General features: G+C 42.7%; 3 protein-coding genes across 5 annotated transcripts; 1 reads left to right on the plus strand and 2 right to left on the minus strand.

The window, feature by feature from the left end:
* Positions 1 to 848: 848 nt before the first annotated feature.
* On the minus strand, positions 849 to 20,629 carry CDO1 (cysteine dioxygenase type 1). Its single transcript, XM_077344340.1, has 5 exons — positions 20,232 to 20,629; positions 15,089 to 15,166; positions 9,984 to 10,141; positions 3,428 to 3,597; positions 849 to 1,499 (listed from the first exon to the last, which is right to left on the minus strand). The coding sequence occupies exons 1-5, from the start codon at positions 20,408 to 20,410 to the stop codon at positions 1,470 to 1,472; spliced, it is 615 nt and encodes a 204-aa protein (XP_077200455.1). The 5' UTR covers positions 20,411 to 20,629; the 3' UTR covers positions 849 to 1,469.
* Positions 20,630 to 25,809: 5,180 nt separating this feature from the next.
* Positions 25,810 to 32,094, minus strand: ATG12 (autophagy related 12). Its single transcript, XM_077344344.1, has 4 exons — positions 31,751 to 32,094; positions 29,654 to 29,790; positions 28,915 to 28,977; positions 25,810 to 26,286 (listed from the first exon to the last, which is right to left on the minus strand). Exons 1-4 carry the CDS (start codon positions 31,905 to 31,907, stop codon positions 26,227 to 26,229), a joined length of 417 nt encoding a protein of 138 aa, XP_077200459.1. The 5' UTR covers positions 31,908 to 32,094; the 3' UTR covers positions 25,810 to 26,226.
* Positions 32,042 to 60,263, plus strand: AP3S1 (adaptor related protein complex 3 subunit sigma 1). Of its 3 annotated transcripts, XM_077344342.1 has the most exons (7): positions 32,042 to 32,240; positions 34,852 to 34,943; positions 36,249 to 36,360; positions 43,213 to 43,284; positions 45,304 to 45,411; positions 48,772 to 48,813; positions 59,748 to 59,884. In XM_077344342.1, the coding sequence occupies exons 1-6, from the start codon at positions 32,172 to 32,174 to the stop codon at positions 48,805 to 48,807; spliced, it is 489 nt and encodes a 162-aa protein (XP_077200457.1). In that variant the 5' UTR covers positions 32,042 to 32,171; the 3' UTR covers positions 48,808 to 48,813; positions 59,748 to 59,884. The 3 variants fall into 3 exon arrangements, with proteins under 3 accessions (XP_077200457.1, XP_077200456.1, XP_077200458.1); XM_077344341.1 differs by lacking the exon at positions 48,772 to 48,813 and having other exon boundaries at positions 59,748 to 60,263; XM_077344343.1 differs by lacking the exons at positions 45,304 to 45,411; positions 48,772 to 48,813 and having other exon boundaries at positions 59,748 to 60,263.
* Positions 60,264 to 63,927: the final 3,664 nt, after the last annotated feature.

Raw genomic sequence — 63,927 nt, forward strand, 5'->3', positions numbered from 1 at the left:
GAGTCTCAAAGCAGCTTAAAATCGCCTTCCCTTGCCTTTCCCCACAAAAGACACCCTGTGAGGTAGGTGAGGCTGAGACTGTTTACGCACTGGAGGTTTCATGTCAGGCTGCAGGCTGGAGCCTTAGTTGTGGTAGGTTGCCCCATCTTTTCCTGCACCCACATGGGGGAGCATTTGGCCCAGTGTGCCTCATCTGCCCCCGATTTGTGCTTCTGCACAAGAGCTGGGGCAGTGAAGTTCCCAGTGCATAAATGGTCTGAGAGAGCCCTAATATTACTACTGTCAGAACAGCTTTATCAGTGCTGTGGCGAGCCCAAGGTCACCCAGCTGGCTGCATGTGGGGGAGTGAGGAATCAAACCTGGCTCACCAGGTTAGAAGTCCATACTCCTAACCACTGCACCAAGCAGGGTATAAAAACAACTCTTCTTCTCCTTGATACTTATATATTTCCAGTGTACTGAAAGTCTACCTTCAGAACCTATTTGTTGCACCTGTCTTTGAGTGCAGCATGCCAGGCAAGGGAGCCCCCAATTTGTATATCAATAGTCAACATTCAGATTAGATCCTAAGAGCTTCAAGTAAAGTAGTTCTTGCAGAATGGAGCCTTTCACTTACTCCTACTGTCTGCAGCCCCCATCCATATCCCACCAAAAGCCACACCTCAGAGTGAGTGGTCCCTTCCAAATGGCATGGGGTGGAATACAGCAGACTACATACCAACCACTGTTCTTTCCTTTATATTGGTCAGGTCAGGTGGAAAGGTTGATTATGTATCTAGTCAACAGCATTTACTGGTTATGGTAAGCTGAACTGACTTTCAGGAAATGAAAAAGCAAATTTGCAACTGTATGTCTAAATCCAGCTTTATTTGAGTTTGATACTTGACAGGTCTTAACTATCCAAATGTCCTTAAAACACAATTAGCAACTTTTAAAAATCCATATGTTCTCCAGAATAAAACCAATATTGTACAGGGTGATTATTATTGCACCCTTCTTTTTAAAAATGGAAATTGTACAAGGAAATTTGAAAATGCATAAAACATTTGATGGTTCCAATGGGTAATTAAACCCAAGACCAAACAAGACTGCTAACAGTATGCATTATGCACTAAAGATGAAACCACATTAAGGTTGAGTGAAGGTTAAAAAGTTCCACGGCAAGTTAAACTGCCATATATTCATACATGTGAGGATGCTAAAAAGACTAAGGCCTAAGCTCTGAACTGCTGTGTTTACAGTCTCAGTGGAATTAATCAGTACAAATCCAAAAAGGGGCAGTGATTTTATGGCTGACTACAAGAGGCCTCTGAACGCTACAGTAACCCATGGAAATACTCCCTTTAGTATGCAAGAATGAGAAATCACGGCAACTGTGGGTACAGATTATTCAGCTCAGCATCAACCACAAAATTATTCTGCTCCATCTTAAAAAAGAAACTTCCCAAAGGCAGCAGGCTTTGTGCTCCTCAATTGTTCTCTTGTGAAACTGAAGCTGCCTATAAAACAAAAGGACAGTTTTTATAAAACAAGATTGTTCAAATACTAAAACTGAAGTATTACAGATTGGATGGATGAGAAACAGAAGCAAGCTCCACCAAACCTCCTTAACTATTTTCTTGGTTAAAGACCTTTTAATGCCCAGGTAAGGTTTCATGTGAATGGAGGAGGTGGCCAGAAGGCTCAGCCAGCTATCCCTTCCCTGCCTGAGTTCTGCCCTTAGGGAGGGGAGAGGAAGGTTGCCAGGCTTCAGCCACTGGGTTGTGGGCCTAAGGCCAGCAGTTGGAAACGTCTGCTTAATTGTCTTACTAGCATAATTTTACAGTTTCTTCCAAAAGGTATGCAAATGCCTTCTTGTGGTAAATTTTGCCCATGTAAAAGAGTTCAGAGGGAGGCTTGCTGAGGAACTGTCCCAGATTTCAAAGAGGAAGACACACAAAGCCATAGACAAATTTTGAGTGCTTCTGTTGAGCGTTTTGTTTCTGTTTGCTCACTATGGCTTCACTTTTAATCTTCCTTTTCATGTTGTTTGAGAATCCATGAAAAATATACCCAAGGAGATGCTAGTTTCCAGGGGGGACCCCCATACTATTATTTTAAAGTAAAGAGTTCAGCAGCAATAATTTTCTACAGCATATCTCTGGCTGAAGCCATCTTGCATTTGCAGCAGTAATTACTGAAATTCATTGCAGGAGAATGGATGGCCAGAAGAAAGAAAAATATGAAATGAAGCATGAAATGGCTGTTATAGAAATCCCTGCTATTATTAGGATGCTATTATCAAGAAGGACGTAGATAAAATTGAAAGGGCACAGAGGAGAACAACGAGGATGATCTGGGGCCAAGGGACCAAGCCCTATGAAGATAGGTTGAGGGACTTGGGAATGTTCAGCCTGGAGAAAAGGAGGTTGAGAGGGGACATGATAGCCCTCTTTAAGTATTTGAAAGGTTGTCACTTGGAGGAGGGCAGGATGCTGTTCCCGTTGGCTGCAGAGGAAAGGACGCGCAGTAATGGGTTTAAACTACAAGTACAACGATATAGGCTATATATCAGGAAAAACATTTTCACAGTCAGAGTAGTTCAGCAGTGGAATAGGCTGCCTAAGGAGGTGGTGAGCTCCCCCTCTGGCAGTCTTCAAGCAAAGGTTGGATACATACTTTTCTTGGATGCTTTAGGATGCTTAGGGCTGATCCTGCGTTGAGCAGGGTGTAGGACTAGATGGCCTGTATGGCCCCTTCCAACTCTATGATTCTATAATTCTATGATGCCTTCTTTATAGGGCGTTTGAAAAATCCACAAAATAGATCTTGTGTTCTAAATGTATTATACTGCTGAATCAATTAGATAAACCATGTGTTTAGCCCTCTGTAGAGAACTCCATATTTATTTTTACTTCATTGACAACCCCCTTTTCTCCCCAAAGGGGACCCAAAGTGGCTTACAATGTTCTCCCCTCCTCCATTTTGTCCTCATAATACTGTGAGATTGGTTTGAGAAAGAGGGAACACATGTAACTGTCCCAAGGTCACCCAGCAACACTTTCACAGTACACTAGTGATTCAAAATTGAGTCACCCACATCCTAGTCTGATACTACTACAACTATTCTCCCACGTTAAACATCTCTGCCCATGGAAAGCATATTAAGGAAGACAGTAGTATCATTTATCTTTCCCCCATCATATACTATTCCACAGTATCCTGTAGTCCTATGCTCTACAACCTTTCCTACCCAGATTGCCCAGGTAACTGGTCTACCAAACTCCAAGGAGCTGGCTTCACTGCCTTGTCCTCTTACGCAAAATCTGGAATACTGATGAGATTTCTGTCTAGGAGATCATCTTGGGTAGGAGCTCAGAGTCATTTCTCCTTTCTCAGAAAGGCTGCAAAGATAAGCTAAGGCAGGACATGGCTTTTTCATACTTACATAAGGGGTCCTCTCTCCAAACTGGCTATAGAATGTCATTTTCACTTTTTGTTTGTGTCCAGTTCTTTGATCAAAGGCATGACAAGTTTCAAAGGGTGGACTGTACAAATGAAGACTAACAGCAGTTTCTGTATGGCTTGGGTTCTCCACACGATGCAAGCCAATGGAGTCTATACAAGACAGGATAGAAATGCACAGATTAAGTGGCCATTTTACAGAAATGAGCTAAATATTTCATCTGTTGTAGCAGCAAAAGTATTATTCTTTGCAATACAGGGTACCAACTATAAGAAGCTGGCCTCAGTTATGTGTATCCAAGATGTGGCATACACTAAGGGGCTTTCCGCACCGGGATGCTTGTAGCAAATTGTTTGCTGAATGAAAAATCGCCATTTAAAATAGTGGAATTCGTCGTTATGCATACCTGCCTTTGTAGTGGAATCCAGTTGCGTTTCCAGCGTTTCCCACAGGCTTCCGGTCTCGGCAAAAATCGCTAGAAAGGAAGCGCTATTGCCGAGTTCGTCCCACCCCTGGCTGTTAGCATGCTCTCAAACAGCTCCTTTCCCTTTAAGAAAGGTTAAAAAAAAAAAAAAACACCCGTTGCAACGAATATGCGTTGCTTCGTTGCAACGGAGAGACCCATCCAGCTGGCAGGTGTGTTTGAGCTGCCGTTTCATCGTTGCCACGCTCCCCCCGAGTGAAACACCCCCCCCCCTCACGGGCGCGATTTTCGGCCGAAAACAGTGTGAAAAATAAAGGGAAAATACATCAGCAAACGGGCTTCTCTGTTGTTTGTGCTTAGTGACTAAACAGCTCTGGGGAGGGACTGAAGCCGGGGAAGCCTCTAAACAGAGGCTCGCTGGTGGGTTGAACTCTGCTCGCTCGGAGAAAAAAAAATGGCGATCGCTTCGCCAGAAGATCGGAGGAGAGAGCCAGGGGGAGGAACTTTGTAGAAACCACAACAATGGTAACGCACAGAACTTTCCCGCTAGTGTTGCAGATTGGTTGCAGGAGTGTAGCGCTTTCCGGAGGGTGAATCCACTTTTGGGGATTTCCCTGAAAGCGCTACAAGGAAGCTCTTTTTGCGGATCGGTTTCAGGTGTGTGGCAGATTGTCAACGATGTTGTACATAATGGCAAATCAGTAGCGTTTTCAATTGGCAACCATTGTGCGATTTTGAAGGCGTGCGAAAAGCCCCTCAATATCAATTAACTACTTGCAAGCCATCTAGGAAGCATACAGCTGAAGGTAAAAACAGATGCTACAATAACGATATAGACATTTATTCATTGTTCTGGAGTGTTACCGTGTCATCATAATCATCTAGCTGAGCAGGTCAGGTTTGACTAAGGCCACATATTAAAACTGTGGCTGAGGTAAGATTTGAACCAGAAACATCTTGATTGACAGCTCACTCTCTTAGCCACTATTACACCATCTTCCATCCATACTATTAAATAATATGATTTTTTTTTAATTCACTGTTACTTTATATTGCTGACTTGACTTAGTGAATGCAACTTTGATGATCTCACAGAAAACCAGCATACTTTCCTATTAATTACATCTGTGAAAGCAATGGCACTTCGTCACTAAGTACCATTGCTTTGTTGTGTAGTATAGTGAAAATATAGCAAGAAACTGGCCCGATTTTAATGTCTCTTCCAGGAAAGGGGGTGGTACCATCCTCATGATGCAACATTTATCTATCATTAAATGAATAGCTCTTTTGAACACATAATATGATGAAACAATCCTTTGCAGAGTTACATCCTTCTAAACCCATTAACTTTAATATATTTAGACGAGTATAAATGTGCTTAGGATAGCATGGAAAGATTACTACATCATGGATATCCATTAAAAATTAAATTCTCCAGGACATAATAAATCCTCAGGATTGCAAGCAGAAAAAAAATGTTTACCATACAATATTGTAGCAATTTTTCTGTATCAGATACAAACATGAAAACTGGTCTATATTCACTTGACTAATATAATGCTTATGATTGTTATTATATTATATTATATTATATTATATTATATTATATTATATTATATTATATTATATTATATTATATATTATATATTATATATTATATATTATATATTATACTAGCAAGAAAGCCCATTGCAACCAGGAATGCAATGGGCGCTAGGACCCAGGGGACACCAGGAGGTGCTTTTTTTTCTGCTGCGTGGAGCTGTGAAAGGCTCCTACAGGGTTTTTTTTTTTTTCTGCTGCTTGGAGCTGGGAAAGGCTCCTACAGGGTTTTGTTTTCTGCTGCTTGGATCTGCGAAAGGCTCCTACAGGGTTTTTTTTTCTGCTGCTTGGAGCTGTGAAAGGCTCCTGCAGGGTTTTTTTTTTCTGCTAGCTCTCGTGGGCGTGCCGGCTTGGAGCTCCTACAGGGGTTTTTTTTCCTGCTGCTTGGAGCTGGGAAAGGCTCCTTCAGGGTTTTGTTTTCTGCTGCTTGGATCTGCGAAAGGCTCCTACAGGGTTTTTTTTTTCTGCTGCTTGGAGCTGTGAAAGGCTCCTGCAGGGTTTTTTTTTTCTGCTAGCTCTCGTGGGCGTGCCGGCTTGGAGCTCCTACAGGGGTTTTTTTTCTCTGCTGCTTGGAGCTGGGAAAGGCTCCTTCAGGGTTTTGTTTTCTGCTGCTTGGATCTGCGAAAGGCTCCTACAGGGTTTTTTTTTTCTGCTGCTTGGAGCTGTGAAAGGCTCCTGCAGGGTTTTTTTTTTCTGCTAGCTCTCGTGGGCGTGCCGGCTTGGAGCTCCTACAGGGGTTTTTTTTCCTGCTGCTTGGAGCTGGGAAAGGCTCCTTCAGGGTTTTGTTTTCTGCTGCTTGGATCTGCGAAAGGCTCCTACAGGGTTTTTTTTTTCTGCTGCTTGGAGCTGTGAAAGGCTCCTGCAGGGTTTTTTTTTTCTGCTAGCTCTCGTGGGCGTGCCGGCTTGGAGCTCCTACAGGGGTTTTTTTTCCTGCTGCTTGGAGCTGGGAAAGGCTCCTTCAGGGTTTTGTTTTCTGCTGCTTGGATCTGCGAAAGGCTCCTACAGGGTTTTTTTTTTCTGCTGCTTGGAGCTGTGAAAGGCTCCTGCAGGGTTTTTTTTTTCTGCTAGCTCTCGTGGGCGTGCCGGCTTGGAGCTCCTACAGGGGTTTTTTTTCCTGCTGCTTGGAGCTGGGAAAGGCTCCTTCAGGGTTTTGTTTTCTGCTGCTTGGATCTGCGAAAGGCTCCTACAGGTTTTTTTTTTTCTGCTGCTTGGAGCTGTGAAAGGCTCCTACAGGGTTTTTTTTTCTGCTGCTTGGAGCTGTGAAAGGCTCCTACAGGGTTTTTTTTTCTGCTGCTTGGAGCTGTGAAAGGCTCCTACAGGGTTTTTTTTTCTGCTGCTTGGAGCTGTGAAAGGCTCCTACAGGGGTTTTTTTTCTGCTAGCTCTCGTGGGCGTGCCGGCTTGGAGCTCCTACAGGGGTTTTTTTTTCTGCTGCTTGGAGCTGGGAAAGGCTCCTACAGGGTTAATTTTTTTCTGCTGCCTCTCGTCGGCGCGGCGGCTTGGAGCTCCTACAGGGGTTTTTTTTTCTGCTGCCTCTCGTCGCGCTAGCGGCGAAAGGCTCCTCCGGGGGTGTTTCTTTTTTTTCTGCAGCTTCTCGGCGGCTGGAGTCTTGTGTTGTGTTTGCGGCGGGGGTTCCTTGGGGCCGGCCTGACGCGGTGAGAGACGCTTCGCGCCTCTCACCACGTCAGGCCGGGAGCAACTGCGAGCCGCGCTGAGCGCGGCTCGCAGTTGCTGGGGCTGGGAATCGGAGAGACCAATCGGCAGGCGCTTCGCGCCTGCCGTTTGGTCCCTCCGGTTGTCTGTCATGAGGAAGGGTCCAATCCGGACCCTTCCTCATCCCGGACACATCCCGCCCCAGAACCCCTTACTGTTTTATTTAGTCCGTGGCGCCCGCGGCGCCACGGGCGGTGTACAGATATTATATATTATATATTATATTATATATTATATTATATATTATATTATATATTATATTATATATTATATTATATACTATACTATACTATACTATACTATACTATACTATACTATACTATACTATACTATACCATATCATATCACTTGGATTTTTATACGGCCCATTCTTTACAGCTCTGGGCGGTTTACATGCAACATTATGCAATTTTACATAGAACATTTAATCTATAACATATAAGTTTCAATACAACATCATAACAACAACAACAACAGTCAGATCCTCATGCAAGTATTTTGTAAGGCACAGGGGAGCTCATTCATACCAACTTGTAGAGCCTCCTAAGCAAACACTCTGGCACACTATTTGGCAGTGGCATATCTAGCCTATTTGGTGCCCGGGCAGATAGCTTTTTTTAACAAATCCCCTCCTCTGTTGTTTTGTTTTGCTGTTAAGTTACAGCTGCTCTATGGTAGCCCTATCAGTTTTCAAGGCAAGAGACGTTCTGAAGAGGTTTGCCATTGCCTGCCTCTGCATCAGCCCTGCTTAGTTTCTGAGATTTGATGAGATCAAAGCCTCTCCACTGTACAAAAAAATTATTCCAGGAATAATCTTAACACCGCCCGTGGCACCGCGTGCGCCACGGACTAAATAAAAGGGTAAGGGGTTCTGGGGCGGGATGTGTCCGGGATGAGGAAGGGTCCGGATTGGACCCATCCTCCGGACAGACAATTGGAGGGACCAGCAACTCGCAGTTGCTCCCTTTGCTGCCGGCCTGATGCGTTGGAGGCGCTTTGTGCCTCCGACGCGTCAGGCCGCCGGGCAGGGAGCCCCCGGCAGTCCCGAGACGTCCCGTCCGCACCGGAGGGAAGGAGGGATGGCGACTGTGACCCGAAGGCTGGAGGCGGCCCGAGAGCATCCTGGCCGTCCCTTCTTCCCATTGCTTGGCTCTCTCCATTGAAAAAGGTGATCATGTAGCGTCGCTTTAAACCCCTCCGGCTACTGCAGGCCAAAGGAGACTTGCCCGGGAGTAAACCTCATTAAACCGCCCTGAGGAAGAGCCTGCGCAGCCCCGCTGTGGAGGGTCGTGTGCCTCCACTTCGGTTTGGGCTGCAGCGACTCGGGTGGCAGAGTCGGGGAAGAGCCAGCTGCTTCCCGAGGGAATCCCCCCGAGGTGCTTTCGGCAAAGCTCATGGTGAAAGGGAAAGCAAAGTGCTTCTGGAAGCCTCGGGAACTTTTGTGGGAGCTTGCCTCCTTCCCTCCGGTGCGGACGGGACGTCTTGGGACTGCCGGGGACTCCCTGCCCGGCGGCCTGACCCGCCCGGCCCCGCCGCTGATTGCTTCGCTGCCGACGCCCACAGCCAGTTCGGGGGTCGCCAGTGGCAAGGTAGGCCACGCCGCTGGACTCGCGGGCCCAGCCCGAGCCACCCCTGCCCGGCCACGCCCCGCCAGACTCCCCAGCCTCGCTAGCGCCCGCTGCATTAAGCCTGCAGCGGGCTTATTTACTAGTCATGAAATAAAACAAATAAAAACAGCCAGAAAATAGATTCAAGCAGGTAGCCATGTTGGTGTAAAGCAGCAGAACAAAGTCCGCATTTCCTAACCACAACAACCAAGAAGTTCAGATGCACACAGCATGACACTGGCCTCAAGAGCAACCTTCAAGGGATGGGGGAGGGGGGAGGGAGATAGACTGCAACCCCCACCCTTGGTACATCACTGCTATTTGGCATGCCTTTATATGCACCAACATATTTCAGATAAATAAATATCTTTGGTCAATGTTTAAACCCATTTGTGAACATAAACTTGATCCCTTTCCACAGAGAAATGTTTGAGCAAGAAAATATGGCAAAGGTAAAAAATGGTTCTTAGTAAGAAATGTGTGCCAGGGTTCAATTTCACTGCTCTTTCCACTGTGAAGTCATAAGAGAACATTTTTCTTGGGCACAAGATCTACCATGACTAAAAATAACCTACCAAGATGAAGGACAATATTTTTCCTGTGTAGTGTTCTCCATATTGAAGAAAGAATAAATGACCATGGGTGAAAGAGATCATATAGACCAGTGGTCCCCAACCTTTTTATCACTGGGCACTGGTTAACACTTGACAATTTTACTGAGGCCCGGGGGGGTAGTCTTTTGCCAAGGGACATTGCCGCAGCCTGAGCCCCTGCTCCACTTTTTTTCCCACCGGCGCCCCTGACTTCCCTCTGCCCGTTTGGGGGGGGCGCTGCCAGCAGCAGCTGCACAGTGCCACGCGGAGGGGGAGCCTCAGCCATGGTGGCCACTGGTGAGCACCAAAGGTGAGCCAGTGGCAGAGTGGCAGGGCAGCCCCCGAGGCAGCAGCTGGGGAGGAGGACAAGGAGGAGGACTGATCCACGAACCAGTACCGGTCTCCGAACCAGGGGTTGGGGACCACTGCTATAGACTTTCACTTGTGGACCCAAACATTTTCAAAATCAACCCCCCACCCCACCCCCAGAATCATAACACCATACTGGTATTTAGAATTCAGGAATACCAATAATTTTTTAGTCCAATATACCTATGCCCCCCCCAAACTAATTTTGGTACTACCAAAATAAATAGCTTACCAGCTATATAAGCACACTGATTTTCCCTCAAAACTCTTTCCGATTTCTTCACCATCTCTCCAACTCCCTTTTTGCCAGGCCAGTCAAATAGTGTCTCCTTCAGATTTCCTTGAAGGATCTTCATAAAGCAGTGTGAATCCATGTGATCATGGATACTACTACAAATACACATAAAAATAAATTGTTAGCAGAATAAGATGTGAAAATATGCAAGAATACGCCAGCTCTTATTGTTTCCTCAAATTATTACTTGCATTTCAAGATCATCTTTCTTTTGCCAAAGAACTCAAGGAGACATATTTGGGCACTCAGGAGATCTCCTATTCAAGCATCAAGATGCAGACATGTGCAAAGCTACAGTATCATATAGCTTCTAACTATACTCACAGTTCTTATAAGAAAGCAAAACCCCTTTCCTAGTCTCAAAGCGCACATGCAGCTTCAACAACAACAGAATTGCTAGTGATCTATGCAATAGGGATGAGACTTACTCCAAAGTGAAAAGTCTGCAAATTTACAGGAAAATCTTTCATTTAAAATAAACATGTCATAATCATAGTAATAATAATTAAAAAGTGGCATGTGTTTGTACATATTCTTCAATCCACACATATACAATAGTGTTCTTTATGCTAAGGTTAAGATTTGACTTATTTTTAACTAGGAAAGCAATGCCACGTTGTCACTCTCCATCCAAGTTCTGGCGTGTCTGGCAAATGAAAACAAGCTGTGCTCTTTTATATTTAAGCAACTGCAAGCATTAGTCACAAACCAGAAACCGAGTGAAGGCTGTTCAGGAAAGAAAGGAGCAGACCACAGCTTCCAGTTCAAAATACATTGTGATTTTCCAGGCCTGCATAGTTTGTGATTGACCATGTTTAATACATTCAACAGTTGTGCATGATAGGCCCAAATTGAACGGAGCTGCCGAAGAAAAAGTTGTAAAGCAATAACCTAATGTTGCAGCTCAGGTCATCCGTCACACATCATGAAGTTAGAACCTTCCACATTTTTCACTGCAACTGTATTCAAATTGTAATGGGTAATCAACCGAAAACCACTTCTTCCCTTAACTCCATTCATGTTGCATAGAAATGATTCAATTCATTGCTGAGTTCAGGCATCATAAACAATCACACTGATTTTAAAGCCAAGACAGGGCATGTAAGAGAACTATTATCAAAGGTTCAGTCTCCTTGCCTCCTAGCAGTTCATAATCTGTATCAAAGACTAGACTGGAAAAAAATGAGTCTAAGGATTAGATCACTGTTGTGAACACACTGCTAAAATCATTCCCATGGAGCTTTATGCCCCCAAAGCATTTTTATTTTTTTTTGCCCCACCAACAGGGTCAACTTATCTATCAGGTAGGGCAGGCACACAGCCTAGGGCCAATGACACTTTTAAGGGCTGACAAAAATGTTTTAATTTGTTTTAAAATCAGAAGGGAAAAAATAACTTAAATGTTTTAATTCTTTTCTCATACCAGAAAATGATGAAATTGTAGGTTCCACGAAAATTAATTAAAACAGAAAATAAATGCTGAAGTATTTAAAGTTATATATTTTTTTGATATTGATATTATGGTGGGAGGCATAAATGCCTTGGGCCCACAGAAGTCAATAATGCAGCGCTGCCTACAATACATCCTGCAGGATGGCTTACTGAGGAACAGCTCTCTCTGCCTGTCATTCCAAGAGCATGAGGTTGAAGGCAAGCTCTTTCTCCTCCTTTGCTATTTTCCATCCCTCCATCACTGTCTGTGTGGGTGCAATCCTCTATCTAGGCTTCTGCTTCAGTGCAAAGCAGTAACAGGTTTGCATAACCCAAAGCTACAAATGAATTTGATTAAATCTTCTCTGTTTGCTGCCTCCACCCTGCAAATTCCCTTGTTCATTCTCGTGATTGCCAAGATAAGTGGCGGGTAAGGAATGGTTACACATTCTACTCCTGCTTGTCCTCAGCTTTGCAGCAGAGAAACAATTTCCTAGGTCCCAGTTTGCTGCCAAGTATCTAGTACTATTTGGCTAGCCCCCCCATGAACCAGCCAGTTCCTCATCCACTGAGAGAATGGACAGAAAAAGAAGGCATTTCTCTTTCATACCATCATCCCAGCACTTACGCAGTAAACTACTGTGAGTTTGCACGGTTATTGTGTTAAGTGTAGGATTTGGGAGATATGAGATCAAATGCTTTCTCAGCCTAATGCACCTCCAAAAGTTGTTGTGAGGACTGAAAAAATAAATAAATACAAGGGAAAACTCTTCCGATGAGGGTGGGATAAAAGCACAACACTCTAAAAGATGGCAGGGACCATTTATGGCTGGACTTCAACTGTAACTAATTAATATATTTGTTTCCTAAAGGACAAGATCAGCGATTCAGTCCAACCCATGGAGCAGCCAAGAACCAACGGCAACCCACTAAAAACAAAAGAATGGGCATGTTCTCTGCAGAGTTGCCAAGGATATTCAGATTGGATACTGGTGCTCTCAGATGTCTAAAAATAGAAGAGACACTATCTCTGTACAGAGGCAGAGACAACACAACATCCCTTCATTCAACATCATACACAAAGCATTCAGAGCTATGGGAGGTGGGGAGAACTACTACCACTATAAGAAAGCACAGAGAAGCAGATCACCAGCACAGCCTTTTCTGATGAATAGGAATTGTGCTCCCTCACAATCCAAAATGTCTAATACTTTTCTATTTTACTGAGGGCAGAAATGGAATGATACAGACAGACCTGACTCCAAACAAGAACACAACCCACCTAATCGCTTTTTAGAAGGACCAACCAAATTAGACAAAACAGTGTGTGAACTCTTCAACAGACTGGATGTGCCTTTGAGACTCACAACTTCATTCTATAACAGGGACCACAGAGACTACCAGGGAAATCCATGTAGAGGCAGGCAATAACAAACCACCACTGTTCATCTCTTACCTTGAAACCCCACAAGGTCACCAAGTAAAGTGTGACTTGAATGTGATTTCTACCACCAAAAGAAATGTCCACAATATTTTGATTGATAGGCTGAAGGCTTAGGACATAAAGATCCAAAACTGCTGCCCTAACTATGCTCCTGAGGTACTGTACACACTTCCTTTCAGTAATTATTTGCACCTCACTCCTGCCCATCTGCTGTAAGAACAACACACACAGATTGTCATCTGCAATAACAGATGCTTTGTTGAAAGCTCCACCCCTATGGGATACTGAGAAACAAACAAGCATAACAAAATGTGGCCATCATTTCACTCTTTTATGCAGAAAATTAATGAAGCAAGGGATACGGAACAGTTGTGCAAAGAGAGGCCTGGCATCATAAATCAGCTGTGTGCGCTAGATACTTGAAAATGAATAGTGAGAAGCCTAGCCTCTCTCTCCAGCAGCAAACAAAAGTGTCATAAAGGTAAACAACAAACTAACTGAGGCATAAGCGTTCTGAAAGTAAAGAATTATGGTTTGATAAAACAGGTTAAGAACAGTCATGTTTTTTAAAAGCGAGTGTTGGGGGTTATGAGAAATTATAATGGCTGAGAAAACTCAAGTCTGGTTTAAGCCAGGATGACATGAACTGTTTAATTTCTTTCAAGTGAATAGCCATGTTGGTTTGAAGTAGTACTACAAAATTTGAGTCCAATGGCACCTTTAAGTCCAACATAGATTTATTCAAGGCATGCACATGAAAGCTCACGCCTTGAATAAATCTTTGTTGGTCTTGCCACTGGACTCAAATTTTGTTGCTTAATTTCTTGATGACTTATAATTCGGCATGGTTTCATTGTATAGTCCCTTTGATTTCCTTTCTTGCAGAAAACTGGCTTTCAGATCTGTAGCAATGTGTCTAGGAAGATTAAAACTTTCATATACTTTCTGAGTGTTGCAATGTCTTATGGCAGATGTGTGTTCACAGATTCTCTCAAGTAGGTTCTGACATATTTGTCCCATCTTAATAGCTGGCACATGATGGCATGTATTCAATTAGACAACATGCAAGAGGATAAGTTCAAGATGGTATAGCTGATGTCATTAGGGCCTATAATGTTATAATAGCATTAGCTGAGTGTATGTGGGAACAAAGTTGGCATCTTCCTGTGCTTGATTTGTCAGAAGCTTCCTGTGCTGTGATTTGTCAGAAGCTGTATTGACTAGGAGGTTGTCTAAGTGAGGAAGAGCTCACCACCCAAAACCTGTCAAAGAGAGATATTCTTTGCCAGGAGGTGCTGTAAGAGTGGTTTAAATTGTGAGCTTGGGTTTGCCTTGTAATAGACATGTTTTGGGTACAAACTCAAGTGCTAAACAGATTCCTTTAATTACCCAGGTGGCATTTTGTATTACTTTTACTGGCAAATATATATATGGAACATGAGCATGATGGAATAGGCAGCCACCCAGTACTAGGTCATAAAGCAGCAACAATAGCCGCAAAGTACCCATCTGGAGTCCTTTGGTACCTCCTTCCAAAACTTAAAAGGCTGAATTAATGTATGTCATTTGAATTACTTAACAGCTCTTCCCTGTTGGTGTGTACATGAGATAAGCAGAAATGCAACCCAGTCTTCCTAGATTTTACAATGCACTCAAAAGTAGAGTCTAGTGTATAGGCTATATTTCTTCTATCCAAACTGTTTATGTCTTTGCCTCCTCAATTCGCATAAAAACACATATCTAGAGTGTACAATTGTCTTGTTCACCATCCAATTAGGGCCATAAAAATCTCTTTTTAGCCACTGTCATTGATAAATGGCTACTTATCTGGTCATTGCTGAACGTTATCAAGCAATCAAAATATAAAAGATAATAACTATTTCACTATGCTTATAATAGGTTTTTTTAAAAATAAACAGTGGAGTAAAAATTTTCAAGCAGTGTGAGATAGCAAATGCATCTTGTTTTATTTAGTTTGTATTAATGGACAAGATATTCTGGATGTAAGGTTTGACGCTCAGAGCAATCTTATCTATACTAGGTTATAAACAAAGTATGCAAAGTATGTAAAACAGATACTTGGAGTCTTTATATCTGTGCAGCTTAAAACTGGCACAGATGCATCATACTTTGCCATATTATTTCTTGTATATATTTTGTTACAAACCTGCCATGTCCTTCTCCCCAGCATAAGATCATCAAATTGAACTTTCCATTTCCTTTATCCACAAGATTTCTTGTATATCTGAAATGATAAAGACATGGTTTCCTTTTTAGCACCATTAGTAAAAGACAGAACAAATCTAAAAGGCATGCATCCTCGACCTGCATCTTCAAGCATGAAAACAAGGCCAAAGAGACAATCGCTTTTTAAACTTCCAACTTCCCCACTCTTATCACGCATTGTATGACAATTCTGTTAATCAGATTTTGATGTTTTTTGAGCTATGGATACCCACTATGTACTTGCATCTTGGTTATTAATATAATCTGCTTTGCAGGATTATAAAAGGGAATTGTGATAATTCATAATCCATTTAGTACAAAGTTACTGCAGTTGAAGTCCAATTAAATAACAGAATAACTCTACATAGTACAATCCTTTAAGTAAGCATTGAGCATGCTAAATTCTCATTATTTAGATTTAAAACCAGTCAACATCCAGGTGATAGACCACAAAGCCACATCTCCACTGATTTATTTAAAGCACTTATCTCTCAGCATAGCAGTTATTTCATTGATTCATTCATTCTGCCTTTCTTCCCAATGGTGACTCAAATACCTTTTCCGCACGCAGGGTCAAATTGTGTGATGTCTCCTATTTTTCCCTCCACACTCTGCCTCCCTGTCTTGCATTTCCCCCTCCTCACTAGCAGCGAAAAAAGCACCAGAGAGAGCAATGTGCTCTTTTACTCACCATCCTGTCAATCAGTGGTGGCAAACAATCGGAGGTTTGTGGGTCTAGCTGACTTAAAAAAAAATTGAAACCTAAATGCGGTAATGCATACTCACTGCTATGCTGGCGAGCCACTGGATGCTGCTGTCACCCACCCACCCCCCATCCTTAAAAGATTCCGACCCTAGGACATCAGAAGTTGGAAACTCAGAAGTCAGAAATCTACTTGGAAAAGCTACTTTTAAGACAAAAGTAGTGTGTGTGTATGCGTGCACATGTGTGCGTGCATTCAAAGTTCCTGGAGAAATGCCAGGGCACAAGCATTCTGCCAACCAAAGTAAGAACCAACTAGCTGAACTGCACTCACTTTAAGGGTTGCACAATAACCCAAGTTTAAGAAGCTGTCTATAAAAAAAAAAAGCACAACCCTAACGGTACTAATATGGGGAAGGGGTGGGATCTGAAGAGAAATAACTAAATAAAATTAAAGCAGATTCAGGTGGGTAGCCCTGTTAGTCTAAAGCAGCAGAAGAAAGTTTAAGCTCAGTGGCACCTTTAAGCCCAACAAAGTTTAAGCTTTCCTGTGCATGCTCTTAAGAAAAGAGCATGTTGGGCTTAAAGGCGCCACTGGACTCAAACCTTGTTCTAAAATTAAGCCAGACTGTGTCTTTTCAACTGACAAGGGCACCTAACACAGAACTGTAATATTTTCATTACAGATGTTACCAGCAGCTTAGGTGGGTATCCACAATTCTGATGAAGTAGAAGAGTTGGTTTTTAGACCCAGCTTTTCACCATCAGAAGGAGTCTCGGTGACTTACAATCACCTTTCCTTCCTCTCCCTACAACAGACACCTTGTGAGGGAAGTGGGGCTGAGAAAGCTGTAGGAGAACTGTTCTGCAAGAACAGCCCCCCAGAGAACTGTGACTGGCCCAAGGTCACCCAGCTGGCTACATGTGGAGGAGGAGCAGCTCTCCAGATTCCCGGCTGCCCTTCTTAACTGCTGCACCTACGCTGCCTCTCGGTATGAAGGCAACTTTGCAGCCTGGTCAGGAGGAAAAGCTCCCGAAAGCAGCCGTCTCCGAAGTTTGAAGGCGGCAGCTCCTGATTGCCCGACGCGGTGTCTAACCCCCAGAGCCTCCGGGCGATTCAGCGCCGTCACGGGACACAATAAAAGCAGAATTTGAGACGTCGTTATTGTTGGTTATCTAATCGGATTTAAGGAGCGGAGATCACGCCGCACTTGGCCGCGGCACCTCCGCCAATGACACTTCTCGGCTGCGCTCCTCGAGGGCGGCTCCGCTCGCTCGCTCGCTCGCTTTGGAACTCCGGGGAGCCAATTCAGCAGCCCCGTCTCTCAGCCCCGCAGGCATTGGCCAAGCAGCTCGCGGGTGTAGCTGAAGGGCGGCCGCCATTGGCCAGCGGGGCCTCTCCCCCTGGCCCAGCCCCTCATCCGCGCGGCGAAGCGGTGGGAGGGAAAGGGAAAGGCTGCTCGGCTCGCCTGCGGTGGTGGCGGCTGCCGCCGGCCCAGTGCTCTCCGCACGGCTCCACCGGCGCTTGAATGCACACGGACCTCTCAACAGAGCATGTCAGCATCTCCCTCCGCCCCTCCCGCAACCGTGCGGAAAGCCTAAGGGAAGTTTACCGGAGGCTTAGTGCAGGTTTCTGGATTGACTGATGGCCTTGTAAAAAGTTTGACTTGCAATCACCTGGAAATCTGCATGCACTTTACACCGCACCTGCCATTCTCTCCCATCCCGGGGATTTCTCCACCCACCCTCACAGGTGAGCAGCCTAAGAGGGCTGAATGGTCATTTGAGCGGCCACCCTTCTCTTTTTACTGCATTCTGTGTTAATGTCAATGTCTCTCATACTTTGGCTTAACACCCTGTTGTTTAAAACCCAACTTCTGCCTTTTAGCACCATGGCTACTTCTGTACAGGAATTTTCTCCTGCATGGCAGACCCCAGGATCTCCTGTTCAGGCCTCTTCTTCCTGTGGTTGTCCCTGCAAACTGGATACAAAATAACTTCCTCTGAACAATGGGTTGGCTGTGTGAGGATTTCCTCCTTTGGGCCTGAGGGGAGGGGATGGAACTAAACTCTGTGCTTTGGTCCTTGGTCCTGCAGGTGCTCCCCATCCCAGCCGAGCTCTTCTGTAGCTTCACAGTGGTGTTCAGCTGGGAAAAGAAGGGGCTTCCAGGTCTCAGCGGGCCTCTGCCTCAGCCATGACTGTGCTGTAAAAATGGGGAGTACCAATGAGTGCACTTGCAGAATGCAGCTGGGATTTTTTCATTGTGCTTTTTGGGATATCAAATCAGGAAGACTCTGAAAACTAAGAAGTCAACAGGACCACCTCTCCTCTTTTCCATTGGTTCCTCAGAACAAAGACTGAGAGTATGTTGCTGGTCACCCTGTAAGGATCCATTTAGGATGGGAGTTTGCACCTGGGCCTCCCGGATCCTAACATGATGCTCTATCCACTACACAGCAGTGATGTTCTGTTGATGTTAGAATCATAGAGTTGGAAGGGGCCATACAGGCCATCTAGTCCAGCCCCCTGCTCAATGCAGGATCAGCCCAAAGCAGTGACCACCCTTAGAGAGACTGGGGCCCCTTTTCAAGGCTGACTATATCAATACTACCACCCCTCTGCCAAAGTACAATGCTGGCCCAGGCACTTCCCATTCAATCTGGGCATTCTACCTGGAAAGGGGATTCTTGCAGTAGCTGGATCCTCACCCACGCAACAGCAGCTGGTTTCAGGCAGCAAAGTCACTGAATATTTTAACCAGGCCTCACCCAGGATCATGGATAGGATGAAAGTAGCAGAAATAGTTGGGAAGAGGAATTAGGAGCAATAACAGTTATTTGGTGTTCAATGGGCAATACAAGGGTGGGATCATAGGAGTTTTGGAACTGCACTTATCCCCTTTTCTGTAGCAACAACCAGGATGTGTGTATATAGGAAAAGAAAGAATTAATACATTACACCAATTCCACACTGGGGTGGGAATGGGGGGGGGGGGCTGCTACCACCACACAGCCGTGGTAACCCATGAAAAAGAAGCCTAGACTTAGAGCTCCTAGGATTCATAGGGATAGGCCATGCTTTTCTAACTACTGGTTTAGGCTGGGGTTTGTTTAAAGATTTTTCCGGAATAACTTATTTTTTTGCACTCAGGTGCATAACTGTATTGGGTTGATGCAGCAGAACACAATTTGACTCCAGTGTATACAAAGTTGTATTCAACATATAAACTTTTGTATGCATGCATGCTTCATCAGATAAAATTAAATGGAAATGATCAGTCCATACCTATAGCTAGCGGGTGAGCTGAGCATTGAATTAGCGTATAGCATAATGAGGATGTTTACCCAATATTTCTTGTTTGATCCTTGATTCTGGTAAACATCCTCATTATGCTTCATAATAGTATACTACTCATCCTCATCCTAGGGGACAGGAACAACAAGCTTATTTTATAAGGTTACAATTTGCTTGGGTTTGATTCTGAGGGAGGGGGAACATAACAAAGGCAATAAATCTCTGCCTTGTTATTCCTGTTTGGTCCCTGAATCTGTTAAAACATTATTCTGTATGCTAATTTACTACTCACCCTCTAGCTATATGTATGGACTGGTAATTTCCACGTTATTGTATCCGAAGAAGCATGCTTGCACGTGAACGCTTGAACCTTGAATAAAATTTTGTTTTGAAGGTGCCACTGGACTCAGACTTGTACTTAATTTTTGCACTGTGTTTCTATTTCAAGTGCATTCTAAAAAAAAATTATAAATGGGGGCAAAGGAATGGTCTTTTTAATTGCAAGAAAAATCAGGAAACTGAAGTGGAACGGATTCAACTCTGACTCCAAGAAAATCATAGACAAACTGGGCAGGAAGATGGGAACCTGAGTAATGTAGCTTGCCAGTACGGCCACCCTGTCAGGCGTTTCCAGGCCAGAAGAGCTGGATTCCGGAATGCGGCCGCCAGACCTCCAAGGACCTGCCCGCGTGGATTCCTCCCACTGGACAGCCCCGCAGGCTTGCCAAAAACGCCTTCACTCGGGCACGGTGCTCTCCGAGCTGTTTTCCAAGGGGCTCAGTTCACCCTGAAGTTTCCAGTCCGCTTCAGGCCTCCCATCGCTCCAAACATCATTTAAAACTACTCAACCCAATTTTGATGCAGGTTCTAGGAATCACTTCTGGACAGCGCACTTCTTAGGGAGCAAGAGACAGATCTCACACGGTAGGTGCATTTGCATAAAAACGCCTACCGAAAGAGCTGGGAAGCACCAGGCGGCCGGGCTTTACGGAACGCAAGCCGTCTGCACGGAGGGGGGGGGGGGGGGGGAGAAAGCCAGTCTACCGATTGTCTACCGCGCAGAGGGGCTCGAGAAGCCGATTTTACCTGAACTGGTCAAACTGGGCGTACTTGGTCCACTCTCCGGGGTTACTGTCGTACGATTCCATGACGCTCTGCACTTCGGCCACGTTGACTTTCTCGCCGGAGAACAGGCGATGCAGGACCTCGACGAGCTCCTCCAAGGTCTGCGCTTTGTACACTTCTGTCTGCACGGGCTGCTCCATGGCCGCCCTCGCCAGCCTCGGAGGGAGGGCGCTTCAGGTCCGGGAGAAGACGAAGAGCTACGCCGCGCCAGCAGCCGCTCTCACCCACGGCCGCCGGCCTCGCTCCTCGCTATTTATCCCTGGGAGTTACACTGGGAATGTACCAAGTGCCCAAGGAGGGTTGAGGGAGGCTCCGCCAGGTCTCTGCAGCTAGCCACGGGCGCCCCCGCCCTGGCCGCCGAATGGCTGGCGTAGAGCTCTGACAAAGCTCCCCCCCCGCCCTTTTCCAAGGTGGGGCGGCTGCGCCGCTTTCTTCTCGCTTCCCGGCCCCCTTCCTTAAACGGGCCTGCGTTAAATCGCTGCTGTGCGGGACCCCCCCCCCCCCCCGAGAAAAGCAAGGCTTTCCGTCAAGTAAAAATCTGAATTTATCCTACTTGTTTGGAAATTGCACTTGGCCCTTACCGAGGATGGGCGGGCGCACGGGCCTCTTGAACAATTAATCTCCCCGTATGCAATTCGGGGCAAACGGCTCGCCAGTTCGGACTTCAATAGTGGAGGTGCCCCATTCCTGAAACCACTACTTTCAGCAGATGGAAGAGCAAACTGCTTGGGGTTGAAGCCTAAAACTTCTATCAAAGTCAGAATGCAACCCAGATGCTTGCACAAGGACCACCCATCCCTCAGCCTTTCTTAAGCACCCTGTTAACAGCCCAGAGGTGATTAAGGGATGATAAATAATCCCTCTGCCTTCATGAAGGCAGGCTTTTCAGAAATGAACTAGGAGTTTTGAAACAATAGCATCACCTGCCAACTTCTTATTCTCAAAACAACCTGAGGCAAGTTATTTATTGGATTTATGAGTCATCACTCACTGACTCTCGTGGCAACTTCCATGAATATGGCATGGTAAAAACAACATATAAACTAATAACAAAGACACAATATCTACATTAAAATCTGTGGCCATCACTGTATCACTATTGAAATAGCCTAAACATGTGGCTACTCTCCAAAGCCCAACCTAAACAATGCAGCTTTGTGTGCCTTGGGAAACTAAACAAGCCTGACAGGGCATAGGTGTTATCCCACAGTGCATTCCACAGGGTAGGGGTAGCAACTGAGAAGGCCCTTTCCCCTGGTGATAGCTAACCAAGCCATCTTGGGGTCAGGCACCAGCAAGAGGCCAGAAGAGGCAGCCTTGTAACTATGAGGGCCTCGGACCATTAAGTGTTTTAAAGATTAACACCAACACCTTGAATTGGATCTGGAGGCTACTTGGCAGCCAGTGAAGCTGCCACAGAATTGGAATACTGTGAGTTGACCATGATGTCAGCCTGAGAGTCACAGGCCCACAGTCACCCACTAAGCTTCCAGGCCAAAGCAGGGATTCAAAAGCATGTCCTCAAGATCCTTGTTCAACACTAACCAGCACATTGAGTACGGAAAAAGGGGCAGTCTCCCTGAGTTTAGCAAGGTTCAAATTAAAAGAGGAGGCAGGAAGCTTTTAATAGAGGCAGAATCTAAGAACCACATTCTATACAATCACCACACACACATCACTTTAATGTATGCCTGTGCCTATTGTATGTGTGTCTATGCAACTTCTCTCCTCAGGTGCAATTTTGCCTGTAACTCTCAGAACGTAAGCATCTAAAAGCACATCACTATGACACTCCTCCTCTCCACAAGCAAGGAACTCAGTGATGAGTTTTTGTTGATCTCTTTTAACAGGAACATGATACTTCAGAAAGACTGTCCTAAGCTGTAGCCCAGTAAGTTTCTCTCCATTCTGAAACAATTGTCGTTACACATTGTACAAATACAATAAACATTAAATGTTAAACAGTGTTACATATAACTTGCAAATAAAGTTTGAATACTCAATATGTGAGCAAAAGAGCAAAATGTGTTGAATATAAGCTTGAATGTACAACAGATTTGTTAAAATCAGAGTTTTAAAGGGGGAATATAAATATATATTGACATAATCCACACCTAAATTGAGGATTTTAATATCTCTGCTCACTTTACTTCCCAAGAGTTGGACACAGCTGTAAAAACACCATATATTCCACTCATACAATAAACTCTCATGGGGCAATGCTGGAAAAAATACTGAACTTTGTGTCAGCTGGTTCCAAATTATACTATTGAGCTTGCAAAACTACAAACATTTCAGCATTATTATTTAGCATTTGAAGCCAATACATTTCATACAGTACTCAAATACATGAAGCTGCCTTATATGGAATCACACCCGTGGTCCATTGAAGTCAATATAGCCTACTCAGACTAGCAATGTCTCTCTAGGGTCTCAGGCTAAGGTCTTTCACATGACTGATTGCCTAGTCATTTTAGGTGGACATGCCAGGGATCAAACCTGACTGGGACCTTCTGCATGCCAAGCAGAGGCTCTACCACTGAGACACAACCTGTCTCCCATGCTTCACAACATTTGTGTTTAATACATTCCAAAAATTATGAATTATTCTTGTTTTTAAAAGTTTATCTTGGTGTCTCACACATCTTCTCTAGCTCATGCCACAGTGCTTTGAAAGCTACTTCTTGACAACAGCCACATAAAGCTGTTTTGCGCCCCAAACACAATTAGCAATACCATGCTTTGTTTCTTCACATTAAAATGTCCTATTGGAATGTGATCTATGTATGGTACAGGGGTGCTAGATAAAAGAGATGTAGTTTATACAGTACTTACCCTGTATGTTCTGTAGCAGACTAAGTCCTAAGCCTAAGCACTGCCTCAAATCATAGATACAATTTTAAAGAAATACTGACATTCCATCTGGATTAATAGTAAACTCAGAGATCTTCATAAAAGTACAGGAAAATGTTTGCATTCCAAGCGTGAATCACGTGAAATTTGTCTAGTGCAATCAGTACATGAACAGTACTATTTGCATTATACCGTGACCTTGGCTGCATGGCTTGATCAATGTGGCTCAGTTTACAGTTGTATTGATGTGGGATTTCCCAGCGATATGTTGGACCATACTCATTTTATGATGTCCTTTTTCTATCCAGCAAACAGAGAAACATACAACAGTTGTTAAGTCTAGATCTGGTCAGCATCTGGTTGGGAGACCCCCCCTGAGTCCTGTGTAGGCTACCCTGAATTCCACAAAGGAAGAAAGGTCAGATAATAATAAAATTCTAGATTCCATAAGAGTTTTCATAAAGGTAGCTACATAAATATATTTTTTGCATTATACATTGGGCCTTAATTCAAACAATTGTTTTAAACACTACAACTGCAATGTTGTCCATGTTCCAAAAAAGTTATATCAACTGACATTAAGTATAAGAGTCTAGGAAGGAAATATTTTGGAAATCAGAAATATCAAAACATTAATGAGAGCAAATAAAAGGAGGTTCTACTTGAAAGCCAACATTCAATTGTTGATCAGAGGCAAAAGCTGAATTCCAACCAGCAAAGTCTGCTCTGAATTGTTATTTCAATTACCAAGGAAGATGAGCAAAGCTAAAGTGTGATCTCTCCCTTCCTCCAAGGTCATTGTGGGTGTTCATAGTTATTCATTTACCATAATGATCTGAAGAGGAAGGAGTAGATCCCTGTTGAAAAGGATACAAGATGAAAGCCTAAAGGTCAAGAAGACTATACAAAGGAATTAAGTTCTGTACATGATGTGGGATCAGTGTATGCTTCAATGTACCAAGCAATGGCAAAAGTAAATACCCCCAGGGACAGAAAATTGATGCCAGGTAATAGGATGAATGCAGAGTGTAAACTAAAAAAACACATTTCTACTATTACTTTATATAGTGGTTGAGGATGGTTTTTAATATTGGGAGACAGGAGAGGAAATAAACCAAAAGCTACAAGTCTGTACTTGAAAGGAGGTGCAAGGTAGTCGTTTTGATTATGCATCGCTCTAAAATGCATTTTCCATAGTAAGTCAAATGCCCTTAACTCTAACTGTACAACCTTAGTTATTCTTCCCTGGAAGCAAGTCCCACTGAATAGGCCTGAGTATGATTCGAAGTAGACTTTCTTAAGATCGCTTGCCGTCATGCTGTCTGTGACGAATTATACTCATTGGATAAAGCCAAAGTGTAACTCCATAAACCAAACAGTTACTGCAGAAATGCCTTAAACCACCCTGAGCCGCAAGGGAGGGCAGTATATATAAATATAAGATGTAAAAAACATAATTAAAGCAAACATGTGCTTACCCAGAACATTTTTACTTTATAAAAACAGCAAGTCTTTATACTATTTATTAGAACAGCAGATTCCTATAATTATGAAATGCCCATATCATTATAGCATATTTTTAATGGGAATGTTGAGTTCTGTTCCCTCTAATATACTTGCATAGCAAAAGTTGGTGCAGTAGGATAGTTTCCTTTCCCTTATCCCTTAGAGTAGCGATCCCCAACCTGTGGGCCGCAGACCACATGTGGTCCGTTGACTAACTGGAGGTGGGCCACGAAGGACGCCTTCTCCCCCCCCCTTTACTTCATCCACGATCCGGCAGGCGCACATGGGACTATCTCGTTGCAGAGAAACAAGCTCAGAGTTCCCATTGATTTGTCATTGTCATGAGTTAAAATTTCCATGAAAATAAAATGTTCCTTATGTTCATTGTTGTGGCGTGTCTGTATCTTATTTTGAAGGGATGTTTAAACATTACCATAGTGACCAGAGTCAGAGCGCATTAGGGCAGTGGTTGAGAGTAGAGGAGTAAACCCACTGGGCCTCAGTAAAATTGTCAAGCGTTGAGTTGTCCCCGGTGATAAAAAGGTTGGGGACCACTGCCTTAGATGTTGTGCAGCAAAATAGTTTAACCTGCTGTTTATGGGACATAAGGACTGAAATAAAACTGGCAACTGTCTGTGTAATTTTAGGATCCCCATCACTCATGGATAATCTAGGCCAATCAATTAAGAGACTAATAATGTAACGCAATCTAAAAACCTTATAAAAGGGACATTGCAACTGCATATGTGTTAAAGAATCAGTCAAGCCAGATGAGCCTTACTTTTCATAACCATAGAAGAGTTAGCATTTAATCTCCCCCATCCCTTATGAAAATGCATGGAGTTATCAAAAATAAGCATAGATTTCAGACTATCAAATGTTTCATTATGACACAAGCGAACATACAGCAATAATATTGAACGTACTATATTAGAAACAAGCACAGGTGGCCCAGAATGTAAAAATCTTTAAATGGCTGTCACAGGCCTTTTTTTCTTTGAGGAACAGAACACTCTCACCCCCAAAATACCATAACACAAACTGCATTCAGACAAAGTTTGCAATGTGAGGGAGAGGGAGGGTTGCTAACTGAAATACAATTCCAAAGCCCTATAAGTGCAAAAACCAGAAATTGGAACCTAGTTACTGTGCTTCAAACAAGGAATCAAGGACAAAAGCAAACAGAAAATTTAACTCTTTTATCTTAAGTACAGAAACTCCAGAAAGCATTCTTTTAGAAGAAGAGGGTAGAAACTACCCTACAACCTGGTGAATGATGATCAGTTAATTCTTAAATCAGAACAGCAGTATCCCTTTAAAAAAAGGAAACCTCAGAGTTTTGGAGCAAGAAAAGGTAACGCAAATGTTCAGGGGCACAGGCACAATTATTTCCACAAAACTACTAAAATGATCAGGCTGGGAAACCTATGTAGTTCTTCTAATTGCCTGATTTGACCTGTTGAGAAAGCTTGAGGGAGTATCAAGTGAATTCCATGGGCAACTGTGCTGACATGTCTTCAGTTCGTCCACAGGGAGTATCTCTGAAGATCAGAGCCCATTCACACTCAGACAGACCTAAAAAATGGCAGGTCTTAATTCATCCCCAGGCTTGAGATTTACAATAATGCAGTACCAGCTTGCCATCGCTTCCAAAGCACTGTTAAGGAAGCAGGAACAAAAATCAGATTTAAAAGTTAAGCAAACAGCAAAGTAAACAATTTAATGTTCATGTTAATTTAATTCTGAGAGCAGCAAGGTTTTATTGCTCTGTTGTGTGGTGATAACATCCCATTCTGGAAATGTATAACAGGGCCCAATATATGAAGACTTACTGTTCTGCTGAGGAATAACAAAGAGTCCAATGGCATCTTTAGACCAGTATAATCTTTGGTGAGTCAAGGCTCACTTCAAGAGATGCACTGGCACATACAACCATTAAGCTGGGACTTCATATGCCCCAGCAATTGGAGAGAAACAGAAAAAGGCCAGTTTTAAAGAGATCCAGTAAACAGAATAATCCATTAACTTAGAATGGGTGAAATTTATGCCAACTGCTGTTAGATAAGCAATGAAGATATGACATAAAACATAGAAAGAAATAAGAAGTTTCAGTAGGAAGTTAACAGGGAGTATGCAAGATACTAGGAGACTTTCTGCATGCAAGAAATGTAGCTGGAGAGCCCCCAGAGGTAGGTGGCATATTCTGGCCCCTCCACATGACATCACCTACCTCCAGAGGCTGGCCAGTAGCCAGCTCGCAATTTCCACCATTTTAAATCATTATTTCGGGAATCCCAAAAAGTGGATTCGCCACCCTAAAATGTATGATCTCCCAGTGTACAGCCAGCCTGCAACCAGCAAAAAAAGAGGTATAGAGGATGAAGCATGCTATAGGCTGCTCAGCTTTGTCCCACCCTCACTCCTGCCCTCCCCCTCCATTTCCTGTCCAGGAAGCAGGGTGAGAGGAGAGCTCCTTCTCCGTGGGTCGGTGTGATGGTGTGTGTGTGTGTGTGTGTGTGAGAACCACCCCCGATTAATCTGCCCGTAATGCTTGGGGTGGGGGCGGAAGGTGGCTGGGAGCTCACCGAGAGCCTTTTGGTTAGGAGGTCCTCTGCAGAATCTGGGAGAGCGAGCAAGCGAGAGGCCAGTATGCAGTATGTGTCAAAGTGACCATTGCTCAATGAAGTCACTTAGTTATTCAAAACATGTTCAACCATCACTCAACCGTTTGCACCAAGAGGGGGGGGGGTAGGGTAGGGATGGGGGTATCTGCTTCTTCTTCCTGGCCACAATCCTTTCGGGAGAGTTGCCTGCTTGCTTTCTGCCCCTGACTTTCTTTTTTGAGGAAGGGGAAAAACGGAGACCCCACAGGACAGCTTGGCAGTTTATCCCTCCCAGTCCTCCATGGACCCACTTAGGGAGGGCGAAGAGTCCTGGATACTGGGTGGTGTGCAGGCTATGCCGAGCGTGACAGGTGCTGGGGAGGGTGAGAAAGAGTCCTGGATGCTGGGCGCAATGCAGGCTGTGCCTGGCATGAGAGGTACTGGAGAGGAGGAGGGAGGGGGTCCGCGATGACTGTTGAATGGCATGCAACATCTGAGCAGCAGGGGGGGGGGGCAGAGAGGAGAAAAAGGGAAAGATGCACTTCGTTAAAAACAACTATTGAGAGACTTAATGCTGTTTTAAATGACGGGGGGTGGGGATCTGCCTCTCTTCCTGTGCCCTCTGCGTTTTCTGTCTTGGACTTTAAATAACGTAACAATGTGTTTTTATAGGACTGAATACGCATTGCTACATGTAAGTTTCAAGTTTTAAAAAAGGGCTAGACCAACAAACCATTGATTGATTGGTCCTATTGATTGACAGGCTGAGGAGTGGTGAGTGAAACAGCACGTTGCTCTCTCATTTGCTGTTTGCACAACATGCGGGAAGGGGAAGACGTGACAGGAAGGCTTTGAAGTGTGGAGGGGAGGAAGAGCGTGATTTAATATCACATAATTGCAGGTAGGAAGTGTCTCATCATTTTGGCCACTGTGCAGAAATCCCCTAGATTCCTATACTGTAGTAAACCAGGAACATATTTTACTGACCTTTTCTTATGAAACACTGCCACCTATGGAGAAGTTGTTATACTAGAATCATAGAATAATAGAGTTGGAAGGAACCTCATGGGTCATCTAGTCCAACCCCTGCATTACGCAGGACACTCACATCCCTATCGCTCATCTACTGTAACCTGCCACTCCTTTGCCTTCACAGAATCAGCCTCCCCGTCAGATGGCTATCTAGCCTCTGTTTAAAAATTTCCAAAGATGGAGAACCCACCACCTCCCGAGGAAGCCTGTTCCACTGAAAAAACGCTCTAACTGTCAGGAACTTCTTCCGGATGTTTAGATGGAATTTCTTTTGAATTAATTTCATCCCATTCGTTCTGGTCTGTCCCTCTGGGGCACGAGAGAACAATTCTACTCCATCCTCCACATGGCACCCTTTAAAATACTTGAAGATGGTTATCAGATCCCCTTCTCAGTCGTCTCCTCTAGGCTAAACAGACCAAGCTCCCCCAACCTTTCTTCATATGTCTTGGTCTCCAAACCCCTCACCATCTTTGTTGCCCTCCTCTGCACATGTTCCAGTTTCTTAACTTCCCTCTTCAACTGGGGTGCCAGTCAAAACTATTTTACTATTAAAATAGTTAAATCATTCTAGACCAGAAGGAAGCTACTGAACTAGTACAAGTTTTCTGTTACCAACAAAATAAAGCCATTTCAAAGTTGAGGGTCACCTCATAGAGTGTTCCAACTTCCTGGTCTGGTGAAGGTGCAAAGGACTGATTCACATAAATAAACTGCATGGCAAAAAAGAAAAGATACACTGTATCAAGGTAAGCATACCTAGGGGCTTAGCTGAAATCTACATCCAGTGACAAAAAGAGGCAACAGTTAAAACATTTAAAACAATTTTAAACTATAATTATTAATCTACTTCAGAAATAACCCAAAACACCCATAGTCACATGCACAGAAGTAATTCCAAGAAATAGTGGGAACTATAGCACCATATTTACACAAAAGGAACACTGTTTCCCACCCAGGCATGCTGTCAAGACAAAAGTAGGAATCATCTTATAGTCATATACAAGTTACAACGCTGAGAGGATCCGGGGGGAGGAAGGGAGAGGGAGAGGGAGAGGGAGAGAGGGAGAGAGAGAGAGAGAGAAAGAAAGAGAGAAAGAAAGAAAGAGAGAAAGAAAGAAAGAAAGAAAGAAAGAAAGAAAGAAAGAAAGAAAGAAAGAAAGAAAGAAAGAAAGAAAGAAAGAAAGAAAGAAAGAAAGAAAGAAAGAAAGAAAGAGAAAAATGTCTTCATGCCCGGTTTTTGGACGTCCCAGCAGTACCTAGCTCATGGCAACAGCTACAGAAAGAATGCTGGGCTAAATGGAACTCTGGTCCGAACAAATAGGACTGTTTTAAATTTGTTAAAGTTACCCTCAATTTCCCATTCAGGAATGAAAAACTATCACATACCAGCTGTTCTGAGGCCATTAGTTTGAGAAACTTTTTGATAAAGTCAATTAGCCCCTGGATTGTACGAGTTCTCTCTACGGTCCATTTCTTGGTCTTCATTATAGGAGTATCTCCAACAGCCTTAAGCAAAACATCAACTAGAACATAAAGAATATTTTAAGTGAAAAACCTGGAAATACACAACAAGGAAGCAAGAAACATGAGCTGAAGTATTCTGAAAATTGTTTATTTGTTGTGCTTCATTTTAGGAATGAACACATAACATGTTTTTGTGGTCTGGCTCATGGATGAACCACAAACCTATATAAACTGGGAGGCTGGTTCACAAACCAAACCAGTTTGTGTGGATTTATGACCCCTGCTTTCTGCTCCCTGAAGAAAGCAGGGATTTAAATGGTTCTCAACCAGCAATGCAACAAAGCCACTTAGCTTTTTGGTTTAAAAAGCTTGAAGTTGTGCAAAGCAAGCTGCAGCTTTTCCCTTCAAAGGACTAATCTTAAACACATAGGACAAGTAAAGTGCTTCTGGTCCAACACGGAGTTATGTCTAACATACAATTAAATTGCTGTTAGCAGAGATGTACTCCAAAAGAACAGCAGGGCACTTTCTATACAGGGAGAAGTTTGCATGGTTTCTCCCACTGTGGTGCAGTTGCTGATAAAGCACAGCAGCAACAGGGCTTACACATGGCTGGTTTCTTGCAGTTTTCCCTGCCCCAGTTCTCCAGCAGTAACCTCACTCCTTCCTCTGAACAATCAGGACTTCGGCAATTTTTAAAGGAAAAACTGGCATTAGGCAAGGGAAGGAAATGGCTGCTGCAGGGGTAAGGGTTGGAAAACAGTCAACATTGACCCACCAACATAGCAACATTTTCCCTGCCCCAGTTCTCCAGCAGTAACCTCACTCCTTCCTCTGAACAATCAGGACTTCGGCAATTTTTAAAGGAAAAACTGGCATTAGGCAAGGGAAGGAAATGGCTGCTGCAGGGGTAAGGGTTGGAAAACAGTCAACATTGACCCACCAACATAGCAGCCATCCAAGTTTTACTGTGATCTTTCCTAAAACATCAGAGCAAGCTGAATTTAGGAAAGATCAGAGAAAAAACAGGGAAACACCAAGAGGTGCATGAGTGCACCACTGCCACTGAGCCCAAAATAAAAAAAATACATTTCATCTATGGCTGCTGGGCCCCTGATCAGCTGGCCCGCAGGGGATGCCTTAGTTCTGGTATTTGGGCAGAAACTCTTTAAGAGGAGTCAATCATGCAGTTGCCCAAATACCAGTGTCCCATGTAACTGGCTACATGATGTTGTTACTTCTAGTGCACATTAGAAGTGGCATTGCTAGCCTCAGCCTCCCCCCACCCTAAATGCCCTCTACCCTACCTGTGATTGCTAGGAGGGCCCTGACAACCCTAATTTGATCTCACTTATTGAAGCCTGGATACCACATGAGGCTGCTTTGTAGGACTCAGACTTCTGGTCAATCCAATACTGTTAACATTTATACCAAAGTCTCAGGCAGCAGCCATAGCCTCAAGGGTAGAGCACCTGCTTTGCATGCAGACACCACAGCAGCATTTCTAGTTAAAGAGATACAAAAAGTGAAATGGTCTGAACTCAGGAACAGGCAGTTTCAGATGTTTCCATGCATACCCTGGCTGCATAGCGTCTGAACCTGGCACCTTCTTCATGCAAGGTGTATACCCAACCGCTGAGTGACGAAATGATGGCCGCTAAAGACTTCTATGGTTAATTCAACTGGCAAGCTGACAGCAATTGGTGAGATTGCCCAGGGACTTGAAAGGCTCACTGACTTTGGAATCCTGCCGGCTTTATGCCATTAAAGGTCAACTGTATTTGAATTATGTCAGCTCTTCCCCATCTAGGCGCCTGATGCAAGTAACTCGTCGCAGTTATTCTCTGGCCTGCGCTTACTGTGTGCAAATGGGCCATGGAAGCTTTTTATGGCAGGGAGGGAAACAGCCTCCCATTAAGCCTCCGTTAAGCGGGCAGGGCATTTTCCTGCGGGCCAGTGAGCCTTCCTATCGTCCACCCCCGCCAAATACGGCTCCCTTTTCGGCCACCGCCATTTTACTTTTCTTTTTCGCGTCTCCAGCGGGTTCCTCGGAGACCGGGGAAACAGCTAAGGCGGGAACCGGCTCCAGCACCGCGGCCGCAGCCGCTCCACCCTCCGGGATCTCGACCCCCACCGGCGGCGAGACGGGAGCCTGTTCCTCGGCTCCTTCCAACATGATGCGCGAAGAACGGAAGCGGCAGGCCCACCCCAGGGCCCGGCTTTATAGACTCGGGCCACGTGATCAGGGCGCGTAACGAGGGAGATGTCCCTCGCGCGCCGCCGTCTGACGAGTCCGCATAAGTCAGGTGACAGAAGGGTCGTCTCTGTGCGGTGTGGTGCTCCGTTGCCGGTTGTGCCTTCCGTCCCGGCTTAGAAGGGGGAGGCGTTTTCCGTGTCGCCGGCCTCAGCGGGGAGCTCCGCCCCCCACCCCTCTTCAGCCATGATCAAGGCCATCCTCATCTTCAACAACCACGGGAAGCCGCGCCTCTCCAAGTTCTACCAGCGCTACGTAAGGAGGGCCGGGGTGGGGTGGGGCATGCTCGGAGCGCGGCCGCCAATGGCAGCCCCTCGCCGGCCAGCCCCGCTTGTCCTCAGGCGCGAGGGGCAGAGCCTCCCTCCCTGCCGACCCTGCAGTGCCTCCTGGAGCGGTGCTCTTGGCGCTCCTCGTTGCGTGCCCGACCCCGCTGAGAGGCTTCTGCCCTCCCGTCTCTCCCTCCGGCCACTAGGAAGCTGGCAAGAAAGAGCTGTGCCACTGCAGAGGGTGCATGCCGCTTTTGAATGCTCTTCCTTCCTTCGTAACTAAAACTAATTCAGTTTGGTTGTGCTTCCTTTTAAAACGTGGGTGAGCTTTAAAAAATGCGTTTCTCCACTTACAGTCTAAAGTGATTAAGTCCATGTCCATTGTCGGATTTCCCTTGTCTCTTTTTGTGGCTAATTTAGACTGGGTGTTAGTATAATAGTGATGAAAGGGTATACTGTGCATGCCTGACTGAAAAGAGAGAGGTCGATTTCAGTGGCATCTTTAAGATCAACAAAGTTTAGTTCTGGGTATAAGCTTTCATGTGCATGCACACTACTTCAGATGCAGATTTGATTTCCCATCTTGGCAAATAAGATGAGAAACAGGAGAACTTGGCTGGATGCTGATAAGTTCTCATGTTTCTGTGTAGTAGAGGTTTTCTTCCTGTGGGTGACATGAATTATTTAACTAGCTGTTATTATAAGGGCTGGTGTTGATTTGTAATTTGTTCTGAAGTTTGTGTGTTGGTTGCTACTCCTATGGGATTACTTATTGCAGTTGGGAAGAGAAGTCCATAGTGCTATTTTCTCTAGCTGTTTTTATATTAGAAATATCCTGTCCATTTTGTATTTTCAAGTAGATAGCTGTGAGTAACCTTCATACAGCTAGATCTGATTAATGTCTGTATCTGTTTTACTATATATGCGTGTGTGACCATTCACTGTTCTGTCAAAACATGTCTTGGTAAAAACATATCTTGGTTTTTGGTTTGAATGAATGAATTACATTATCTTGGTCTGCAGAAATATAAAATCTTGGTTTCAGAATTTCTATGACAGTGTAGTGCTGTGCAGTAAAGATGTGCAGCTGTGTGCTGAAATTGATTTAACTGAGCTTCAGTGGGCTTACCCCTGCATAAGCTAGACTTGTAAAACAGCTAATTCAGTTTTCTCATTAATGTTTGGGTTTAGGTCAGTGGTTAGAATCATAGAGTTGGAAGGGGCCATACAGGCCATCTAGTCCAACCCCCTGCTCAACGCAGGATCAGCCCTAAGCATCCTAAAGCATCCAAGAAAAGTGTGTATCCAACCTTTGCTTGAAGACTGCCAGTGAGGGGGAGCTTACCACCTCCTTAGGCAGCCTATTCCACTGCTGAACTACTCTGACTGTGATAAATGTTTTCCTGATATCTAGCCTATATCGTTGTACTTGTAGTTTAAACCCATTACTGCACGTTCTTTCCTCTGCAGCCAACGGAAACAGCATCCTGCCCTCCTCCAAGTGACAACCTTTCAAATACTTAGAGGGCTATCATGTCCCCTCTCATACAACATTTATCTTAGTTAACGTATACAATTGTATTATTTGTTATATTTTTAGAGCTTAAAAGTATATCTTCATTCTCTGTAAAGAAAAGAAATGCCACTATAGCAGTATTTGCGAGAGTTGTAAACTGCTGCACACAAGGCACTATAGCACATGTGTTTTTAACATTTGTCATCTGAGAGGCAGGAAAAAAAAGTTGAAGGTAAAATGTTTAGCAAACAAAAGAAAGTGTGTTTAGATGGAAATTCTTATAGTTACAGTATGTCGGGCTACTAGCATGATTGGATATTAAGCTAAACTTTTAAATACTTAAAACACTGACCTTTTAAATGTGTTATCAATGTATTGTACCAGATGTTGTGAAATACTTACATTTAAGCAAAGAATAATCTTGAAAATGTTGTATATATCTGCAGTGTAAGCATTGTCACCCCCCACCCCCCAGTAAATTAGAAGAAAACAACTTGATTCCTGAATTTCTCTTCAATCCCCCCTCCTACTCTTCCCCCCCCCCCGAAATCTCTGTGGCTGCTCACATCTGAGGCTGCATTGGCAAGCTTATCATGCAGGAACCGGACTTCTTGTTGGGCTTGTGGGCCTTGCTTCTTTCTTCTTTCACACGTGGCTAAAAGCTAATTCCATTTACCTTTGACATACAGGTTAATCTGAATTAACATTAACTTATCAATTCATGCATCATAAATAATCTAATTTAGATGCTGCTTTTAACTCAGAATGGAACATACAGGTTTGAGGAATCTTTGTTAATAACTAATTTTCAGTATTTCATAATCACGATTTCAGCGGTGTTGCCAAGAGGATTGCTTTACTTCCTTTTCCCAGTATGTTGCAAACTTCCCTCTATGTGTTCATGTTTTATTTTAAACAATGGCATACTTTTTTTGGTGTATACTCTAGTTTCTTAAGCTGAAAATGTTCCCTTTTAACCTGTCCTACAACAGTATGGCTGACCCTGAAGAGACACTCCTGAACTTCAGGAAGAGAATGTGCTTTGCTGCCTTGCCATCTTTATTTTTTTCTCTCTTTTCTCTAGAGTGAAGATACACAGCAACAAATTATCAGAGAAACATTTCATTTAGTGTCAAAACGTGATGAAAATGTCTGTAATTTCCTAGAAGGAGGCTTGTAAGTATAGTATAAATCAATTCAAAACATTTTGCCAGTCTGAAGATAAGTGCTTCAGTGAATAATGGTGCACTTCAGAGGTTTGCCATGTCAACAAATACATCCTTAAAGTTTTGCACCAATAATGAATGAGAAAATGTGGCATTTTTTGCCAGGATATCATTTGCAGGTAGCTAGAATTGTTCCTGTCATCAATTCATTGTCATTCTTTGTTTGGGGAATATCTGACTGGTTAGCAGAGTCAAAATGGTCTATACAGTAAGGTCCTTATCATATTACAAAATGCAAGATGTAACAAACACAATGTACAATGTTTATTACACATAACACACAATATAACAAACAAGTGGGGAATTCACAAGGACTTGCAGGAGGAACCTCATGTTCCCCTTTCCCACCATTTTCTCGTTATCTTCCTTGAAAGGCTCCATAGCATCTGCCTTTTCCTGCTTCTTTGCCACCCCAAAGCCAACCTACTTCTGTCTGCCACCCCCTCAATAGTTTTCCCTCCTCCTTTCTCCCTGGCAGCCTCTACCAGGGAAAACTGTGGCAAGAAAACTAAGGGGGGCAGTTGCATATTGCTGGCTGCTGGGTTGAGTTGTACACTGGGGAATGTGCAAGGATTTGTAGAAAGCCCATATACCATTTCCTCTTTTCCTCCCTCATAGCATTCACCCTATCCTCATCTTTCCTTGTTTCCATCTCTCCTTCCCACATACCAACCATATTACCTTATATCTGCCCTTTAGCTATGTTTATTATTTATTTATACCCTGCTCTTCTCCACAATGGAGAGTTAAGACCCAAAACGATTTACAATATTTTCTTCTCCATTTCATCCTCACAACAGAGACTGAGAATGTGCAGCTAGCCCTAGGTCACCCAGTGGGTGAGTCTTGCTTCCCAGTCTGGAGGCTCAGGAGGGCTGCCAGAGCCCAAACAGTGATGATGTTCAGATTATCATTCACTTAGCAATCAAACAATACCTCTGCAGCTGCCTGAGCTAATTAGATACCATGCATTTTATGTAGTTCATTTGAATATCTAACCTCGGTGTAATTGAGAATCATTTAGTAGTGGGGACAGGCTTCTGTGCAACTTCTATAGTTGTGGTGCTCAGGGTGACTCAGCTGATATAATTGAAATTGTTTTAATTTTAATGTGCTGCTCTTGACTCTATTGTGCTTAACTACTTTGTTCCAGAATTATACTCTGTTTTGTTTCTTGTTGTTTAAGAATGTGCTGATGTGTGGCTTGAAATGTGGCTGTTGCATGTTATTTGACACTTAACTTGTTCTATTTTAGATTAATAGGTGGATCGGACAACAAACTGATTTATCGACATTATGCGACATTGTACTTTGTCTTCTGTGTTGATTCCTCAGAAAGTGAGCTGGGCATTTTAGATCTAATACAAGTAAGTCATTTAAGGAGTATTTGTTTGTTTTACTTTTTAAAGTACTTTTTAAACGTTCTTCATGAACATTATTTTACTTCATAAAAATGTATGCTTTCAAGACCCTGAATCAAGAGTTTCTTTTGCTAAGAACTGTTTTAAAGGTCTAATGTCTAGGCTTATCTTTCAAGGTCCTGTGTATTTTTTTGGTTTTACGGTTTGAAACTTCTCAGAACTTAACACAGTATTTTCCCAACACATATTAATAGTTATAATTTTAAATATTTAAATATTAAATAAATGTTTAAATATTGTTCTGGCTGACATGTTATGTTATGATTGTTATATTTGTTGCAGTGTCCTATATAATTACCTCATGATCTTATATGTAAATCGCCCAGAGCCTTATGGAGGGCAGTAAAATAATCTAAATTAAGAAAATAATATTGAAATATATGTATTTATAATATTATAATATTGACAAGAGGAACTTGTGGGAAGGGGGCATCCCATTGTGTTTTCTTCCTCTTTGTCTCTTTGTCATACTTCCGTCATTGGGCAGCTCCCGTGGATGCAGTCTTCTTCCCCTCACACTGCTCTCTAGCATTGCTGCCTTGGTGTCCAGGGAAGCAGTGACAATTCCCATGCCCTCTCCAGCATTAAGAATTAATTATATTGAGGATTATATGCTGAATGGTATGAGAAAGAAAATATAATATCTGCCACACAGAAGTCATCTGCTTCCAGTGTTGGTAACTCGGAAGCAGACTGAGAGCTGTGCTTGTGTGTGGTAGTCTCTCTTGTAGATCTTCTACATTAAACTAATTTTTCCACTGAGAGTTTTGGAGAGCCACTTATTGGACAGAATTCTGTTATTGCCTGGACAGTGTGTGTAATTAAAATACTTGCCCCAGCAGCTCTGCTATTCAGCTGGGCATCTGCTCTTCTGCTGCTAACCCTGCTGAGCTAGGGAGGGGGAAGCTGGGACTCTTTGAAAACTCTGCACTTGTAGCAGTGCCCTAGTGTGAAGTGTGTATGAAGAGAGCCTGGCCTCCTCACCGGCTCCTGTGGCTCTTCCAGCTCTGCTTTAGTGTGGGGGAGAGAGGGCCAGCCCTGTGCAGGTGAGTGAGGTCTTAGCTTTCCTGTGGCTCTTGCTGTCCTGCCCAAGTGCAGGGAGGGAGAAAGAGCTAGTCCCCTTTGCTGGCCCCGTGCATGTGAGCAAGGCCTTGGCCCTCCCACAGCCCTTGCCACCTTGCCCCTGATTGGTTCCACACAAGCAAGTGAGGCCTTGGCTCTCCCAAGGCCCTTGATACCCTGCCCATGTGCGGGGTGTGCGTTTTAAAGATGCTAAAATTATTTTGGTGCTGGGGTGAATCTCATTCTGTCCCAGTTGCAAGAAAAACAGCACCTTCCTGGCTAAAAGGGTTATGGTCTTGAACAACCTAATATAAAATATGAGTTGATTAGAATAGTCTTGATTATCTAGTATGCTCAATTTCATTTTGGTTGGCTATCCGAAATTTACCAGGACTGGAACTCTTGACAGCAGGACATCATTTGTGAGGCAGACCTGGTTGGAGCCATGCTCTAGGAAACCTCAAAGATGACCACAGCTTGCTGACGTACGTCTGAGCTCATACTGGAAATGCTTCTGTGCTGTTGGAGCAATGGCTGTTTCCTCTTCATTTCCCCTGTTTTCCTACTGAGTGACAGTGGAGGTTGGGGGCTGCTGGTGGGAAGCCTTTCTGATAACAGTAGAAAGGTTGATGATTGACCTGGCAGTGACAGGGAGAGGAAGGGCAGACTAAAAATAGATAACTCCTGTTTGTCAGGAAAATGACTGCTCTCTGTTTGGCACTAGCAAAATCAAAACTTTTCCACCTGTATTGTAGTCATGGAGGTTTTGCTGTGATCTTTCCCAAAACTTAAGAGCAAAGCAGATCCAGAAAAAGATAAAAGCTGAGAGAAGCCCTATAATATGTACAAATGCATCATGATGCTGTTTAGAATTAGGACAAAACCCCATTTTCCAACACCATCGAATCCTGGGCAAATAGAAGAATGAGCTGCCAAGTGCAACCCCATATATGGGGCAAGCCAGGCAAGAGCCCTTGATACCCTGAGGTGCTAAGCATTAGCCATGTCATCTATGCTCCCTCTTCCCACTCCTCTCCTCTATAAAGATTTTTTTTGGGGGGGGGATTTAGTGGGGTTGAAGACTGCCACGATTTTTTAGGAGTCTGTTTTTACTGTATGTATATGTGTGTCCGCATTTGTTTTACTGGGATTTTACTGGGTTTTTACATGGACAGATTGTGACCCGCCATGAGCCGGTTTGGGAGTGGCAGGTAATAAGTATAAATAAATAAATAAATAAAGTCTTCCTGTGCATAGCATTTCCAGCCTTCCTTGGTGTTTTTTCACCCAAGTGCTGATTGTGGTCAACCTACTTCACTTTCAAGCTCTGCTCAGCCCCAGGCTAAGCTGGGCTATTCACGTATAATACAATCCCCACTTACACTTTACATATATAATATTAGAATCATGGAGTTGGAAGGGGCCTCTAGCATCATCTAGTCCTGCACAGTGCAGGAAACTCCACAACTACCTGCCCATCCACAGTGACCCCAATATCTTGTCCAGATGATTCCCCCCCCCCCCCAAATAACCTGAATCTGTGGCCTGTCTGGCCGAAGGAAATTTGCCCCCCAAATTTATGTAATTATGAAAATATACCACTAGGGGGAGCAAGAAATCAACTAATATTTAAGTCATACCTGTTTAGGAATGATAAGTGAACTCACCATAGAATCAGAGTTGGAAGGGGCTGTACTGGCCATCTGGTCCCCGCTTCTACTCAAGGCAGGATCAGGCTAAAGCATACATCTCCTTTAACAACCTTAGAACATCCCACATCAGTTCAAGGAACATAGATTAGTCTACCTTCAAAGAACTCGGTGGGCTACTTAAATACTTATCAGTTTGCCATGACTTGCCATTGTTTGAGTAAGTCTTAAGGCTTGTGCCCTACCTGTTCCCTTGTGATCTGTGGCATATTTTTCTCATTTTGCAGCAAACCATAGTTAATGATATACCCAAATTTCCAATCTAGAATTGGGAGGCCCAGTTTGATCACCCTTTCCAATTTTTGTTTGGAGGGCCAGAGCAAACCATAGACTTGCAAATTCATATATAACAGATGACTGTGTGCTGTCATTCTTTGATATTTCTTGTGAACTAGCCCTCTTTTTAGTCACTTTTTAGCTATTTTAACATGGCATTCTGGTATTGATGTAGATGATAAAATCTTTTGTAGTTGCTTAAATATAAGTGCTCTAAAAATATCTTGTCAGGTAGGTAAAGGTTCTTTATTGTCCATACAGAATTGTAGAATATTTATACGTGAACAGTTTATATGCTTTTGTCCATCCAGAATGTTTTTTTACAGTTTCCATGAAACTAAATAAAGCAGCAACAAAATACTCCTCAGAGTTCTTTATATCCTTTGTAATCAAGTTGGACCAACAATCAGGAGCTGTTGTTGCAGGGGGAAGGGCAGCCAAAAATACAATTTTACATATTTTCATAATACCTGTTCCCCTGAGACTCTAGACAGATAACTAAATATGAAAAGTAATTCAGAAAGCTAAGACCACCAGTAAACTATACTGTAGGATTAGGATAACAGAATCAGAAAACAATATTAACAAAAAGGCAAAACAAAACTTGTCAAAAACCTCATCTGGATTAAAAAAAATAGATGATTTTGTAGAGAAAAAGTAATGCAATACAATAAACAATAGGTGATTCTGCAGCTAATCATGTCCTTTGGAGGTGATAAACATAATGTTGAATGGAGCTCAGTTACTGATCAGTAGTCTTGACCTGGATTACACAGGCTAGCTGGATCTCTTCAAATCTCAGAAGCTAAGCAGGGTCTGCCCTATTTGGATGCGAGATCACCAATAATGTTTAGATTGTAGAGGCAGGCAGTGGGAAACCACCTCTGATGTCTTTTGCTTTGAAAATCCCCTGAGTGCTGCCACAACTTGGCTGCTTGTGTTTTATGTGCGCACATGGATATAATACTCCTCAGTAACTCAGTTGGTGTTCACACTAATAGTAAGTAGGCTGCGGCTTTCTGTACCACTGGGAGTGTCTATGTTTTTGTTGAGAGCAGACATATGGACAGCAGATTACAGCAGTCTAGTCTTCAGGTATTATAACATGGATCCAGTTGCCAGATCAGCTGAGTCAAGGCCATCTTCTATGGTAAACAAACCGTAATGAATTTCTAAAAGTACCATTAACTTGCTTCTCAAGTAATAATGCTGGTTCTTAAGTGTGTCAGCCAGTGTCATCTGATCCCATCAAAAGTGAGAAGCACAATGTCATAAGGGTCTTGCTGGGTCAGACTAGTAGTCAATCTAGTCCAGCATCTTTTCTCACACAATTACTTGAAGGGTCAGCTACAGGGCACAGAGATCTTCCATAATATTGTACTGGTGTTCAGCAGTTTTACTCATGATAGCTAGTAGCCACTGATAGACCAGTTCTCCATGAATCTTTCTGATTTAGCATCTAATGTAGCATCAAGTTCCTCATTTTAACCACTCGTTGAGCAGTATTTCCTTTTATCCATTCTGAATCTACTCTCCAAGAACTTTATCAGATGCTTCCAAGTTCTAGTATTTTCAGAGAGGGAGAAGGTTCTCTCTGCCCACTCTCTCCCTACCAGTACATATTTTATAAACTTCTGTTAAAGTGAAAAAATGTCACTCTTCAGTCTTTTCTCATAGGAAAGGTGCTCTAATCCTGTAATCATCTTGGCTGCCCTCTTCTGTACTTGTCCAGATTTGTAATTTCCTTTTTGGGATTGTGATCAGAACTGCACAGTATTCCAAACAAGGCTACACCACAATCTGCATAGGGCATTACAACATTGGCTGTTTTATTTTCAGCCACCTTCCTAATAATCCCTGGCAGAGAGTTTGTCATTTTCACTGCTGTGGCATATTGAAATGAGCTATCCATTGAGCTATCTAGTGTGACCCCAAGAATTTTTTTCCCACTCAGTGTCAGCAAGTTCAGATCCCAGTAGCCTATATTTAAAGTTGGGATTTTTTTTTGTCCCAGTGTGCATTACTTTACACTTGGCAACACTGAACTTAATTTGCCACATTGTTTCCTACTCACCCAATTTGTCAAGATCCTGCTTGAGCCCTTCACAGTTGGCTTTAGCATTACCATCCTGAATAATATACACCTGAACCTGCACCTGTCTTCTCCCTAAAAAGCACTTTCCTGGAAGCAACTTTTTCAAACATCTGTAATGTGGACCCCCAAGTCCAAACGCATGTAACTTGTCTGGCATGTAGGGAGGCATCCCAGGGAGTCCTCCTGTGAGATGGATGCCTCCAGCTTGCACAAGGGTCTGTTCTGTACACTCCAGAACTCATGCCTGGCATTTCCCTGAAAAGCACTTTTTTGTGTGTTTGTAACTCGGACCCACCAAATTTGGTGGGCAGATAGATGAGAATCAATTGGAGATGTCCCCACATCCTGTACTTTCCACATTGATTTGGTCTGGCACAGCAACTTGGTTCAGGTTCAAGACCTGAACTGGGTTTTCCCAGTTTATGCTCATCTCTATCCATGACTGCTAAGTATACTCAGGAGTCTTTGGTAAGTACCTTGTCAAAACTTTTTAAAAGTTCAGGTATGTAAAGTCTGTCAGGTAATTGTCTACATGCTTGTTCACTTTCTCAAAGAGCTCCAAAGGTTGGTGGGGGAGGACTTCCCCTTATAGGAGCCCTGCTGATTATTCCTCTACAGGCTCTGTTCCTCTATATGTGTGTAATCTGTCTGTAATTTCAGTTCCTACTAATTTGCCTGGGACAGAATTAGGCTAACTGGCCTGTAGTATCCTCGTTACTCCTTGGAACCCCATTATAGAAATCAGTGCAGCATTTTCTACTCTGTAATCTTCTGATTTTTGTGATGTCTTCCCACACAATATTTCCTCTGCCTTGTTTACGATTCAATTTCAGCATATTCATCTTTAACCACTTTTTGGGTTCACTTCTGGGAGCCTTTTGCAACCCTGGGAGAGGATTATTTGATTCACACAATGGGTGCAAGGTTTGGAATTGGATATAAAATTGCTTTTCTGTTTGAAATGTGAACTTCAACTAACATTTCTTCAAGTTAAATAGACATTTTCTTAAATCTTTGGGAAGTATAAACTATGGCAAATTTCTAGTTTCACTTAATTCACATGATCCTTTCTAGAATATTATATATGTTTTATGCTTAAAAAACTGCTTATAGTATTTTTGTTACGAGTTAAAGAGTAGCACAGGGCTTCTTCTCCCTTTGCAAAGGAATTTTATGTATCTGCAGTAGTGCATGCTTGCGGCAATAGGTTACTGCCCCTATTAGGAATATGAGAGGGCTGTTTTTGCCCTGTTTCCACAAGATGATATTATCAGTTGACAAAATAGTACATCAGTCTTCATTGACACTGTTTGTTGGGTTAAGCATTTCTGTATGTTTTTGTATATAAACAAAGCATCAAAAATACATGGATATATCTTCAGAATAAAAATATTTCAGCAGTTTAAATACTTTAAAAGTGTGAGTCTTATTCAAAGTGTACTAATATGCTGCCAAGGAGGCAGAATTCAAAGCCATTATATAGGTAAAGTCTGACGTTCAGTAATACACCTGGGATCTGTCAAGAAATTAATCACACATGTTGTGCAGACATAGTGCCAGAATTCTTGTACAGTCTTTGCCACCTTTACTTTGCCCTTAATGGAATGGTTGAGTTGCTATTAAACTATGACCTGTTGCCTTTTATTTCTACCACAGGTATTTGTAGAGACCCTAGACAAGTGTTTTGAGAACGTCTGTGAACTGGATTTAATTTTCCACGTAGATAAGGTACTGTGGTGAGCTGAGCTGCAATAACATCCTAACAACAACTATACTGCTGACAAAAAACATTTGTCCTTATATCTGTTCAAGTAGCATACAGTTCTACCCTCATTCAGTTGTCACTACTTCTTATCTACATCCCCCCCCCCACCCAGCAGAGTAAAACTCACTGCTTCAAAGTATTTAATTCCACACCTATACTTACTGATTAAAGGATCTGGTGGGTTCTAAAAGAGCTTTCTGGTTACTGTATTATGTCACCTGTTCCAAATTTGTAGGTTAATTTTATTTATTTTATTTATTTATTTATCATACTTATATACCGCCCTCTCCGGAGGCTCAGGGCGGTTTACATAACAAGGAACAATACATAAAACGGTCTATAAAAACACGTGAATAACCTTATAATAATAACTAATAGTTGTAACCAGATAACAGTGTAACAGTACAATATAACAATACAACAATGTAATAGTACAAACAGGTCCAGGGCTTATTGGTGGAATGGGCAATTTGGAATTTTCATGTCTGGTAGATGCATAAAAGTGTTACTTAAACTGTTGTTCTTGGGCTAGGGAGGTCTTTATTTGAAAGTTTAAGTTTGTGGTTTTAAAAAATGAAAATGCAGAAAGGTATCCTTTCTGAAAATTCAGTTTTTGAAATAGTGATAGGGTTCCCCCCTCTTTCCTCCATGTTTGGGCTAGGTCAGTTAAGGCTAAAAAATCAATTCTAATTATGCAGTAGAGACCATAAGAAATTTATAGACAAGTAATGTGGAAAAATTACTGAAAACCAGGCAGTGACTCACTCTCACAGACTTTGAAAAACAACAGCTTAAACTTTAAAAAAATCAATATAAGGAGTTGTGTAAAGAACAAAAAAAAGTCATCTATTGTCTTTGCTTCTTCCACATTAAGTTTCCAAGTTTATGGGAGATAGGCAGTTGGTTAAAATATACTAGGAAATAATTTAATTTTTCGTAGTGTTCTAACTGAACATCTTCCTTTACATAGACACTATTTTTTCTCATGTTTTAACACCTGTGATAGTTCCTGGGGGAAAACAGTACATTTTTCCAAGAATGTTTTGCACTGGAACGGTGAATTGGTCTGTTTTTGAAAACCATCAAGTATTTCCCCAGATTGTCCTAAGGGAAGTCTTCTTCCTTATTAACAGTTACTAATACATTTGCACATCTGGTTTGGAGGAGGAGGAGGATAAAGAAGCAGGAAAGACCTTTGCCCTTTTGTAAGTTTTAAGATAATGGTTTGGAATGTGAATGCCTGCTGTGAAACTAAAGGGGATCTGAGAAATCTGGTAACAAATGTGTGAGGTTTCTGTGTACATAAGCTCTTTTGTGCCTTCTAGATCCTGTCCACTTCCCCCTACAATCCCCCACAGTTGTGCCTGTGTACCTTCCTTGATTTCTATTGACCAATTTCTTGCCAATGAGTGAAATATATAAAACTATTGCTTGTGATATCAAGTCCATTTACCCTAATTTGTCAAACTTCTGAATATTAAAACCTACTCTGAAATCATTGCTTAGCTATTGCATTTGAAATGTCATGGAAGTTGCTTACATTGCACAATAACCCTCAGAACTGATATACTACTTGGCACTATATTCAGTATGCAGTATTTAAACTCTTCCGAATGCCTGTCAAGGCTTATTGAATAGAATGATTTCAAATATTTTACTATGCAGCTGGAAATACACCGCTTTACTGTAATATTTATGAAACTTTTTCAGACAATGTTGATTTTTTAAAACTCATTCTTAATAGGCATGCAAGATTCAGATGCCTGTAAGTCTGTTGTATCAACTATATTTCAGGCTAAAATTATTATGAATAATCAATATGAAACCTATAAAATGTAAATACCTGATTTTACTAATTACATTGGAAAATTAAATAATTTTAGGTGACTTAGCACCTAAAGGTGACTTAGCACATTGTGTAAAATTAGCAGCCAGTATCAAAATACTTGTGATCTATGTCCATTTGGCTTTGATCCTTTTAGGTCCATAATATCCTGGCTGAAATGGTGATGGGTGGGATGGTTTTAGAGACCAACATGAATGAAATTGTCACACAGATTGATGCCCAAAATAAATTGGAAAAATCGGAGGTAAGAAATAAAAGTACTGAAATTGATTTGAGCATGATCATACTATTTGCATGATGTGAAACCGTCACTTATCTTTTAGCATCCCCTATATTTAGCTACTTGTATTGTTACAAATGAACATTCAGTATGTGGCATGTTAAAGCCTTTGTTGATTGCATAAATAGCTAAATAATTCCCTTTTCCTTCTATCAAAGCCACATCTGCCATCGGCATCTGTATACAAAATCATTTCTGAGCTTCTTTCAGTCAAGGCTTCTGACTCTTATAGCCTTTCTTCTCTTTTAGCTCATTTATAACTTTCTATAGCATCCCATTGAAGGGTGTGTGCTGTCAAAAGAAATTATATGTGATAATAGTATTATTAACAAGTCAGAAAATTTGAGCATGAAATGTAATGAAATACCTCAGCCTACATTCTGAAAAGTTAATTGGGTGAATTAAGAATCTATTCAAATTGTGTCCTAGATCTCTGCGACTTTCTCTTCTTGACCATATAGGTCAGAATATCAGGAGTTAGATTAAATGTCTTTTAAAATATTGAGCATGTGGAAATTTATATTTCCCTTTTTCTCACAAATTAGAATGTGAAATGAATATCAGAGGTCCTGCAAATTCACAAAATCTAGGGCTGCAAGGCTGCAGTAAGAGGTTTCTTTAGCAGGGAGATGCATGAAATTAGCTTATTGTTCTCCTTGTCTGTCCTGCTTTTCCTCCTTCCCCTTCATTCATGCACAGAGAATCCTGACTGAGAAACTAGAGTTACTCATGAGGTGCAGTTGTCCTGACCTGATCTCTTCAGATCTCAGAAGCTAAACGTAGTCAGCCCAGGATTGCTATGCAGAGGCAGGCGGTGGCAAACCACCTTTGAAGATCTGTTGTCTTGAAAAACCTACTGGGTTGCCATAAGCCTGTGTAAGAAAATAAACTCCAGCTAATCCATTCAGCTGCTTTTGTATGTCCTGGGTCATGGGCATTAAGTTTCAAACTAGGATGCTCAACATAAGACAGAAGGGGAAGGATCAAAGCCTGAGCACAACAGGTTGGTTTTGTGCCTGTCCCGGCTTAACAGTGTCTTAAAACTCACCTCTGAATGCAGCTAAATCTTTGAGTACATGCAAACAACAACACTGAGTGATAACTTTCTAAGCAAATTGTCTGGGCCCTTCACAGTATTGAGGCCATTTTTCAATTAAATGGGATGTTCTTCCCTTTAGTAATACTAACGGTGCATTCTAATGAAAGAGCAGTATAGCATTGAATGATGAGAAGCCCAGAAAATATTCAGTGCATGGCAGTATAGTGAAGGAACATTTAGTGAAGATATGCAGAAGAGATTTTATGAGTCAGCTAAGCTTGGAATCAGATTCAAAGTGTGTGTGTTTTAAGTAGTTGAGCAGTTTTAGGAGACCTTGCTTTTAAAAGTTATGCTTTAAAAACACCTCTACGGTTTGTCTTTAAACTGTTAAGTTAGGCTGTCAAATAATCCACTAGATAAAGATCACTTTAGTGAAGCTGGTAAAGCTGGCTTCTTGCCTTCATTACTTCTCCTCAGATTTAAATAATTTCGGAGTGCACAACAGAAAAATTGTCAGATGAATGTTGAAGGAGGAAATGAGTTTTAGCTGCATTTAGTTGCATTGTTTTAGAAAGCTAAAGAAAACAAAGAAGGCAAAGTGACCTTTGAATAGGGTAATTGGTCCTTTTTAATAAGCTTGTGCACTAAGGGCCTGATCTGACCGATTTGGCTTTGGCGCCCATTAAAGTCAATGGCGACATTGACAATAATTTTGGCTTTTCTGCCTTGCCTGAGGAGTGGGGGGTTTAGGTTACAGCCCCCAAACCTTCTGAGTAACTCTGGGAGGCTCTTCTCTGACTCCCCTCCAAATTCCAAAATGATTGGCCGAAGGGGTCCAATTCTAGGGGCTCCCGAAGAAGGTACCCAATGGAGAGTCCGTCAGATAGGTTATACTGGAGCGGATGAGGGCACCCTCTTTGGGGGGCCCTAGAAGTGGACCTCTTGGACAAATCATTTTGGAATTTCAAAAGGAGTCAGAGAAGAGCCTCCTGGAGCTTCCCTGAATGTTTGGAGGCTGTAACATAAACCCCTGCCCCCCAGGTCCCGGGAAAGGTGGAAAAGCCGAAATTCCCGTTATAGTTAATGGCACCATTGACTTTAATGGGTGCCAAAGCCAAATCGGCCAGATAGGGCCCTTAGTGCACAAGCTTACTTTCTAAGTCTCTGATCTGTATTTGACTTGGATCCAAAGTGTCCCTTGTGCTACTAGACAGCACTTCTGTCTCTGCACGTGTGCAGTTAGGATGGTCTCCATTTTCCTCTGCCATGCACACCATTCTAAAGTGCTGCCTAAACCTCAACTCTTTGAGGGCATGGTAGATTCCAGCAGGAAGAAGTGGGGAAACTCTGAGATACATGCACAAACATATTGTCCAGTTCCTTGGTTCTTAATTTAAGATAAAAAAAACAAATCGATAAACGAATGACTTTATCCATTTCTCTTGTATCTTAAATTATATTTGTTTGCAGTTACAGCTTTCCAAAACATGGGAAGGTTTCTATGGACCCAGTGGAAGGTTTCTATGGACAGAAACCTGCCTCCCCCTCTTTTTATAATTTGAACTGTTCCCCAATGCTGCTCATGGGGGTATAAAGGATCCCCACAAACAGCATTCCTTGGGGGGGGGTGTTGCTAGTGGGAGAGAGAAACCACCAAAATCACCCCTCCCTTGCATGTACAGAAATTTTCTGGTGGATCCAAGCCATGAATTGCAGCGTATTAACTAGAATTGGTTTCTTTGAGCTGATTTCTTTCCCCACACAATAATTAAAGAAAGCACTGGATAGTTACTTGTTCCTTTTCACCGAGTCACTGTGTTCCCCAAGTTTCCCTGAGTGACTTGCTCTGGAGTAAAGAAGTTGTAGAATGTTTTCTTTTTTAAAAGGCAAGTTTTTTCACACTGTAGATAGTATTTGGCAACAACTTACAGGTCTGAAATATCAGCCAATAGCTTTTTCTGTTTCTCTCCTTATAAGCCATAAGCAATGCTTGTTGTGCATTTCTATTACCCATTCCTCAGAAACAGCTCAAATTATAATTTGAGTAAGCTTAGCAGTCACTCTGAAATCAACCCAATGTAGCTTCAGGCCTTGTAAAGGGAAGAATTTGGGCTGAGTGTTTGTCAGGTACTATTAGAGACATGGAAGGTGTCCTCTGGATAAGCTTGGGTCCCTTGTGTTGTATTTTTAGTGTTCAGCGGGGTTTGAATTTGGTCATTTAAGTCAGTCCTCATTTTTCCAAACCATCTGATCTTTTCTAGTTCTTTCCATTCTTCTCTTTACAGACCTTTATCTTTCAGTCTCCCAGACAGGACAGGTAGACACAGGTATTGCCAATTTTCAGAAAAAAATGTGCTTCTATTAATGAAGGGAAAGCAAAATGATGTCAAAGGCAATAATAAATAAATTAGGCCAGACTCAAAAATTATGTGTTGATAAACCCACATTAGTCTTTGTAGCCTACTTTTTGTGCTAGTTTCCCTCATTTTTTTATTGCCTGTAGTGTATTTACTAGATTGTCATTGACTTCATATATTTTTTATTTTTACTTTTCCCTTTCATTAGTGTTCAACTTCAAAATGTATATATCTCTCAAATCCAATGCTGTGATAATAATGCTTGCAGTATAAACAAATCTGGGGTATCTTGCTCCCAGTTGCTATATGGTAAAGCAGTTCTGAAACTAATGGCAAGATCATATTCTTCTTATCTACCGAGTTTCCTTCTGGAGTATGAATTCTCATGACCGTCATTCTGCCTTATGTCAGTAAACATTGGTAACTGCTGACCAGAGTTCCCACTTAAGGATCCAAAGGATCCAGGCCGGTTTCAGATCTTTGGCTAAGTTTAACTGTGGGTTACTCTGCTGCTGTCATAACACTTACCATGGAAAAAGCTGAAGGAATTCATGCTTCAGAAGGGAGTCTGAAGGGAGCATGTGATCCCATGACTTGCTTTTAATTAATATCTGCACAATGCCATGCCACCAACAGTTGCAACCCCAACTAATACATATTGTGCATGCTTTTAAGTTTCATAGATTGTTCCACAATCATAAGTAAATCTGAGGACTTAAATTTTAGGTGGATATCATATGGCTGGAATTTGTTAACCTTTTAACAGCTGAAGCAATGTGGACATGGAGTCCTTAACTAATGAGGGCCAAGAAGTTAACTACATAGTTTCAGACTGTAGTAGTATCTATTGTAAATGTTATGTTAAACTGATTTTTTAAAATGTCCTATAGAGACAGATTCTGAGAATTTTCAAAAAAATTGCAGAGGAAATGTTATAGGTTTTTTTTTAATGTAGTAATATCCAAATAAGATAAACATTTTAAGGCTCAATGAATTGGAATAGCATGAATCAGAAAGAAAATTGGCACATATTACTTCAAACTGGTATTTTTGTAGCATACCACCAGGAAAGCTTCATGGTAACCATCAGTGATCCAAGACAGTCATGGATGAAACAACTAGCAAATTTGAAGTAGTTGCATTCATAGTTTATATACCAAATGTCAGACAAAACCTTGACTGTTGTTAACAAGTACATTCTTGTTCCATTAGAGTCTTTGAAAGGCAAGTTTAATAGATGAAAGTTCTTTACAGAACTGGTCTTAAGTAATTTTAAATTGCATAAGCAGCTATCAGTATCCTCATTCAACAAAACCAGGAAGTGTCTTAAAGTATGTATATTTGACAGAGTAAAATTTTAGACCTTAATGTCAAGTGTAACTTTGAAAATGAGCAATCCAGCCAGCTTAACATTTCTTTGCTTACTTCCCCCAATGCAAAAGTGTTCTGTGATGTAAGAAAAAGGAATTTTTCTTTTTATGTAATATTAATCTATTTTACTTTCTGCTTGTACATGTTCTGTTTTTATTTTTGGGTCTGGCAACTTAAAGTAGATAAACAAAAAAATTTAAAATCATGCCCATCCATTCCTATCGCTGTGATCCAAGTGCTTGAAATTTCTAAGAGTATGTCTAAGTCTTCTATCTGTTTGGCATTTTGATATACTTGCAGACTTCATTTTGTTTTTTCTCTAATTCTGTTCATTTATTTAACCTCATGAGAAGAGAACATGGCCATTCTTTTATATTCTGTACTGCATCCTTCCATCCTATTCATAACCCTGCTGCTTTGAATCATACTTGTTCTGGGGGAAAGGGTTGGTATGAAGCACCAGCAGCAGTGACAGCTAAATGTTAAATATCCTGAAGAAGTGTGTATGGAGAGCTCTTTCAGTCTAAATTAATTTACAAGAAATGTCCTGGAACTTAAAATGCACAAGCTCTCATGAAGCTCTCCTGGCTATTTGCCTTGTATGAAAGCTTTTGAAAAAGTGCTAATAAGAATTTAGTCATTTTGGGGAATCATTAACATGTGCTGTATGTAGAAGGAAGCTATGTATAGCTTCCATATTGCTAAATGGTGTCCTAAAATCATACCTAACATTCAGCTGCTATTGATAAATCCCATTTTTGTTGTTGAATGGGAAATAGTTTTCCCACAATTTAACTGAGTGCATTAATTTGGGTCTGAACACTTTTTTGCAATTTAGGATGTTCAGGTTGGGGACTGCAAGTAGTGAGTCTCTGAATACGTGACCAATATTTCTTTTGGTGACTAGCTAAAACATCAAATCTCACTTAAATTGAGATTACAAAGCAGCTGGGGAAGTACATTGTCTGGTTGTAACTCTAGCAAATATGAAAATTCATATTGTGCTTGGAAAACCCCGTGGATGTGCACAGAGAGTTTAATTCACTGAATAAATTAAAATGTGATTTAGGATTAATGCTGCAAAAAGACCCTTTCTTCTAACTGTGACAGAGAACTCCAGTAATATGCCCTTAATAACCCCACTGCTTCTGTTTATACATTTTTTTGGTGGGAGGAGCTGATATAAAACACTAGGAACAATGATAAAAGCAGATATCTTGATCTGAGAAACATAGTGTAGGTTAAATATCTGCTCTTATATGATAGCAAGTAATTCTGTGTTTTATATATGTGCAAGATTGACCCTGCTTTAGAGTGCTATTCAAGAATGTCTTGATATAGATGGCTAGCTGTTTAACTAGTATGTCCAGGCATCTCTGTTTTCTCCCCAAAACTGTTTATGTGTCTTAGAAGTAGTATGTGATTTTTATTCCATGCTTAAAGTTTTGTTTGATAAAGTCAGACATAGAATCCTGTTTTGAAGTGGCAAATGGGAATACCATTTAAAATGAGAGTACGCTTCTCTTAGAATATGTACCGTATTTGCCGGCATATAAGACGACTGGGCGTATAAGACGACCCCCCAACATTTCCACTCAAATATAGAGTTTGTTACATTACAGTACAGTACTATGGGCCACTATGGGCAGCTATGTCTATCCCAACTGAAGTGCACCCGGTGTATAGGACGACCCCCCCCCCCACTTGGAGGCATGTTCTTCAGGGGGGGGAAGTAGTCTTATACGCCAGCAAATACCGTAGATAGTATCTGCAGTTCTGGAGACTGTCTTATTGACAGGGTTAATCCAAAAGTTCAGTCTTTGTATGAAGGTCTTATCATGGTCTGAAGTCATATAAAACAAAGAATCTGACTGACTTTTGTAACTGGCAGCCAAGCCTGGTACACATGGAGTATCAAGCATTTTAATTTCATTTTCTTAACGCTTTCTAGGAACAAAACATAGGTGGTACAAATGGATTTCATCACTTTTGTATTACAAATAAAGTCCATGTTTTAACATTGTGCTTGATTTAGTAAAGTGTTCTTGAGAGTAGTAAAAAGCAAATGTTAAGATCAGATACCCCACCCTAAGGTAATCACATCTCAGTATAACTAACTGATATACAAAATGGGACAAAGGAAGAGAACACAACATGGAAAGCCCTTTTAACTTTGACATTGCCAATTTAAAATCCTGTTTTTACTGTAAAGCATAAAATGTAATTAAACTGAGAACAGCTACTTTGGCTTGCTAATGTTTCCTAATGAACCGCATATAAAGATTCTAGATGTCTAGATATTATGGAACCTAGGTCCTTTTCATCTTCCCTGCAAAATGGACTCTAACAAAAAAATAAAATGCTAGGTGTTGATACCTTCATCTGGATTTTGTTGAGAGTGCCAGTTCAGATTAAATGGTGATAAATATTTTCTCCTGATTTGCCATCATTTAAACCTGCAATGCAGCATGATTTCCATGCATTTGTGCAAGTTTGTACTTGTAATGACTAAATATTCTTTCAAAAATGAATATTTAATAATACAGCGAGATCTGCAACATATTTGAGACTGTGGGCATCTTTGGAATTCTCACCTGGGGTGGTGCGTTCAACCACAAAATGGCTGTCACAATCACGTAACTCTAATAGTAACCTTTCAAGATTTCAGATAAAAATCGTTAAGGCTACCTTTTAAAAATGAACGGATGGTTTAAAAATATTTCTTGCAAACACCTTCAGTCATTCAATGAAGAACCTTGTGCTACTAACACAACTTAAAATAAATCTGCATAGCCAATAAGAAGCTGTGCAGAGCCCTGGAAAGGTGCCAGGAAAGATGTCAGCAGGTACCATATGGGTGACCCCTGGACTAGAGGGGTATACATATTAAAGTTACATTTGGAACAATTATATAATAGTAGAAGGTGAAAGAAGAGCCTCTTGTGGCGCAGAGTGGTAAGGCAGCCGTCTGAAAGCTTTGCCCATGAGGCTGGGAGTTCAATCCCGGCAGCCGGCTCAAGGTTGACTCAGCCTTCCATCCTTCCGAGGTCGGTAAAATGAGTATCCAGCTTGCTGCTGGGGGGTAAACGGTAATGACTGGGGAAGGCACTGGCAAACCACCCCGTATTGAGTCTGCCATGAAAACGCTAGAGGGCGTCACCCCAAGGGTCAGACATGACCCGGTGCTTGCACAGGGGATACCTTTACCTTTACCTTTTAGAAGGTGAAAATCGGTAAAACATTTTTATGTTTCTTGATATCTCTTGATTAACAGCTTGATCCTAAGAAGTTTATTATGCAAGTGAGCAATTATTTTAAAGAATAAATCTTGAAGGTATAGAAGTTATACTAATGGTCTTTATTGTAGGCAGTCATGATTAATGCTACTACTTTTCTCAGAAGAATGCTAATTATGTACAGTGGATTGTTTTACAAAGTAAAGTATTAAGTCAGGTTTAAGAATTGTATTGGCCTGTTTGTATACTAATATGTGACAATATTTTCAGTGGTGAATCTGGTTAGTAATGATGGGCAAGAACCCGTTCATGGGTCAAAATTCAACTTAAACTTGGCCTTGTTTGTAGCCCCCAAACTGATGTTTGCGGAAGGCCTCTTCCCTAAACATTTCCTGTACGTTTCATAGAATCATAGACTCATATAGTTAAAGGGGTCATATAGGCCATCTAGTCCATATGTTATCTGTATCTTTTTCCTGTTTCCTGTAAACCGTCCTGAACCTTCGGGGAGAGTAATATATAAATATAAATAAATAAATAATCCAACTCCCTGCTCAAAGCAGGATCAGCCTGAAGCATCTAGGATAAGTATCTGTCCAGCCACTACTTGAAGACTGCCAGTTTATGGGGCTCACCACCATCTTAGGCAGTTGATTTCACTGTTGAACTACTCTGTGAATCCCCCCCCAATAACTAGCAGATACTGTTCATAGTTCAAACCCATTACTGTGGGTCCTATCTTCTGCTGCCAACAGGAACCTTTCTCTGCCCTCCTTTAAGTGACAACCTTTTAAATAATTAGACAGCAGTCATGTCTGCCCTCAATCTCCCTATCACCAGGCTGAATATTCCCAAACCCCTCTGCCTTTCCTCATAGGGCTTGGTCCCCATGAATCATTCTCGTCACTCTCCTCTGAACTTTCTCAATTTTGTCAACACACATGTTGAAGTGAGGCTTCCAGAACTGCACACAGTACTCCAGGTGGGGTCCGATCAATACGGTTTACAGTGGGACTATGACATCTTGTGATTTCAATATGATGCCTCTGTTGATACAGCCCTAGTCTGTATTTGCCTTCTTTATCACTGCATCACACTGTCTGCTCATTCATTTTGCCTTGTTCAGTTCATCTGTTTGGGCCATCCGCCCTGCCTTCAGGCTGTAATGGCTACAAAGTATTTCACCAATTGGTTTCACTTCCCAAGCTTGGAAGCTGGGGGAGTGGGAATGAAATTGATCAGTGAAATGGTTGCTGGAATTTTAGCCTGTAAGGCAGTGGTCCCCAACCTTTTTTAGGCTGGGGACCGGCAGGGCATCGGGCCGCGCCCGCAGGGACCGCGCCCGCGCGGGCCACGCCCACGCTTTGGGCCGCGCCCGCCGGCCGCGCCTGCGGATCGGGCCGCGCCCGGCCGCACCCGCCGGCCGCGCCCGGCCGCGCCCGCCAGCCGCGCCCGCGAGCCGCGCCCGGCCGCACCCGCCGGCCGCACCCGCGAGCCGCGCCCGGCCGCGCCCGCGAGCCGCGCCCGGCCACACCCGCCGGGCGCACCCGCGAGCCGCGCCCGGCCGCGCCCGCAGATCGGGCCGCACGCGCGGGCCGCACGCGCGACCTGCACGGGCGCAGCCCGGCCCTCATTCCTTCTCCCCGCCCTCCCGCAGTAAGTAGCTTCCCGGGCCGCAACCTTGCGGCCGGGGAAGTTTTTTACTGCGGGGGGGGGGCGGGGAGAGGGAGCCGCGGCCCGGCGCCATGGCCTTTACGGCCCGGCGCCGGGCCGCGGCCCGCAGGTTGGGGACCACTGCTGTAAGGAACCGTCGATTCCACACAAGAAATTGAACATGAACCAAAAGAAAATCCAAAGGCTGTTAATAAATCAGTTAAAAAGGTAAAGATATCCCCTGTGCAAGCACCGAGTCATGTCTGACCCTTGGTGTGACACCCTCTAGCATTTTCATGGCAGACTCAATACGGGGTGGTTTGCCAGTGCCTTCCCCAGTCATTACCGTTTACCCCCCAGCAAGCTGGGTACTCATTTTACCAACCTCGGAAGGATGGAAGGCTGAGTCAACCTTGAGCCGGCTGCTGGGATTGAACTCCCAGCCTCATGGGCAAAGCTTTCAGACGGCTGCCTTACCACTCTGCACCATAAGAGGCTCATAATAAATCAGTTACTACAATGTTAACAAATATAATTATGTAATGATGATTTTATTAAGAAATTCATTTATATTGCAGAAATTGCTGTGCAGTCACTGAGAAAGTATAAGGAAAGCAGGTTACCTAAATAATATGAATGAATGCAAATTTTTGGAACTGATTTATTAACAGCCTTTGGATTTCCTTTTGGCTATTTTAGCCTAATAGCTTGGCCTGTCTATTTGTCAGTTGTTAGGCTTAAATGGCTCCAATCCAAAATAGATCGCTGAAATGGCTCATATTCATTTCAGCCTAATAGGAGACAGATGCACCCACTCTGCTGTTAGGCTGAAATAGCTACCCTACCAGCCATTTAAAAACATCCATTTCACTCCCTGCCTACTTTGAAGTGCGGGGAGGTGAAATGGATGGCTTTAAATGGCTTCCCCAGGCAATTCCTCCCAACTGTACCTTGCTACAACCAAGAGGAAGGGGGTCTGAACTGGCTGGTTCAGGGAATTTTTGTTTGTTTCAGAGTTTGGTTTTGAACCACCTTCAGTTGAATTAAAAAATTTTGGTTCATGCCCATCCCTACTGGCTTGTATATTACCAAAATAAACTGTTACTTGTCCTAGGCCAATAGTTAACTTCAAAGTAGAATGGCGCTTAAATTAGAAAATTTAATTTTCTTATTGTTGTGATGTTGAACACTTGAAGTGTCAATTGGTGATTGTACTTAATCAGTAGGTTTCTTTGAAGCAGCTAGCAGTCCTGTGTAAACCTTGGTTTGTTCTCCTCTTCCTGGATTACAGATTTTAACTATCACAGTGCAATCAGATGCAGCATGGTCAGTTAGCTAGGTCATATATCTTGTTTCAGGGGTCTCAACCAAACTGAGGTGGATAGGGTGCTGGCTTCAGTAAGACTTGTCCCTTAGACCCCTGTAACTCAAGATGGGTAATGAGAGGACTAGGAAGCCCTCTGGGAAATTATTAACCTGCCCCTGTACTGAGGGAACTAAAAGAGGCAGTGGTATGGCTACTGCTGAAGATGCCTCACTTGATCCATAAGGCCCCACCAACTTCCACCCAGTTTCACATTGCTGTTTCTAAGTAAGGCAATTGAGCAGGTGGCAGCAAACCAGTTGCAGGCATTCCTTGAGGAAGCATCAGTTCTGGACCCATTCCAGTTTCTGGTCTGGCCATGGGGTAGAAATGGCACTGGTCACCCTTGTAGGTGAGCTTTGGATGCAGCTGGACTGAGGTAGGTCAGGACTTAGATCTCACTTCTGATCATTTTACACCGTAGAGCTGCTAGCTCACTGCCTTGCTGACGCAGGGATACAAGAGTCAGCTCTACAATGGCTGATCTCCTTTCTCCATTGTGGAGGAACAGCTTAATTGCTGCTGACTTCCATGTGGGGTGTCCCAGGGTGGGATTCTTTCCCAGTGTTATTCAACATCTACTACATGCATCTTCTTGAACAGCTGGTCCAAGGGTTTGGACTAGGGTTGGGTGCTTTTTTGCCCAAAGCGGCCATTCGCTCCCGACATAGCCAGCGCTGCGGTGAGGGGGGGGCAGAGGCGCGGGCGTCAGCAAGCCAGTGGTTGCACACACACAGGCAAGTAGGCTCCACACCTGCATGTATACGCCCACCAGTGTGCTGATGCCCATGCCTCCGTTCCCCCCCCCCCCCACAGCACGGCGCTGGCTGTGTCGGGAGCGAATGGCCACTTTGGGTGCTGAAGCGCCCAACCCTAGTTTGGACTGGGATGCCATCAGTATGCCGATGATACCCAGCTCTGTCTGCTGGCCAGGTACACCCCCAGTTGCATTGACCAGGTGTCTGAAGGCCATGACTAGATGGTTCCAACAGAGCAGCCTGATGCTCAGTTCCTCAAAGATGGAGGTCCAGGTTTTCTTCCATCTGTGCCAAGTGAAGCTACTAGTGTTCTACCTGGCCCTGGATGACCTTGCCACAGTGATCCATGCAGTGGTCACCTATAGACTTGATTACTATAACTTGCTTTACACAAGGCTACCCATGATCCTGACCCACAAATTACAGATGATGCAGAATGCAACTGCCCAAGTCCTTATGAAGACTCCATGGAGGGCACATATTTGACTGGTGCTCTAGCAGCTGTAATGGGTCCCAGTTGAGTTCGGATCAGATTTAATGTGTTGCTTCTGATCCTCAGAGCCCTCTATGGTCTGGGACCTACATATATGAGGGACCACCTCTCCCAATATGTCCCCTGTAGAGCACTTAATTCACGTGGTGGAACAAGCTGCTAGTTGAGACCAAGGCCCTGGTGGAGCTATCACAAAGTTCTTCCACCAGGCCAATGGTTGAGACCAGAGTAGACTAGTAGAATGGGCCTCCCTCTGCCCTCTCAGGCTCCTCCTCCGCTCTTTCCTTGCCACTGAACAGATGTAACTGTCAAAGGCAACAGGAAGAAAATGACAAATGATCACTGGGTTGGGAGGGGGTTAGTTAATTGTTTAATTGTTAATGAGTTGAGGGTTAAATTTTTAATATTAAATTTAAATGAATTCACTGTTTTATGCATTTTAACCACAGCCATATTGTATACTGCCCCAAGCCCCTTATGGGAGAAAGGTGGTATAAAAATCCAAAAGAGAATGCAATAATGTATATTTGTTTTTCATGGAACCATTTCCACAGTGGCAACATTAGCATAAAAACATATCACTTAAACAAGAATGTTTTATTTGTTTGGCTCTTAAGTGTTCTTAAAGAATTGAAGCTGATTTGATTTTAGAAACTTGAGACTTAATTTAATTTGCACGTTTTCCAAATCTTGAAAACAAGCTACAGCTAGTAAACAGAGAGAACTTATTTTACATTCTTACCTTTGAGAATTATTCAAGGGCATTTATTTCATCAGTAGAAAATAGGTGAATGTCTTTCTCTAAATGTGAAGGCTAGCAACTCCTTTTAATAAAAATGGAAATTATCGAAGCCTGTGTACCAAATACTGTTTTTGTTTTTTTGTTTTTTACTCATTGACTCATTAGAAGTGGGTGGCCCATATTCTTGTCTGCTTGGTCCTGAAAAGATTTGTTTAAAAGAAGTTGCAGTGGAATTTATTTGTATTCTTTTAGGAGAATCATTTTGTAAACACTGTTTAATGTAAACACAACATAGATTAACAGTTGTCCTATGAAGTTAAGGCTCGGGAGCCTTTCTGTAAATCAAAAGGATGAAAAGAGGATTGAGAGGAAGGGAAAGAACTAGAGGTCATGTTTTATTAACATCTAAATTGCCAAAATTAATATTTAGTTTATTCCTCTTGTCTTTTTTGCATGCTCAGATGCAGTCTGTTCCACACAGCTATTGAGTTTATAAGCTTGGAGTTTTCTAGTGTGTTGGATTTTAGAATTTCAATTGAGCCTTTTAGGTGGGGTGGCATGGGATAAATAAAGATCTAGAGCAGGGGTAGTCAACCTGTGGTCCTCCAGATGTTCATGGACTAGAATTCCCATGAGCCTCTGCCAGCAAACACTGGCAGGGGCTCATGGGAATTGTAGTCCATGGACATCTGGAGGACCACAGGTTGACTACCCCTGATCTAGAGGACATACCTCCTTCACCACTGCTTCGCAACTAACAGCAGGCTACTCAGAAGATTTAAAATGTTTAAGCTTATTTTTATTTTTGTATGGGCTACCATTTAATCGACCACTAAAAGTTGAGTTTAAGGCCTTAAGAAAAATAAGCATTTTATTTTTGGGTTATTACAAATTAAAACTGATTGGAGTGTTTACCAGGTGTTAGATGATTGGCTTGTGTTAGGTACCATAAATGCTGCACTACCTGGAAACAGTAAAAGTCAAAGACAGCATGAGCCCTAACTTTAACCTCAATCTGGTTGTTTTACAGACTACATATTGCTTAATTTTTCTGTATATTTTTCATTGTTGCATTGCATGCTGTAACCGTACCATAGATTGTGTGTAAACTTTTTGCCTCTGTCTGTTTAAATACTTGAAGTAATCCATTCCATTTCAACTCAAATACCATGTTTTTTCTAATCAGTGTTGGTGTAGATAACGTTTTGGAATGGGTATCAAAATAGTGCTATATAATTGTAATTGTAATGGATGTCAACTTAACAGTATATTTTTCTTCTGTATACAGGCTGGTTTAGCAGGAGCTCCAGCCCGGGCTGTGTCAGCTGTAAAGAATATGAATCTTCCAGAGATCCCAAGAAATATTAATATTGGTGACATCAGTATAAAAGTGCCAAACCTTCCCTCTTTTAAATAAATTGAGCACTCCAGGTAAAAATGATGGGTAACTAGAAGTTGATCACAAATGCTTACCGGTCCATTTTGTGCATATTTTCAGTTGCTCCTTATTAATCCTTCATAAATTATGTGTTCTGCTTAGAGAATTTAATGGGATTGGATCCTTTATGCCTTGAAAGTAACATTCCTGTTTTCTTCTAAAGAAGCATGCAATATTTTGGAAGAGTGATTGGAAATAGTTCTTTACATTGAAAATGTGTTTCCTAAAGCCCCAGTTTTGTAATTATTGTAGTACGAATCATATTCTTTCTAGTTATGATTATTTAAAAACCTCAGTATGTCTATTGCATGGAATCATTGCACTGTAATTTATCTCCCTCTTTAAATAAAGTTGTAATAAACTGGACTACAGCATTTATTTGATACGTATATTTCCAGTTCTTTTGAAAAGCTAGTGGTCATGTTCTTACCCTAACCGAAGATGAGTATTCTGTGGTTTAAAAAAATTAAGCAAATTTTGATGAGAAGTTGATTCACCTTTTGAATGACGACCAATCAAATTCTTCCAAACTGTCTGCATCAATATGCTTTCTTACATAATACATTCCTCTTTCATCAGTCATGCAAAGAACAGTGCTTGGCAATAAGGCCCATCTGCGTGAGATTCTGCTGTACGCGCTCTGCGCGGCTGCCGGGGATTCCCTTTCCCGGCGGCCTGACGCAGCGAGAGGCATGAAGCGCCTCTCGCCGCGTCAGGGTGCCAGCAAGGGAGCAACTGCGAGCCGTGCTATGCGCGGCTCACAGTTGCTTCCTTGTCGGCAGGGCGGGAATCAGCCGGGCCAATCGGTAGGCACTTTGGTCTGTCTGGAAGAAGGGGCCAATCAGGCCCCTTCCTCATCACAGACAAAGCCCGCCCTAACTCCTCCCACCAAGCTCTTAGTGGATTATTTAGTCCGCGGCGCCCGTGGCGCCGCGGGCGTGTTAAGGATATATTAAGGAAACAGCATCCTGCCCTCCTCCAAGTGACAACCTTTCAAATACTTAAAGAGGGCTATAATGTCCCCTCTCAACCTCCTTTTCTCCAGGCTGAATATGCCCAAGTCCCTCAACCTATCTTCATAGGGCTTGGTCCCTTGGACCAAGCAAAAACAAGTAAATTCATTTGAAAATGTTTTCTACCTGTGAAGAAAAAAGTTCAGTATACAGTACTGTATTTTGCAGGACCGTACAAGAAACAACTGGCTTTTTTGAAGTCAGAGAACTCAGCAAGCATGTCACTAAAAAGTTAAGTGGTTTCTAGTTCAGCAACTCATTTTAACACTTTGGAATGCAACTCACATTTTGGTTTGGTGCTTTAGAAAAACAAATCAGGTAAACCCATGAATTTTGATGTGGAAACATCTTACGCTGCATGCACAGCAAAGCTATGCAAAAGGAAGCTGCTACGGAAGTGGGGGGAGTGAAAGGGAACTCTTGTGAGGTTTGGGAGTGCACCGGAATTAGGGTAGCCAGCCGAGCACTGCACTGTCCTGAGCCTCCAGCCTCCTTTAGCCCATCCCCACCCAGGAGGTCGCTCTTACCTGACCAGGGCGCTCTTTGCAGGAGTGCCACCATCACCAGCAGCCACTGCACCGCCGCTCTGCTGCTCTACCTACCCAGGGAAAGAGACCAGCCCCTCCTGGTCCTGCAGCCAAGTGCCAGTGGATCATGCAGCTGCCTTGGTTCAGGTTGCTGAATATCTGGCTGATCCCAAAGCGGATGGGCTCACCATTGCTCTGGTAGGAGTGGTGCACCACTAAGTGATGTATAGACCCACTCTGAGGAGGGTGACATTGTCCCTGCCTTTGTGCCCTTTGCCTCCTCCCTTTTACAAAGGAGAGGGTTTAAAAAAATATGTGGAGCTTTGATGATCTCACTCCACTTTTTCCTGAAGAGGTAAAAAGGTAGCTAGAAGTGAAGAAAGGAGAGGCTGGGGAAGAGGTGGAGGATGAAAAAGCGCCCAGCAAGCTGAGGCTGACATGTTTTTCCATACACATCTTACGCAAAAATCCAATTCTCACACAAAAACATTTAGATCAGACAGTCTTCACATTTAAGAGTAACCAGATGCTTGGCTCTTGTTTAGAATTCAACATCTAACAAATCACTATTTATTCAGATTTGTCTTTTGCACCAAGGTTCCCTCTCTTATGAAACTTTATGGAAGTCACAGGTTGAGGTGCTTTGGCCCATTTTAACACTGCAATCCCCAGCATATATAGAAAAAAGAGCAAAGCTAAATTGCATAGTGCCTCAGAAGGCAGGGAAGATCACACAGTGTTCTTGGCAAGCTATGTCAACTCAGTTCTAGGGAAAATTGAAGCTTAAATGTACTGATATTCAAAACATACCAGATGTAATCTTCTCCTCTTCAGAACTTTAACTGCAAGTAGAAAGGCGGTGTTTCTTTATTTGAACCGGATCAGTCATAATTAGACCTGTAAGATACCCTATGCAAATCCATGCAAAATAAAAGTTTTGCAAAACATATTCTGCCAGTTAAAACAAAAGCAAAAAAACTTGCTTGCTTAGCAAAACCCAGTTGGTTTCCAAATGTACCTGCTCCTTTCCACATGTCTTCAGATAGGCATATCTTTATCCATTGTTGTTCCTCTATATATTTGTGAAACAGCCTAGGGGGTGGGATGTGTCTGGCTGTCCAAGTTGGAATAGGGCCAATCAGGGTGCAGCCAACTTTATCCTGATTGGCCTATATATATATAGGACCAAGCCCTATGAAGATAGGTTGAGGGACTTGGGAATGTTCAGCCTGGAGAAAAGGAGGTTGAGAGGGGACATGATAGCCCTCTTTAAGTATTTGAAAGGTTGTCATTTGGAGGAGGGCAGGATGCTGTTCCCGTTGGCTGCAGGGGAAAGGATATGCAGTAATGGGCTTAAACTACAAGTACACCGATATAGGCTAGATATCAGGAAAAAGTTTTTCACAGTCAAAGTAGTTCAGCCGTGGAATAGGCTGCCTAAGGAGGTGGTGAGCTCCCCCTCACTGGAAGTCTTCAAGCAAAGGTTGGATACACACTTTTCTTGGATGCTTTAGGATGCTTAGGGCTAATCCTGCATTGAGCAGGGGGTTGGACTAGATGGCCTGTATGGCCCCTTCCAATTCTATGATTCTATGAGGATTCTTTAATATAGTTAATAGTATTTGAAAGAAAAATGCATATTTTTGTTTACTTCATTTATATCACATCCTTCTCTCCAATGGGCACCCAAAGCAGCTTACATCATCCTCTTCTGCTCCTGTTTACCCTCTGAACAACCCCATGAGATAGCTTAGGCTGAGAGAGTGCAACTGGTTCAAGGTCATCCAGCAAGCTTCCATAATGCATGTTGGGGTTCGAACCTGGGTCTTCTAGATATTAGACCGACATTCTTAATCACTATGCTACACTAGCTCTCTTTAATATAATGGGATGTGCTTCAGTTACATCAAAAAATTGAGTTGTTCCTTTAGGGTTGTCAGCCTCCAGGTGGGGCCTGGAGATCTTCCAGAATTACAGTTGATCTGCAGACTACAGAGATCATTTCCCCTGGAGAGAATGGCTGCCTTGGAGTATGACCTTTATGGCACTATACCTGGTTGAGATCCTTCCTTAAACCTCACCCTCCCTAAGTTCCAACCCCAAACCTCAAGGAGTTGCCCAGAGTTGGCAACCAATTTGGTACAGTGGTTAAAGTGTCAGACTAGAACCTGGGAATCCTAGGTTCAATTCCCCATTCTGGAATGGAAGTTTGCTGGGTGACCTTGCATAGGTTCATTGGTAGCTGCTAGTCATGGTGACTAAAGCTAATTTATCAAATCCAGAGGCAGGAAACATATCAATGCTAGGAGACAACGCTAGAGAAGGCCTTGGCCTCTATGTCTGGTTTGTTATGTCCTCTAGGCCCTAGGGCTTTGTAGCTGAAACCAAATCTCCTTTATGGAAAAACCTTAATCATACTTTCATGAATTAAAAACAGTCCTGAAGTTTAGAAGGCTTCTTGTTTTAGTTGTACACAGCATACAGTATGTT

Source organism: Paroedura picta, chromosome 7 (genome assembly GCF_049243985.1).
Source record: "Paroedura picta isolate Pp20150507F chromosome 7, Ppicta_v3.0, whole genome shotgun sequence".
Taxonomy (NCBI): Eukaryota; Metazoa; Chordata; class Lepidosauria; order Squamata; family Gekkonidae; genus Paroedura; species Paroedura picta.

Excerpts from the sequence above, each read along its gene's own strand:
- CDO1 (XM_077344340.1), bottom strand. The coding sequence starts at position 20,410 with ATGGAGCAGCCCGTGCAGACAGAAGTGTACAAAGCGCAGACCTTGGAG. Across the intron at positions 10,142-15,088 it reads TGGGGAGAAGGACATGGCAG|TAGTATCCATGATCACATGG; the intron begins GTTTGTAACAAA and ends GTGTATTTGTAG. Across the intron at positions 1,500-3,427 it reads TTGGAGAGAGGACCCCTTAT|GCAGCTTCAGTTTCACAAGA; the intron begins GTAAGTATGAAA and ends TTTGTTTTATAG.
- ATG12 (XM_077344344.1), bottom strand. The coding sequence starts at position 31,907 with ATGTTGGAAGGAGCCGAGGAACAGGCTCCCGTCTCGCCGCCGGTGGGG. Across the intron at positions 29,791-31,750 it reads TGGAGACGCGAAAAAGAAAA|TTGATGTTTTGCTTAAGGCT; the intron begins GTAAAATGGCGG and ends TTTATGTTCTAG. Across the intron at positions 28,978-29,653 it reads TAATGGCCTCAGAACAGCTG|TTTATTTATGTGAATCAGTC; the intron begins GTATGTGATAGT and ends TTTGCCATGCAG.
- AP3S1 (XM_077344341.1), top strand. The coding sequence starts at position 32,172 with ATGATCAAGGCCATCCTCATCTTCAACAACCACGGGAAGCCGCGCCTC. Across the intron at positions 32,241-34,851 it reads CCAAGTTCTACCAGCGCTAC|AGTGAAGATACACAGCAACA; the intron begins GTAAGGAGGGCC and ends TCTTTTCTCTAG. Across the intron at positions 34,944-36,248 it reads AATTTCCTAGAAGGAGGCTT|ATTAATAGGTGGATCGGACA; the intron begins GTAAGTATAGTA and ends GTTCTATTTTAG.